The sequence below is a fragment of the Hyperoodon ampullatus genome (assembly GCF_949752795.1).
Source record: "Hyperoodon ampullatus genome assembly, chromosome: X".
In the NCBI taxonomy this organism is placed as follows: Eukaryota; Metazoa; Chordata; class Mammalia; order Artiodactyla; family Ziphiidae; genus Hyperoodon; species Hyperoodon ampullatus.
This window is the reverse complement of record NC_136913.1, coordinates 89,553,554-89,625,642: the sequence shown is the minus strand read 5'-3', so window position 1 is coordinate 89,625,642 and position 72,089 is coordinate 89,553,554. Positions and strand designations below refer to the sequence as shown.

At 38.7% G+C, this 72,089-nt stretch overlaps 1 protein-coding gene across 1 annotated transcript; it reads right to left on the bottom strand.

Moving 5' to 3' along the window:
* Positions 1-44,231: 44,231 nt before the first annotated feature.
* Positions 44,232-65,201, bottom strand: FAM199X (family with sequence similarity 199, X-linked; the record flags this gene model as incomplete). The annotated part of the gene is made up of 6 exons (XM_079727391.1): positions 44,232-44,402; positions 45,687-45,953; positions 47,053-47,214; positions 47,597-47,746; positions 57,029-57,248; positions 65,005-65,201. 6 exons carry the CDS (start codon positions 65,199-65,201, stop codon positions 44,232-44,234), a joined length of 1,167 nt encoding a protein of 388 aa, XP_079583517.1.
* Between the last annotated feature and the right edge of the window lie 6,888 nt (positions 65,202-72,089).

Sequence of the window (72,089 nt, the reverse complement as noted above, 5' to 3'; positions counted from 1 at the left end):
CAAATATCCCCAAAGCATAGATCATAAATTAATTATTTTAATATAAGGAAATTATTTCCATTTATTGAAAATCATTAGAAATTGACTATGGGCAAATATATTTACCTGAGATAGATGATCTATAAAGACCTGGCAGTTTTGTGTGACAAATTTTAAAAGCATAATCTCAGGAGAAGTACAAGTGCTTCAGCATTTTACAGTAATAATTCTGGATGTGCTCTTTTTCCTAAAGTTGTTTCACATTGATGAACACATGACGGTTTTCACAGTAGTCATTTTTTTTTATTTTTATTTATTTTATTTTTGGTTGTGTTGGGTCTTTGTTGCTGTGCGCGGGCTTTTCTCTGGTTGCAGCGAGCAGGGGCTACTCTTTGTTGTGGTGCACTGGCTTCTCACTGCGGTGGCTTCTCTTGTGGAGCATGGGCTCTAGACACGCAGGCTTCAGTAGTTGCGACACAGGGGCTCAGTCGTTGTGGCTCGCGGGCTCTAGAGCGGAAGCTCAGTAGTTGTGGTGCATGGGCTTAGCTGCTCTGGAACATGTGGGATCTTCCCAGACCAGGGCTCGAACCCATGTCCCCTGCATTGGCAGGCGGATTGTTAACCACAGCGCCACCAGGGAAGCCCACACAATAGTCATTTTTATGGTCAAATTAAGCAGGGAGAAGGTATGAGGTATTTGGGGGGAAAGCAAGCTTTTTTGATTAGAATTAGATTTATGTAACCTGGATCTTGTTTCAAACAAATCTAGTCAGAACCTTGGAGGTCTAACTTGGAAGAGCCTGAGAATCAAAATCCCAGCCATCCTTTGGACTACAAGTACTTAGGAAAAAAGGGCAAGGAAAGGAGAGACTAGAAATAATTATTTGGTTGAGAATACAAGGATCTTCCTTGAGATTGGGGTGAAAAGTGACTTTTTAAACAAAGAGTTACAGTACTGTAAGTGTATTTTTTAAATTTATTTATTTTGGCAACATTGGGTCTTCGTTGCTGTGCATGGGCTTTCTCTAGTTGCGGCGAGTGGGGGCTACTCTTCGTTGCAGTGCGCAGGCTTCTCATTGCGGTGGCTTCTCTTGTTGCGGAGCATGGGCTCTAGGCACGTGGGCTTCAGTAGTTGTGGTGCATGGACTCAGTAGTTGTGGCTCACGGGCTCTAGAGTACAGGCTCGGTAGTTGTGGCACACGGGCTTAGTTGCTGCCCGGCATGTGGGATCTTCCCAGACCAGGGCTCAGATCTGTGTCCCCTGCATTGGCAGGCAGATTCTTAACTACTGCACCACCAGGGAAGTCCCTGTAAGTGTATTTTTATAAAGGGGAAGAGAGTTTGATCTGAGTTGTTTTCAAAAAAACAATCAGACATTTGCTTGCATTCTGAACATAGGGTAATGTGCTTAAAGTTGGGCTTGCTCTGAACACATACAGATATACTGTTTTCCCACCCAGACATTTAGTGCTGGTATGACTCTTGGAATTGATGGAAACCTGAAAGTAAAATACCAGAGTCCTTCCCTGTATTTCCTGATTGGTAAATCCTACTTTGTCTAATTTGAATCCTGTAGCCCAGGGCCTCCTGTTGATGATGGTTGGGGAGCTGGTATAAAGTGGTACATAGACAGGGGTTCTCAGACCTTGAGTGGACACTTGCTGGAGGCAAATCATATCATAATCTACCTCTCATCATACACCCCTCTTCCTAAGAATGCTGCACGAAATTATCATTTGGGGATTCATTTTAGGCTTTCCTAATGCTCCCTCCCAACTAGTCAAGGCAATAGAACGTCCGAAAGAGAATGAACTCTTGTGTCAGACACCTCCTCTTCTTAGCAGACACTTTCTCATCTTCCTTTAATGTACTTCCACACAAGGTCACGTTAATTTGGCAAATGAGACAAATGTTCACAAGTCCTGCAGTCAAAGGACAGTGATGACAGAGAATCAGTCCAGTCATTTCATGCCACTCTTCCAAGCCGAGTGCCTTTCTTTTTCTGAGAGAGACTAGACTTAGAGGAAGAGACCCTGGTATTCTCTCTGAACTGGAGGGGGCTTTCACGGTCATCCAGTCCACTCCCTTCATTTTGCAGATGAGAAAACACAGGCCCAGAGCAGTGGAGTGGTCTGCCTTGGGTAGCATGCACAGTTCATCCTGGAGAAGGCCAGCCTCTGTGTGGCCATACCCCCCCCCTGAGCCCAGGATTTCCAAGCCAGCGGCAGCACACACAAGGCCAGGTTCAGCTCCTCTGTGCTCATCACCTCCATCCGCCCAGAACTCTTTCCTTCAAGGGGCTACAAACTCAAGGCTCCTTCCCAAGCTTTGGCACTGGGCCATTTTACATCTAGGAAAAGTAAGCAGCTTCCCCTGAAGGCATGCAGTATCCTGGTGTCTACTCTTGAACGATGAACAGCAGGGGCTTGAGAGAGTGATGCAGTTTTGTACCCTCCTCACAAAAGGCCAAGTGTGCTTCCATTACAATAACCCGCGTTTCTCCCAATCTCCTGGCAAAGCTGTGCCTGCCAACTGGCAGCACAGAACATAGGCCATAGCCAGCACTGGGCTTGTGTTGAATTAACTTTTTTTGTAAAGTAGGCTAATAGTTTGGAAACTGTCATTATGCAATTAGTATTCATTTTGAAATGTGGTATTTATGCTTTGCCTTGATCAATGTCACACTCTCTCCTTCTCAGATGTCACTTCAATGCTCTGGGGCAGGGACCCAAAGTGCAATGGTGTAAATTTAATGTTCAAATGCACCCCGATGGTCTGCATGCCTCCCCGTGCAAAGCATAGATCTTAAGGAGACTGTCTGGATTCCCAACATTTACATGCAAATATTTTTAGACTCTAGGAGTACAAAAGACTCCCTCTGAAAGCACACTCTGTTGTGCTTCACAAACAAGGGGACACAAGTGATTGAAGAGGCGACACCCAGGCACGGGCAGCATAATTGATACACCTGGACCCTTCTGAACCACAGTCCCCAGACAAAACTAGGGCCTCTCTAAGAACTGCAGAACTGGAACACAATTTTCTGTTCTTGGCCCAAGAATCTTGGTTTAGGAAAAAACAGGAGGCAGAGTAGAGATTAAGGAATAGTCTGACCAGTTCCCCTTGAACAAGGGAGACAAAGAGATGAAGCAAAAGATGTTTTGAAGTCAGGAGTGGAAATAAAAGGCCTTGGTGACCCACGTGCATGGCTGGGCCCTGAGCTGTCGCTGGGGAGTAGGGAGCTGGGGAGTTAGTGGACACTGGCAACTGAGTAGTGTCTCTGGGAGGTAGCCAGTGGGGCACAAGGAGGTGGCCCCGGCCAGCTGAGCTTTACAAAAAAGAAGAAAGGAAAAACAGAAGTCAGGTTAATATGCAAATCAGTCCCTAATATCTCCTTCCACAGTCCCCATGACAAGATAACTCAAATGATCACTTCAAGAGGTCTCACCAGGATTGAAATATTCATGAGAAAAGAGGGAAAATCAGCACAGAGAGGGAACCCTACTACCATGTGATTGCCCCTGGCCCAGGTCCCCAGCCCCAGCACCTCAAAATAAAAACAAACAATAAACCCCACCCAAAATTGTTCTATACCTTCATTTTATCCTGGAGGAATTTCTAAGGATGTCCAATGAATTCCATGGGCTCACCTACCATGTCAAAACCTCAACTCCAACAAGGAGTCAGATGGAAATATTGCAGGGTGCTAAGTTGGTTCTTCTGTTGTTTATTTAACACAAAAGCTTAGACTTCAGGAAACTGCATGGCCAAATCTGTTCTTGCATTAGGTGAACATATTCTATAGCCTCATAACTCTCTTGGCTTAACACTCTATTTAAGAGAGTGATAGTTTAATTAGGTCCCGTTTGTTAATTTTTGTTTTTATTTTCATTACTCTAGGAGGTGGACCGAAAAAGATCTTACTGCGACTTATGTCAAACAGTGTTCTGCCTATGTTTAAGTGGAATTCCCTGGCGGTCCAGAGGTTAGGGCTCCATGCATGCCATTTACAGCAACATGGATGGACCTAGAGATTGTGATACTGAGTGAAGTAAGTCAGACAGAGAAAGATAAATAGCATATGATATCGCCTATACGTGGAATCTAAAAAAGTGGTACAAATGAACTTATTTACAAATCAGAAACAGACTCACAGATGTAGAAAACAAACTTATGGTTACCAAGGGGGAACGGGGGTTGATAAACTGGGAGATTGGGATTGACATATACACACTACTATACATAAAATAGATAACTAATAGGAACTGAGTGTATAGCACAGGGAACTCTACTCAGTACTCTGTAATGGCCTATATGGGAAAAGAATCTAAAAAAGAGTGGATATATGTATATGTATAACTAATGCACTTTGCTGTACACCTGAAACTAACACAACATTGTAAATCAACTATATTCCAATAAAAATCAATTTTTAAAAAAGTGATCAATCCATTCATTCCAAACAGAAAGTAAGGAAGCTGGTTACCAGCTGTGATCCTAGTAAACATGTGGAACATGAAGAGATGAGGAAGTCTTCTTCACAAGTCATGAGATCACTGTCCAGGAGTAACAAGCAAAGTGAAGGCCAGAAAGCAAGGTCCTTTAGCCTCACCCTACTCCTCCTTATCATCTCCTCCCCTGCGAACCATGAGAAAGCCTCAATTTACTGGCAAAAATCAAAAGGTATTCTTTTACATCTTTATCGGGTTATAATTGCTTTACAATGCTGTGTTAGTTTCTGCTGTACGACAAAGTGCATCAGCTATATGTACACATATATCCCCATATCTCTTCCCTCTTGCGTCTCCCTCCCACCCTCCCTATCCCACCCCCTAGGTGGTCACACAGCAGCGAGCTGATCTCCCTGTGCTATGCGGCTGCTTCCCACTAGCTATCTATTTTACACGTGGTAGTGTATATATGTCAATGCTAATATCTCAATTCGTCCCGGTCTCCCCTTCCCCCGCTGTGTCCACAAGTCTCTTCTCTACATCTGCGTCTCTATTCCTGCCTTGCCACTAGGTTCATCAGTACCATTTTTCTAGATTCCATATATACGCGTCAAATGGTATTTTTAATAACTCTTTTACTACCTCCTCTGCTACATTTCAGGGACCTGTGCACAAGTGTAGTTTCTTCTCCCATATAACTGATAAGCCTTATAACACTATACACCATCCTCTGAATTAAATAACATCACATTTGCAAGGAACTTCAGTTTATCAGGACTGTATATTTATTACGCGAAAAAACAAATTGCCAGGAAAGTATTTTTCCCTTTTCTCCGTTTTTTGAAATTTTAATTTTCCTGGGTTTTTTTTCCTGTTGCTTTCATTGTGTTATGCTTTGTATAATCTTTTAAAGAAAGTCCCAGGGGTCAGCACACATTCAGTCTAATTGCCTACATCTTTTCCAGTTACTGTCTCAGCAAAGAAATTTGATCTCCAGAATGGTGAATCTGAAATACTACAACCTCACAGCCTATCCCCAGAACGTGCCATGCTCATTTCTGACCCTACATCCTTGCTTGTACTATTCCTGTGCACTTCCCTCATCTAGCTGAATCATTCAGGGCTTACCTGCTTCTCTTTTGCCTTTTCCTCCTCCTGTCACTGCTCCTCCCTTTCCTAATCCTGCCTACCCAGCTGTTGCCTCCCTTCCCTACATCCTGTAGCCTTGAGGTATAGATCAGAATCTTCATTGCTTCTGGCATCTCACTGAAACTTAACCATTTCATCGATGTAATTCTTATATCCCTTACCTGCACAGGAAGCACCTGAAATTTCTGCCTACTGCGTCTCCTATTTTCTTGTTCCCCAATTTCACCAAGGATGTTGCAGAATTCAAAAAACAAAAAACAAAACAGTGGTAATGGATGGTAACAGCTAAAATTTCCTGAGGGCTTATGATGTGCCACATACTGTGCTGAGCAATATGCATGGATTATGATGATCATTATTTTGCAGATAGGGAAACTAAGACACAAAGAGGATAAGTAAGCTGCCCAAAATCACACAGCTGATGAGAGGCTATAATAGAATTCAAACCAAAGTCTTTTTTACTTTGATGTATACATACTCATTGAAGTAAACATTGAATTTTGTTTACTATGCTCTAAGTCTGAGAGGAAAATGGACTAATGAATGTTTTCACAAGTTTTTCAACAGAAAAGATGGAAATACACAAAAACATGATTTTCTTGTTAAATTTCAATTCATCAGAAAGCTCCATTAAGAAGAAGAACCCCATTTCTTGGACACTCTGATGTATTAAGCATTTACTTTAATATATCATCATGTAATTTTCTGGATAAAACTTAAGCAGGTAAAATCATTCTGTATCAACCTGGCTTTTTTTTTTAATTTGTTCTTCTACCTGAACTATTGAATATTTAATTGTATCCCTTTTTCTCTGTTTTAAGCTGTCCTTTTTAAAAGAGAACATGATCTCCCTTTCTCTGGGTGAATTATAAGCAGTCTATGAACACACAATATCATTGGAATCTGGAAGTGTCATACTTTAAAAAGCAAGGCAAAATCAGAGCATGAACGTAACCAACTCTCTCCTACTTTGAATCCAATGCTTCCAAAATGTTCCTATTTTAGTGGTGTGTGTGTGTGTGTGTGTGTGTGTGTGTGTTTTGTTTATTGGTATAGTTTGTCTGGCAATACTTATAAAAGCAGTTCGTGGATCACATATATGGCCAAATGATTTTCAGTAAGGGTGCCAAGACCATTCAATAGGGAAAGGACAGTCTCTTCAACAAATGGTGCTAGGAAAACTGTATATCCACTTGCAAAAAAATGAAGGTGGACTCTTACCTTACACCATATCCAAAAATTCCCTCAATGTGGATCAAAAACCTAAATAACCTCTTCCCTTAGGGAACTGTTGCACTCAAATGCTCTGTCCTAGTCATGCTCTGAGCTCTGCATTATTGGCTCTTCTCTCTTTTGGGGGGGCATTATTGGCTCTTTTCTCTTTTGCACAAACGTGCACATGAGATCTTCAGCTTGAAAATATCCCAATGGTCACATTAGTCTATTTCATTCTGTGCTTCTTTTGGGCATTAGAATGTCCCCCAGTAGTTGCCGAGTTGCTCCCAGTGAGGTCAAACAAGAAACAATTGTCCATTTATGGCAGAGTTTTTCCAATGTGAAATTCCAACTGGCTAACCCAAGAAGTTCGGGAAATATTTCATAAATCTAGTGGCCTAATACAGGGGTCCCCAACCTCCGAGGTGCGGACCGGTAGCGGGCCTCGGCCTGTTAGGAACCCGGCCACACAGCAGGAGGTGAGCGGTGGGCGAGAGAGCAAAGCTTCATCCATCGCTCACATTACTGCCTGAACCATTCCCCTCCCCGCCCCGCACCTGCCGTGGAAAAATTGTCTTCCACGAAAACCGGTCCCTGGTGCCAAAAAGGTTGGGGACCGCTGGCTTAATATCATCAAACTCCTTCCTATAGAAAACATGAACAATTCTTCATCAGAGAAGAAAGCCTGGTGAGCCAGGGACTGACAAAGCCAGCACCCCAAAAGGGTGCCCCTGCTCACAAGTCTGCATTAACTAAGAGATATTCAGGAAGGAAAATTTAAAAAGTCTTTTCAAAAACAGATTAGTGATTAAATGTTCTTTTTTAGTCTTGCAATCGTTTAAACAATTAGTGGCATAATTGGTAAGGACACACATATTCAAATGGACATAGACTATAAAAAGCCCCACCCTACCCCTACCCCCGCCCCTCCAGTCCCACCCCCAAACCTCTGCCTTGGGGCTCTGGGTGCCAGCCACAGCCGCTAGAGGGTCTCAGATTGAAAAGAAGGGTAACAAAAGGAAGCCGAATGCCCCCGTAGCCCACGACACACAGTGGTTTAACTTCAACGAAAAGGGGATCAGTGTAGTGATTCTGTAAATGAAAATGATTCCATCCTGTGGGCTGAGCTGAGCTTCCACAGGAACCGCCCGCGGCAAGCACGCCTACACGGATCGCCGGCACCTGCCTGCCTGTGCGCTCTGCCGCCCCCGGTTTCCCATTCAAGGAGTAAGTGCTGCTGGCCTCTCAGAGGGAGGGCGGGCGGGCGGGGAGGGGAGGGAGTGTTCTCTCTGGGACTAAAGCTCTTATCCACCAACCCTGGGGTGCGTAAACTGACAACTTTTGCAAAGTTGGCTTTTATAGGCAATCAACACTAAAACTTCCCCCCTGGTTTCGCCAAGGTCAAGCGACAGGGTTCCCCACTGAAAAAGTCCTTATTAGAAATTTCCTGCAATTCCCATCCCAAGTCACAAAACTTTTCTGATTAAATTTAGCTCATGAATCTCACCCTGTGACCAGTTGTTTCTACATAGAGGATATTCAATAGTGTGGTCAACTTTTTTTTCCTTTAAAATCATTTCATAAATTCTTTTACACATTTGATCATATTCTTCACATTGATCATTTTAATGTTTGCATTCGTATATTGGAATTTGCTTATAGTTTTCCCCCCTGGTAGATTATGAGCAATCAATAGCTATTTGTTGAATTAATAAACATCTTTGTGTGCATAGTTAGATACAGACATGGATATAGAGAGGTTGTTTTTTCTTTGAAATTATTTTCGCAGGCTACATTTCTGGGCCTGGAATACATTAGTCAGAGGGTAAGAATTTTTTCATTGCTCTAGTAACATATTGCTGTAGAAGGAGTTCTGCTTAAAAACAGGGTTTGGACTTCAACAAAGTTTGATTAAGCTGGTTCTGCCTATACTAGCTATGTGAGGGTGGACTAGTTACCCCACCTCTCTGAGTCACAGTTTCCTCCATTATTACATGGGAGAAACCAAGTCCCCCTGCATAGAAATGTTATGAGGAATGTGGGTTGACTACTGCAGTTATTATGATCATCATTTCTTTTTTCTTTTTTTTTTTTTAAAGAAGATGTTGGGGGTAGGAGTTTATTAATTAATTTATTTATTTTTGGCTGTGTTGGGTCCTGTTTCTGTGCGAGGGCTTTCTCTAGTTGTGGCGGGCGGGGGCCACTCTTCATCGCGGTGCGCAGGCCTCTCACTGTCGCGGCCTCTCTTGTTGCGGAGCACAGGCTCCAGAGGCGCAGACTCAGTAGTTGTGGCTCACGGGCCTAGTTGCTCCGCGGCCTGTGGGATCCTCCCAGCCCAGGGCTCAAACCTGCGTGCCCTGTATTAGCAGGCAGATTCTCAACCACTGTGCCACCAGGGAAGCCCCTATGATCATCATTTCTAACATTATGTATTTCCCCCAGCCTCACGAATATTGGGTTTTATCTTTCAAAACAATTCTTTGGTTAAGTAGGTATACAAGGGTAGTTTTTTGCATTTCTACTTCATTATCCCATAATGAGGAATACATATTTTTCAAGTATTGATTTATGCTATGTGGGGTTTTTTTGTTCTGTGAATTGTCTGTCCTCTTCCCCACAGTTGTAATTATACTTTATCAAATAATTGTGCTTATGAAGAGTTGTCTATTCTATTCTTAGATTTGATTTTACCTGATTTTTTTTTTTTTTTTTTTTTTTTGCGGTACGCGGGCCTCTCACTGTTGTGGCCTCTCCCATTGCGGAGCACAGGCTCCAGACGCACAGGCTCAGCGGCCGTGGCTCAGGGGCCCAGCCACTCCGCGGCATGTGGGATCTTCCCGGACCGGGGCACGACCCCATGTCCCCTGCATTGGCAGGCGGACTCTCAACCACTGTGCCACCAGGGAAGCCCCTTACCTGATTTTAACTCAGTTAAAATCCCAGCTGAGATCAATTGTGCCCTATAGTAGGAGATGTGTAGTTCTAATTTTTTCTGCATTGCTATCCAGTTGTTTCAAAGTGCTTACTTAATATAAAATATTTTGCTCATTGCTTTATGGTGTATATTTGACATCTGTTAATGTTATATATGCTAAAGCTACTTCCAACCTCTCTCCTCTGTTCCATTGATAAATATCTCACTTTTGAGCCAGCATGACAGCCTTAAAGATTACTGCTTTGTAGCTTGCTCTAATTCGTTGTGAGATGAGTCTTCCTTATTACTTTTAAGACTGTTTTTTGCTTTTCTTGATTATTTTCCCCTTCTAATCGAAATTATGTTAAAGTTAGAAAATCACTGGGAACAAATTGTCATACAAATACGCTATCTTCCCATTCAAGAGCAGGTGTATAGCAGGCCATTTTACAAATAACACCTGAAACTTAAATAATCTGTCGGTATTGCTGAAGTCCCACAACTGTCTCTAATCTATTCTCTCTTTAGTAAGAGGGGCCAATTCTCTTTCTAACATTCAGCAGCTGTGGTAAGCAGAATAATACCTCCTCCCAAAGATGTCCATGTCCTATTCCCTGGAACCTGTGAATACGCTACGTTATATGCCAAAGGAGAATTAAGGTAGAAGATAGAATTAAGGTTGTTAATCAGCTGACTTTAAAATAGAGAGATGATCTAGATTATCTGGATGGGCCCAATGTAAGCACAAAGGCACTTAAAAGTAAAAGAGAGAGGCAGAAGAGTAGGTCATAATGATGAGATGTGAAAAGGACTCTAAATGGCCTTGCTGGCATTGAAGATGGAAGAGAGGGATCATAAGTCAAAAAGAATGTAGGCTGGGGTTCCCCTGGTGGCGCAGTGGTTGAGAGTCCACCTGCCGATGCAGGGGACACGGGTTCGTGCCCCGGTCCGGGGGGATCCCACATGCCGTGGAGCGGCTGGGCCCGTGAGCCATGGCCGCTGAGCCTGCGCATCTGGAGCCTGTGCTCCGCAACGGGAGAGGCCACAACAGTGAGAGGCCCGCGTACCGCAAAAAAAAAAAAAAAAAAAAAAAAAGAGAATGTAGGCTGGAAAAGACAAGGAAACATACTAGTCTCCAGAGCCTCCAGAAGGGAATGCAGCTCTGCTGACACCTTGATTTCAACCTAGTGAGACCCATGTTGGACTTCTAACCTGCAGAGCTAAAAGATAATAAATATGTATTGTAAGCCACTAAATTTGTGATAATTATTTACAGCAGCTATAGGAAACTAATACATTAGCTAAGTGAAAGCTGTACAAGGATTCTCCTTATACGGACCCTTGTGCTCTCTGCCCTTAAACTTATTTCCCTGAGGCCAGTAAAAATTAGCAGGCCTGTCCTTGGCCCCTGCCTTTTTGGCTCCCAGAACATAGGCAATATCTTTCCAAAAATTAGTTGTTTCTGTTTGGTATATTCTATACCACTTTGTTTAGCCCACCCACTTTTGCTCTTTGACCTCATCCCTAAAATACTTCGGAATCTGTAGGTGCTAAGAAATGGGGAAAAGTGAGCAGGGGAGCTTGAAATCACCCTCCCATTATACCACCTCCCTGGGGTGGGGGGTTGGCGATTGATCAGATTTGTGAAACGTTTACACCATCTCAAGACTTTCTCAAACATACATCTTCCCCTTAAACTCCAGAAAAGATTTCCAGAATCACTTGGCACTAGTTTTCAAGTATCTGAGAAGTTAGCTCTTCAGATGAAAAGCCAAGAGGCTTTGTGGCAGACTGGATTTGGAATTTCCACATCAAACCTGTAGTGCCTTTGACAATTGAAATCTTTAGAATTAGAATGAAAAACGCTCTTCCATTTCAAAGTATAAAGCGTACTTTCATTTTACTTCCCATATAAAAATGTATAGAAACACCAATCATGAACCACATGTTGCTGGGATAACATAAGATAGAACTGATCCTTTTGCTGAGGCACTTTGGTGGCTATAGTACTATTACTAACCTCCCCCTTTTGGTAGCTTTCATTTATTGAGCCTTTACTCTGTGCCAAGTGATGTGCTAAATAATTAAAATGAATGATCTTATTTGATCGTCCCATTAATCCTAGGAGTTAGTTAAGTACTATTATTTCCATTTAAAGATGAGGAAGAAAATAAATAAATGAAGATGAGACAGCTGTTGCCCACAGTCACAAAGTGAATAAAAGCTAGGATTCAAAGTCAAGTCCGTCTGACTGTCAAGTCCTTCCTCTGTCAAGATTAATAATGTGGTAAAGCACAGGGATGCTAGTGTTAGAGTGATCTGGCTTCCAATCCTAGCTCTGCCGGTTGTTTGTTCCAGCTATTTGTTCCTGAGAAAGTTACCTAACCTCTATGTCTTCAGCATTCTTCTCTCTAAGATTGGAATAATAGAGAACTGATAAGAGGAATAAATAATATAACATGACTTATGTACCTATCACAGCTCCTGGCCACAGAGTTAGTGCTCAGGAAAGGCTCACTACTATTACTCTATGCTGCATCCTATCATCACATATGCCTTTCATATGCAGCACAACAGAAAGAGGCCTGAACCCAGGTGGTCTGGGTTCTTGTGGCAGCTCTATTACTATCTCTGTAATTTTCAAAACCCACTTAACCCATTGTATCTATGTGGTTTCACACAAAATTGTGAAAGCAAAACCCAGCCCCGTGTAAACAAAGTTGTTCTAGGGAGCAAGTGAAATCAGACATATTTTTTTAAAAAATCAGAAACGTATAAAGGGATAAAGATCTCACACAGACACAAGGAATCATTCCATCTGTTACTTTCTAGAGAACAAGATATCCTAGTCATATTTCTATTCCCATTCCCCTTTCCTAGACCAACCCTTCTTATTCTTATTTCTCCTCAAAGAAAGAGAAAGGAAATCAAATGAACTGAATAACATGGAGAAGAATTAAAACGTTAGAGTGGATACTTGATGATAATAAAGAATTGGTCATGTTTTGGCTGTGATAGTAATACTATGGTTCTGTTGATAAGAAGGGTCTATCTTTTAGAGACACATATTGAAATATTTATTGATAAGATGATATAATGTCTGCATTTGCTTCGAAATAATCCAGGGGTAGGAGGTAGCAGTGCTGGAGAATGGGTGAGGGCACTGATGTAACAAGATTGTCTATGAATGCAGTTGTTAAAACTGGATGGTGTGTGCATGGGGGTTCATCTTATGATTCTCTCTACTTTTGTATATGTTGGGTTTTTTTCCATAATAAAACTTGAAAAAAATCAAGGGTTGCAAACTCACATGCCTACAGAGCCAGGCAGGTAACATAAATAAGTGAAGCAAACTGGATGGGAACTGTGGAAAACTGGGAAAGAATATGTCTCATCCAAAAGGGACGGCGGTACTCAGTTCCAGCTGACTGTTGCTTGATGGGAACGTGGGCCTGGGCAGCCAGATTTTCCAATTTTTTTCAAGAGAAGCCAAAAATAAAAAGTTTTATATGAAATCTTCCAATCCTTAAATGTTGGTAACTAATTCAAATATGTTTTATAGACACTGTGTTGGCCAACTAAAACAAGTTTGAGGACCAGATCCAGACTGCAATTGCCAATTCGTAACCTCTGCCTAAAAGGCTAACTTTAGGCAAATTTCACAACTCGGAAGCAGTAGAAAGTAATGGAAAGCCCTTCCAAAATCAACAAAATTAGAATGCCATAATTCTGCCCTGATCTTCCTCATTACAAGTCCTGCTCCCATATATGCTTTGTTCTCCATCCTCCATTACTACCTCTGAGTTTGTCTGACTTTATCTTTTACTCTTATTACCTAGTTCTGATCTCAAATCCCAGACCACTGAGAACCAAGACATCATGAGGTTCTAAGACAAGAGGCCTCACGATAACAAACCAAGCTTTAGGCCCCACCTGACCTGGCGCTTCTTTCTGGCACATTTTGCTGCTCTTTTTCATGATAAGCAGGTAACTTGGCAGAGTCTTAAGAAACACTGTGCCCCAAGGGGCAAGAGAATGGGCTGGGAAGGGCAAGGCATCCTAGGGGAGCAGAAGGTCTTGTGTTATCCTTGAAACCCAAAGTATTCACTCCTGACCAACAACCCACAGGGCAGGCCTTTAGTCATGGCGGTGGAGGAAGAGGGTAGGTCTGTTCTGAGGCCTCCACTCTCCCTCCCTCTCCCGTGACTGCGAGCTTATGAGATGTCTGGTGGGGTGATAAACATACAGTTTTTCTGAGAGGTCAAGGCAGGCTTCATTGAGAAGCGATGTTTTAAGCTGACATGAGAAGGATGAGTAGGAGTTAACCAGATGGCGAATGAATGGAAAGGGATTTCAGGCAGTGAAGACAGTGTGGGCAAAAGCCCCAAGGTAGGAGAGCAGTTGGCACTTTTGAAGAATTGACAGAAAGCCAGTGTGCTGCGGAAAGGAGGAGTGTGGCTAGAGATTTGGCTAAGGTAGCAGGCAAGAGCCAGATCATGCAGAGCATTGTCAGACCCAAAATGGAGAGCCCAGTGAGTCCATGACACTGTGCTGGACATTATGGAGGCTACAGACACAGGGCAGACCTGGTCCCTGCCCTCCATTGGCAGACAGTAGCCAGCAGGATATTAGGCAAGTGCCACCAGGGTTGCTGAAGAATGCTATTCAGAGGTATTGAGGAGGAAGCAGTTACTTCTGAATGGAGGGAGAGAAGAGGTGACAATTACTTGAACTTTGAAGGATAAATGGAATTTCAACAGACAGAGAAGGTGGGTAGAGAATTTCTGGCAGTGGGAGCAGCCTGCACAAAGGAGCAGAGGCAAGGCAGTTCGGAGCATAGTGGGGAAGAAACGAGAGCAAAGTTGGGGGTGGGAACAGTCTTTAAGAAATGATGCTATCCTCTAGTAGGTCTGGTAGAGAATGGACTTGAGGACACAGGGAGGAAGGGTAAGCAGGGACACAATGAGAGAGTAGCATGGACATATATACACTACAAAATGTGAAATCGATAGCTAGTGGGAAGAAGCCACATAGCACAGGGAGATCAGCTCGGTGCTTTGTGACCACCTAGAGGAGTGGGATAGGGAGAGTGGGAGGGAGACACAAGAGGGAGGGGATATGGGAACAGATGTATATGTATAACTGATTCACTTTGTTATAAAACAGAAACTAACACACCATTGTAAAGCAATTATACTCCAATAATGATGTTTAAAAAAAAAAGAAATGATGCTATCATATAATACAACTTTGGGGAGGCCTTGAATGCCAAGCTAAGAAGCTTTGTCTTCATTCTGTTGGTAACGGAGAGTTACTGAAGACTTTTGACTAGAGGAGGCCTGTGTTTTAGGAATCTCCCTCTGGCAGCAGTATGGACAGGGAGAGAAGCCATAGCATCAGGATTTTCTAGCAATGTAACAATGTCTAAATGTGGCTGGCAATAGGGAATAAGATCTGCCCCAAAGAGGTCTAGATCTAATGATACCTTGGGGGAAAAGGATACTTTTTGTGGCTGTGATGGTCCAGTTTGGGGAAAGGGGGAGGTCCAAATAATGAAACGTAGTGACAGGAACACTGTCTATTCTGTATAAGTGGCTGTATTTGTTGTGGGGGGGGACAGAGAGACTGGAGTGAGAATGAGAATCTTATTTATCGTGGATCACGAAAAAAGAATAATCTGCCTGACTTTCCACACAAACATCTGCCCTGGCCCAATCAACCATAAAAAAGAAGAACCATCAAATAGGGTGAACAAATTGACATTGGCTACTGTACAGCAGGACACTTACTACATAATCAAAGTAAACTTTCCAAGAGAAGCCGACCTGGTATCTCTAACACTTTATCACTTCTTTGACTGAGAAGAGCTGGATGTCACCTACAAGTATAGGATAAAGCAAACAAATTGCAATGTTATCTACATAGATACTTAGATGGTTAATGGGGAAGGTAGTGAGAATCCAGTATAAGAGCTAACAGTAATTTACTGGGAGATCATTCCTTTGGGTCCTAAGATCACTTGCCTCCTGTAAGCACAGGCAAATAAAGCTGGGTCTAACAGAAAATGAGCATGATAATATCACTCTTTAAATAGTGTTAACAAAATGGAAATACAATAGACACATATACAAGATATATAGCAAACACTTCCCTAAAACATTTATGTTTTTATACTACCTCAAATCATGTTACCTTTTCAGTTTATCTCAATACAGGAATATTATTCTTTTTTAAAAAAAGAAATCAGCAATAATGAAACAAACCGAAATTTTTTTTAACTTTTGAAATTATCTCAGCAAATAAGTTAGGACCAAAGCTAAGCCATTATCTCCGGTTAAGAATATTTAGTGAAAACTTTTGGAATCTTCCATGAGTTGCTGAAACACACAGTTTAAGCATTCAAAAATCGGTGTAATTACCATATTAACAGACAAAAATGAAAAACGGTTTCAATAGATGCAGAAAAAGCATTTGGCAAAATTTAACCTCCATTCCTGATTTAAAAAAAAAAAACTCTTAGCAATCCAGGAATAGATGGAAATTTCCTTAATCTGTTAAAGGCAACTATGAAAAATCTCCAGTTAATATTGTAATCGTAACAGACTGAATTCTTTCTGCTTAAGAACAGAAGCAAGGCAAGGAGGAAGTTGAGGGACTTGAAGCTATAGCCTCAATTTTCTCTGCAGGAAGTAATATTCTCTGCCTATACCCAGTTCTCTAAGTCTATCACTCTGTTACTCTTCACAGATATTGAAGAACTAACAAAGAAGGAAAAGAAAACTTGGCTTTGGGCAAGTAATGTAAAAACCAGTCATTTATTAGAATCGCTTGCTCTGTAATAATTCACTAAGCATCACTGTGCCAGACACTACACTGGACACAATACGCACCTCAAGGATTTCTGCTCTAGTGAGGTAATAGTTCTCAAACTTTGGTATGCATCCAAAACATCTGGGAACATATTAAAGTGTATATTCCTAGGCCTTGCCTCCAAAAAGTCTAATTCAGTAGGTCTGGAGTGGAGCCTGGGAGTCAGGGAATCTGTGTTTTTAAAAGCTTCTCTCAATCCCTGGTACTGATGGAGGTGGTTCCTAGAGTCCACTGGATACATATTGTAATAAAGACATCACGAATATGGCAACCTAATTTTGCTGTAAGCGCACTGGATGACTACGCTGTCACTTAGCATTCCAGCTTCCAAGTCATCGGTTTATAGCATCCTAAACCACAAAGACATAGTCTTCAAATTTTCTCTACCCCTGCCTCCGAGGACCCCACTCTTTTCCAGGCTTCCTCCCTGTTCTCTGGCTGCCCAGTTGACAATTTGATACGGACTGGCTATGTATTGAGATATGTGAAATTCCCAAAGGGAGAAGCATTTTGTGGGCCCCTCCCTACTGAAATCATATTTGTTCCTGCTTCTCTACCTTCTTGGTCATTCCTCCTCTCCTCGGCCTCTGAAGGAGTCTGACAGCAGCACTTGCTACTGGGATCATCTCTCTTCATCAGCAGGGCTATCTATGTACAAAACCGTGGATCACATTATATGTGTAATTAAGATCATTTAATGTCAAAAGTAATTGTATGCAGTTAAAAGATACACTGGTAAACTGGCCCAAATTACAACTGTTTTCTGTCCACATTAATTTGTTTCGTACATGCAAAGTGCAGTTGAAAGAACAGCATGCTGTCTGACAGGACCTGAAAAGCGGCACTTGCTGTGGGTAATTTAAATTTAGCACTATTATCGTTTACGGATTGATTCTGCTTAAAATCAATAAGAAGGGAAGGCCTGAAAGTTTTAAGCTGATGCTAATCACTTTGGTTCGGTAACTCCTTGTAGTTAAGTTATATATTTTTTCCTTCGCCTCTGTGTCATTGTAGCCTCTTGGGCAGCAAAACATTTAACTGATCTTTAAATATTTCACAAGTTCTCTTTTCTTTCCCATCCCTGTCATCAAATTTAGCATCTAGAAATTTTTTGCAATAGAAAACTTTCTTCGGAGGGAGTTGATCACAAGTTCCGGGGGGTGGGTGTGGGTGGAGAAGCAGCTAATAGAAATAGATCTTGAGAACAATATAGTAACTTTATTATGCCCTATTGACATCCTCTACTGTCGGCACAAGTCTTAGAATGAATATTGGCCTTGGAAGGACACTTAACAGATCATCTAGTTCAATCTCCTTTTTTCAGACAGGAAAACTGAGATCCCAGCGATTCGAGCCTTGCCTTTCTTCTTCCCTCCTGTCCTCCCTCCTGCTAGCCTTCACTTGCCTCTGAGCCAGCCTAGACTCTAAGGTTAGTCATTTAAGTCATTTTATGTCTAGAACACAGGAACACCTGACCCTTTTGACCTGCTTTGTCAGTCCTCAAAACTGGGGAACCCTACTGGTTGCATTTACTGAATCCTTGACTCACTCTCTGGGACTTGCATCAACCTACTGCCAAATCTAATGATTCTACTTCAGCAGTATTTTCCAAGTCAACCCATGCCTTCCTAATTCTTAATGCCAACAATCAAGTTCAGGGGCTTAGTGCTTTCCCCCTGAATTATTGGCACAGCCTCCTAACTGTTTCCTATCACCAGTTTCTTTGTCTCCAACCTCATCTCCACTGCCACCCTCAATACAGCTGGAAGGCTAACATTCCTAAAACCAAGTAATTTTATGACAACTTTGCTTGAAACCTGTCAGTGGCTCCCTGTAATGGACAACACAAAGTCCCAACTTCATGGCCTGATATTCGAGTCCTGCTAAGAATTGATCCTCATTTATCCAGCCTCATCTTCTATTCTCCTTGCTGTACCATGTGTCCCAAACTAGACTACTAGCCTTTTCCCAAATGTACCCATGTTTCCTCTTATCCTCACCTTCACTATTAATCTTTCTAAGGACCAATTTAAACGTTCCCCCTGCCTCATGACACGCTAGAAAGTCTCTCTTCTTTCTCTTTCATAGCGCTTAATTATAATACAATTTTAAGAAAAATTTTGATTCTTTTATCCTTCCTACTCAAATTATAAGCTTCTTGACAGTGTGAACCATCTGCTTAATCTCTAATTCAAGCAAAAGTTGTGGTTTTAGCATGCAGCCACTGGAGCAGATCTGTGCAATGAAAATATAATGTGAACCACATGTGATTTAAAATTCTCTAGTAGCAATATTAAAAAAGTTAAAAGACATAGATAAATTTAATTGTGCTCATATATTTAAATTTATATCAAAATATTAACATTGCAACATGTAATAATATAAAAATATTGAGATATTTTATATTCTTTCATACTACATCTTTGAAACCTGGTGTGTATTTTTAAAATTTATTTTTATTGACATAATATTGGTGTATAAATTATATAAGTTTCATGTGTACGACATTATATTTCTACTTCTGTATACACTACAGCATGCTTATGGGCCCCCAAAATGTAGTTTCCATCTGTCACCATACCCATTTCACCCTCCCCACCACCACCCCTTCCCTTCTGGTAACCACTACTCTGTTCTCTGTATCTACATATTTGTTTCTGCTTTTTCACTTATTTTGTTTTTGTTTGTTTGCTTTTATATTACACATATGAGTAAAATCATACAGTATTTGTATTTCTCTGTCTGACTTTTTTCACTTAAGATAATACCTCAAGGTTGATTCATGTTGTCACAAAAGGTAAGATTTCATCTTTTTATGGCTGAGTAGTATCCATTGTGTATATATATATATATATATATATATATATATATATACACCACATATGTATATACTACATCTTTATCCATTCGTCCATCAATGGGAACTTTGTTTCCCTCTCTTGGCTATTGTAAATAATGCTGCAATGAACATAGGGGTGCATATATCTTTTTGAATTAGGGTTTTTGTATTCTTTAGATAAATACCCAGAAATGGAATAGCTGGATCATATGGTAGTTCTATTCTTAATTTTTTGACGAATCCTCCTACTATTTCCTGTAGTGGCTGCACCAATTTACATTCCCACCAACAGTGTATGAGGCTTCCGTTTTCTCCACATCCTCACAAACGCTTGTTATTTCTTGCCTTTTTGATAATAGTCGCTCTGATAGGTGTGAGGTGATATCTCACTGTGGTTTTGACTTGCATTTCCCTAAAAATTAATGTTAAACATTTTTATGTGTCTATTGGTCATCCATATATCTTCTTTGGAAAAATGTCTATTCAGGTCCTCTGCCCATTTTTTAATTGAGTTGTTTGTTTTTGTTGTTGTTGAGTTATATGAGTTCTTTATATATTATGGATATTTACCCCTTATCAGATATATGATCTGCAAATATCTTCTCCCATTCAGTAGATTGTCTTTTTGGTTTGTTGATGGTTTCCTTTGTTGTGCATAAGCTTTTTAGTTTGATGTAGTCCTATTTTTGATGTAGTCCTATTTTTGCTTTGCTTTTCTTGTCTGAGGAGGTATATCCAGAAAGATTGCTAAGACCAATGTCAAAGAGTATGCTGCCTATGTTTTCTTCTAGAAGTTTTATGGTTTCAAGTTTTAAATTCAAGTTTTTAATCCATTTAGGTTGATTTTGGTGTATGGTGTAACATAGCTGTCTAGTTTCATTTTTTTGCATGTGGCTGTTCAGTTTTCCCAACACCTTTAATTGAAGAGACTGTCTTTTCTCCATTGTATGCTCTTTGCTTTTTTGTCATAAATTAGTTATTCATATATGTAAGGGTTTCTTTCTTTTTTTAAAATAAATGTAGGGCTTCCCTGGTGGCGCAGTGGTTGAGAGTCCACCTGCCGATGCAGGGGACACGGGTTCGTGCCTCGGTCTGGGAAGATCCCATATGCCGCGGAGCGGCTGGGCCTGTGAGCCATGGCCACTGAGCCTGCGCGTCTGGAGCCTGCGCGTCCGGAGCCTGCACTCCGCAACGGGAGAGGCCACAACAGTGAGAGGCCCGTGTACTGCGAAAAAAAAAATAATAATAATAATAAAATAAATGTAAATATTCTCTCTTTTTTAAAAAAAAATATTCATTTATTTACTTGCTTGCACCGGGTCTTAGTTGCAGCATGCAGGATCTTCGTTGCCACATGTGGGATCTTCATTGAGGCATGCGGGATCTGTAGTTGCAACATGCAGGATCTTTCAGTTGTGGCATGTGGGATTTAGTTCCCTGATCAGGGATCAAACCTGGGCCCCCTGCACTGGGAGCATGGAGTCTTAATCACTGGACCACCAGGGAAGTCCCTTAAGGGTTTATTTCTGATCTCTCAATTCTGTTCCATTGACCTATGTAACTGTTTTTCTGCCAGTACCGTGCTGTTTTGATTAGTACAGCTTTGTAATATAGTTTCAAATCAAGGTATGAGATACCTCCAGCTTTGTTCTTTCTTCCCAGGATTGCTTTGGCTACTCAGGGTCTTTTGAGGTTCTACATAAATTTTAGAATTTTTGGTTCTATTTCTGTGAAAAAAAATGTCCTTGGAAATTTGAAATGGATTGCATTGAATCTGTAGGTTGCTTTTAGGTAATGTGGACATTTTAACAATGTTAATTCTTCCAACTCAGGAGCATGGAATATCTTCCCATTTATTTATGTCTTCTTCAGTTTCTTCCAACAATGTCTCATAGTTTTCAGTGTACAGATCTTTCACCTCCTTGGTTAAATTACCAGGTGTATATTTTAAATTTACAGCATGTCTCAATTTGAACTAGTTACACTTCAAGTGCTCAATAGTCCCTTGTGGCTGGTGGCTATCAACTTGGACAGTGAAGCTCAGGAGTCTTGCTGCCATGGTTCAAATCCCGGCTCTGTAACTTATAGCTGTGTGATCTGGACTAATTGCTTAACGCCTATGTGCCTCAATGTGAGTATCTATAAAATGGGAACAATAATAGTACCTACCTCTGCAGTGAAGATAAATGAGAAAATGTGAGTAGAGAGCTTTAGTATCATCATCTTTGTAGTTACTGCAGGGTCCAGAGAACATCCATGATTACCAACAATGAAGGCTTATTGAGTTGAACTGAATTCTGCTGAGTTCCTCAAATAGTGGAAGGATTAAAAAGTAATGCTTTGGAGTGAGAGGGTCATAGGTTCAAACTCTAGTCCTGCCCCTTCTTAGCTCCATCCCTGACCCCACTTCTCTCACCCCAGCACCCCTCTTGTCTTTTCTGCTCTGTAACACCACTTTAATAGCTATACCTGCTAAGGTAGGTGCCTATGCTCCTTTATCTCTGGACAGGAAAAGCCCCTCTGAGATTGATAACCATCTCCACTCTCCACATCTCCCCCTTACTGTGCATGTGCAGTTGGTCAGTGGCAGCCGTTTTGTCTCACTTTCCTCCCTGTCCCCTGCCCTGACATGACTTTCTGAACTCTTCCTCAAACATGGTTGCTAAGTTGTTAGAAATCATTGCTCTGACCAGCAAGCGCCTGGGTAGTGTATTTTGTTATAAATGATTTATCCTTATTCCAGGCTTTGTAGCAACATCAGCCCAAATGCACAAACTCAGGTGTAAAACCTCAGTCCCAATTGCCCTCCAGTCATCTCTATGACCTTAAATCAGTGATTCTCAGTGTGGTATGGGGAAGACAAGAATCAGAGTCACTTGGAACAAAGTGTTAAAATATAGATTCCCAGGTCCCACCTAGATCTGCTGGATCAGAATCCCTAAGCATAGAGCCTGGGGATCTGACTTTTTTTTTTATTTTTCTAAGCAACTCTCAATTGCAAATCCACATGAGGATTGAAGGAAGGGCAATGAGAGCATGGAGGATTGTATAGAAAAAGAGGGTGGTAGTGTCAAAGAAAAACTTTGCTCATCTCACTCTTTTTCATTTATTACCCTTCTGTTCCCCCTCACCCATGAAGGGCAGAGCGTGGGCAGTGGCAGAACTGTTGCTGGTTGTTTTGACTCTGCATCCAGAACTTACTGGGAAGCCTGCTCCTGTGTCCAGGTTGTATATACACTTAGGACAATTTGACTAATGAGGTTATAGAAGTATGTTAAAAGGAAGTAATGGTATGGTATGTCCCCCTTCCTAGGGCTGTAAACTTTTTAACAGGATTCTAGGAAATAAATCTTAAATGCAGGAATGACCAGTGATAGAATTTCAACCCTGCAACAGATTGGTGGAAGGGAGAGGGAGCTACTGAGAGGTGGAGACCCAGAGAGAGGAGATTAAGGAGAATTTTAGCAATTCTTTTTTAAAAAAAATATGTATTTATTTATTTGGCTGCATCAGGTCTTATTTGCTGCACACAGGATCTTTCATTGCGGCTTGTGGACCCTGCTCTGAGGCTTGTGGGCTTCTCTCTAATTGTGGCATGCGGGCTCCAGAGCACTCCGGCTCAGTTGTTGTGGAGCACATGGGCTTAGTTGTCTCGCAGCATGTGGGATCTTAGTTCCCTGACCACGGATGGATTCTGCATCCCCTGCATTGGAAGGCGGATTCTTAACCACTGGACCACCAGGGAAGTCCCCAAGAATTGTAGCAATTCTGCTGATATATTGTGCTGGTAATTCACCCATAAAGGGACTCATTTTCTATGTTGCTCCCTGGAAACAACCCTCTTAGGGAATCACTGGGTGCTGCCAGGTAGCATTCTTGTTTAGCCTGAACCCTGGCCTAAAAAGCATCTCGTTCCTAGGAAGTGTGTGCCCCTGTAAAGTGCACTGTGCATATGATGGTAGCTCCAGGAGTCCAGCTGGACCTTGGCAAGACCACAAGGCTTGGTTAGCAAATCCAATGGAAGTGGCTGGTGGCTGGCCAGATGTATCTGGTGACCTTAGTGGTTCTCCCTTCTCTCATCTGTGTGGGTATTGAGTTAGGTCTAGTGTTATCAATTACAGTGTTTGTATGGGAATGAATTTTTTAAAAAATCATGAACCATTTTGCCTAAAGAAAGAGTCATCACATTTTAACTAGAAGAGCCATGGTAATAGGCAGCCATCCTTATGTGTTCAACAGGAATCTGCACAGTGCCTATTTGGTATGCAGTACTGTGCTCTGTGCTGTCTCTTTGTCCTAGTGGGTCCCTTTACCAAGAATGCATGACTGCTTCCTAATCTTGTCTTTTAAGACAAAGCTTAAATCTCTCCTCCTCAGTCTTCCCAAGTCTTAAGTGAGACTCTTGCCAGTCACTCTCCATCACACCACCTGATTTTATCTTCTTCGTAGTGCTTTTGTGTACCTGAAAGTATCATTTCCTCTTCCCCTCTCTCCCTCCTTCACTTTCTCCCTCTCTCCCTTTCTCTCTCCTTCCCTCGCTTTCTCCTTTTCTCTCTCTTCGCCCCCACCCCCTAGAATGTAAGCTCCAGGAAAGAAAGCATGTCTTGTCTGTCTCTTAGTTCAATATTCCCAGTGAGTAGCCACTCAAAAAATATTTGTTGAGTATGTGAGTGAGACACTTGGAAGATAGGAGTCTTCAGCCAGGTCTTAAAGGGCTTGTCCATGGATCAGAAGGGAAACTAGCTTTTCAGGTGAAGAGACTAGAATAAAAGGATCAATGACCTGAGTGTGTTGGGGGTTGGAGGGGGATCAGAGGGGAGCAGCCAGCTCATGGCCCAGGGGCCAGGTTAGGTAGGAAGCATTGAATGCTGTCATTGGAGGAATGGGAAGGTATGGAGGGAACAGGAAGAGCACGTAGGATGCAAAACCACAGATGCTGGGGTGAGGATGTACATGATTTAAAGAGCAGTGAGGGAAAAAGAATCATTTGGTTACTGAATAGGAAGAAATAATGAAAACAGGGTTTAACAGAGTTTATCCTGAAAGAACAAACTAGAGCAAAATCCAGTCAGGTTCTACAAGTGCACTTGTTCCTTAAGTAAATCCTTCTGGGTGAACACAGCCTAGAACAGATAACTGCCTCACCTCTCTCATGCTTCTTTTGTCCTTTCCATAAAACAGGAACTTAAGCAATGTCATCAACAATAATGATACAATAGCAATTCTATTGTCAGACGCTAATCCATACAACAGTCATATTAGATAAGTGCTATCATTAGCCCCATTTTAGAGACCAAGAAATCGAGATTTGGAGAGGAGATTACAAAATTAGCCCAAATTCAAACCCAGATCTGGTCCAGAGTTCTATTGACCACTATCTGTAACTTGGAGGCTTCAAAGTTAAAAATCCCATTTGGAAACTTACTGCAAAAAGATACCACCTTGAAAGAAGCAAAATAAAGTTAGAATAGGAATTTTCTGACCACCAAACCCTGAAATGAAAATGCTGTATTTGTATGCTGCTCTGACAGCAAGCAAATCTAAGTGTATTATGAAGTACTATGTACTCTAAATGTATTATGAGGTACATCATAAATGTATTGTGATGGTGTTAAGAGCAATGGCTTTAAGAATTTGGGAAACCTGAATTTGAATCACAGCTCAACTACTTCCTGGGGGTGTGATCTAGGTTAGTGAACAACTCTGAGCCTCAGCTGCCTCATCTATAAAATGAGGATGATACTAGTACTGAGGTCATAAAGATGTAGTGAAGATTAAGTAGACTAACACAGGTAACTTGTCACTGTAGAGGACAGAAGCACCAGCTTTAGAATCAGGGTTTAAACCTAGTTCAACAATCTAGTAGCTGTGTGACCTTAGGCTGGATACTTTACCTTTGTGAGTACTGGTTTTCATATGTGTAAAATGGGAAAGATAATATTTGCAACTCATGTATTAAATGCCTGTGGTGCCAGGCATTCCACTCAGTTTGAGGGTAAAAGGATGAATAATCTTTATCTGTAAGGAATTTACAATTTTGTAGTAGGAGACACAACCAACACATAAGAATATTTTTACAAGGATGATACAGTAAGGGACCAAAGAAAGGAGTCTACAACTCTATGTGAAGGCGTTAGGAAGGGCTTCACAGAGGAGGTGAAGAAGTTGTGAGAGCCAAATTGGATATATTCTAGAGTTTCAAATGAACAGTGAGTGAAAGTAGGTTGGAATTGGAGAATGAGATAGAGAGATTTAATTTTTTAAATAAATTTATTTTATTTATTTATTTTTGACTGCATTGGGTCTTTGTTGCTGCACACGGGCTTTCTCTAGTTGTGGTGAGTGGGGGCTGCTCTTCGTTGCAGTGCACGGGCTTCTCATTGCCGTGTCTTCTCTTGTTGCCGAGCATGGGCTCTAGGTGTGCAGGCTTCAGTAACTGTGGCACACGGGCTCAGTAGTTGTGGCATGCAGGCTCAGTAGTTGTGGCGCATGGGCTTAGTTGCTCCGTGGCATGTGGGATCTTCCCGGACCAGGGCTCAAACCTGTGTCCCCTGCATTGGCAGGCAGATTCTTAACCACTGAGTCACCAGGGAAGCCCAAGATTTAATTTTTTATTGTAAAGTATAACACATACAGGAAAGTGCATAGGAAGTAAATGTACAACTCCGTATATTGTCACAAAGTCACTACAAATTTGTAACCAGCACCCAGATGCTCCCCCCATGCCCTCTCCCTATTACTACTTATTTCTTCTTCTCCAAAGGTGACCATCACTCTCACTTTTAACAGCAGAGAATAGTTTTTCCTGTTTTTGACCTTCATATAATTGGAACCATACAATAGGTTATCTTTTTGTGTCTGGATTGTTTTTTTCCACATTGTAACTGTGATATTCATCCATACAGTTTTGTGTACACTATATTATATAGTATGCTATTGTCTGAAGACAGCACATTTAAAATTTTTCCATTCTTTTGTTAATGGAGATTTAGACTGCTTTCAATTGGGGTTGTTGCAAATAATGTGGCTATGAATATTCTTGGTGCACATATGCATGCACATCTGTTGTATATATACCCAGGGATAAAGTTGCTTTGTCAAAGGGCATGTATATGTTCAAGCTTAGTAGATAATGCCAAGTTCTTTTCTAAAGTGGTTGCACCAAAATACACTTTCACAAGCAGTGAAGTCTGGGAGTTCCTATTGCTCCATATCCTTCACCAACACTTGGTATTATCAGTCTTTTTAATTTCAGTTATTTGGAGGAGTATGTAGTGGTATCTCATTGTTTTAACTTGTATTTTCCTAATTACAAAAGAGGTTGAGCACCATTTCATATGTTCATTGGCCATTTGGAGATGTTTTGTGAAGTACCTAAGAAGTCTCTTGTCCAGTTTTTTTTTTTTTTTTTTTTTTTTTGCGGTATGTGGGCCTCTCACTGTTGTGGCCTCTCCCGCTGCGGAGCACAGGCTCCGGATGCGCAGGCTCAGCGGCCATGGCTCACGGGCCCAGCCGCTCCGTGGCATGTGGGATCTTCCCAGACCGGGGCACGAACCTGCGTCCCCTGCATTGGCAGGCGGACTCCCAACCACTGCGCCACCAGGGAAGCCCTCTTGTCCAGTTTTTAGTCTTGTTCCTGAATTGTCAATTTTGCCTTTTATCTTGTTTACCATATTAAGGATAGTTATTTTAAAGTCCGTGTCTGATAACTCCATTATATGGAGTACTTGTGAGCTTGTTTCTATTGTCTGTTGTTTTTCTTGGTTTCTGTTCACAACATTTTGTTCACTTTTATACATAGTTATTTTTGAATGAGTGACGAACACTGCATATGAACAATTGCAAAAGATAATTTGAGGCCTAGAATGAAATTGCCTTACCCAGAGAGCTTTCTTACAAGTGGCTAGAATCCCAAGCAATCTGGTATTATCTTAATCCAATTTCAAGGATTGAGATTATTGGAAGCTGGGCTTTTGTTCCTGCAAGGATTGGCCTATTTCTAGTTTCCCATTATTCCTAGGATGTAGCCTTTTGAAGTCCAACTAAAAGCTTTGGGCAGAGTTGTCAGGCCCTTCTCTCCTTGGTGAGCTCTGGACTGCAGCTCTTTTATCTCCTTGCCCCTTGAAGCTGTCAAAGTACTGCTTGGCTTCTCAGTCATAGAAGTGTCTTCTGGAATCAACAGAGGCCTTATAGGAAAAGTTGCTGCAAATGTCAGACTCACCTCTCTGAGTTTCCGCCTTTTCTTGGCCCTCTAGATCTTGGCCTCCAAACTTCTTTATTGCTTTGAAGCAGTGTGTGTGTGTGTGTGTGTGTGTGTGTGTGTGTGTGTGAATGCATGCACATACACACACACATACACTTTTCATGGTATCCCTCAATGGGAGCATTGTCCAAATTCCTAGTGCACCATTACCAGAGTGGAAATCCTGCTTGAAACATTTATTTTAAAATATTACCTCACATAAGCCTCACAATAATCCAAATTATTCTCTCAGCAACACATAGCTAAAAAGTGGGAGACACAGCAATGGTAACCTAGTCTCTCTTATTCCAAAGTATAAGTAATAAAACAAAGGGCAATGTAGCAGCTTGCATGGTACATGATTAGAGCTGGCTAATTAGTTTCATTAGTTTCATTCCATCTCTAACATTTAATACTAATTCAAGTATTATAGGAAAAGGAAAAATCTAAGTGAGTTATACATTCAAGAAAGAAATATATCAAGATAAGAATGGCTGATATATATGTATATATATATATATATATATATATATAAATCTCAGAAAAAAATAAGTTGAGGCAAGTGGTTTCTACAAAATGAAGAAAGCATTTGTCCCCCCTTTCCATCCTCATTACCATTGCCTTAGTTGAGACTCTAATTGTCTCTCACATGGATTTCTTTCTGTAAGTTCTATTCTGCAAAAGAAGATAAGGATGATCAGACTTCCTAAGGCATTAATAGGGTCACCACCCTGCTTAAAAGCCTTCAAACTAGCTCTAGTATTTCCCTTGATGCCACATCTCCCTCCAACTACCCCTCATTTCCCTGTTCCCTTTCATAGTAAAGTGCTTCAAAACAGTTGTCTCTACACTGGCTATCTTCATTTCCTTACTTCCCATTTTTTTCTTATACCCATTTCATTCTAGCTTCTGCTCCTGAACATTAAAAAAAAAAAAAACAACCTGCTTACTTTTTAGGTCACCAATGACCTCCATGTTGCCAAATGCAATGGACCATCTTCCTACCTCATCTTAGTCTCAGTAGCATTCCACACAGTTGTTCACTGCCTCTTTCCAGAAACACTACACGAGCTCCTCTTCTGACTTCTCTTCTCCCTAACAGCTTAATGTTGTTGTCTCAAGTCTTGGTTGTAAGAAACACCTCTCTATCTATATTCTCTTGATACATGATTCCATCTAGGCCTAAGTTGAAATACTTACCTATCTGCTGTCTCCCAAATTTACATCATCAATCAGACCATTTCTGAACTTTAGCCTCGTTTTTTATAACTTTTTATTTGGTATTTCTACTTGGATACCTCATATTCAACATGTCAAAACAAAACTTTGATTCTCACACTACTCAATCCCTCTCCCAGTTTTCCTCATCCCAGAAAATGTCATCTTTCCCTTTCTGCCACTATCATCCTAGTCCAAACTACCATCATTTCTTGCCTAGACTATACCATTTGCTTCCTGACAGATATTCCTGCTTTCATCTTTGTCTTCCTATAATACGGTCTCCACAGAGCAGCCAGAATAAACCTTTAAAAGCCTAAATCAGAACATAGAACTGCCCTTCTCAAATCCCTGCTTCTTCTATACACCCAAAGTGGTTACACGTAGTATGAAGAATAGAATTTGTAAGATAGCCCTAGAATCATATGTATTTGTGTGTATGTCTAACTCTTCCTAAAAGAAAGATAACATATAACTTCATAGACTCCACAGTGCCTTGCATATTTCTAAATATATACTAAGTCAGGGATCTGCACACTCTTTCTGTAAAGGATGAGTTTTTAGACTTCATAAGCAATATAGCCTCTATATTTTGACTACTTATCTCAGCCACTGTAACATGAAAGCAGCCATGGACAAGAAATAAAGGAATAGGTGTGGCTATGTTCCAATAAAATTTTATTTACAAACCAGGTAGCAGGCTGGATTTGGCCCACAGGCCATACTTTGCTGAGCCCTGTACTGTGTCCTGAGTCTCATCTTGACAACATCAAAGAAAAATGAATACTGTGGTAGTCATGAAGGTCCACCAGTCAGAGACAATCAGCCTCCAAGAATGCAATCAACCAACAGCTTCTATATGCAGGTTCCTTTAGGGCCTGCTGTTTTTAAGCTGAGGCCATGTGCTTTTCAGGCAGCTCTCAGCCTATGACTGAGCATGGTAGTGGTACAAAGCCTTGCCATTTCTGGCCAGCACAGGACAATCTTTGCACACGATAATCTTTGCAGAGTACCCCATTCAGCTGGCCGAGATTTTTTAGAGCTGTGCTGCAATCTGAGGCTTTTCTTCCCCAATTCTCCTTTCTTCCCTCTCTGTTTTCACATGTGTCAGACTTGCATCACAGTCTAAAGGCAAGTAGTGTGATGGCAGCTTAAATCTCAGTGGTAGCAATGCTAGTGGTGAGAAGTGTTCAAATTCTAGACAAATTTTGCAGATAGAGCCAACAGGCTTTGCTGATAGATTGAGTGTAGATTGTGAGTTAAAGAAAGGATTCAAGGATGATGTCAAAGATGACTCTGTAGAGTGCAGCTTTGTTTTCTAGTTCATTTCTGCTATTTTTATTATTACTTGCCTTCTGTTCTCTGTAGTTTTACTTGGTTGTTCTGTCTCTGAATTCTTAACTTGTACACTTAATTAATTTTAAGCCTTTCTTCTTTTTTTAATATAAGCATTTAAGGCTATAAATTTCCCATGAATAACATTTAGCTGCATACCATGAGTTTTGATGCATAATATTCTGTTCCATTCAGTTGTAAGTATTTTTTAATTTCAGAATTTCTTCATGGACACGAGTTGCTTAGAAGTGCATTTTCAAACTTCCAAAAATATGGGTTTTTCCTAATCATCTTTTAAAAATTTCTAATTTATCTGCATTGTGGTCAGAGGAAGGGGTCTGAAGAAGATTTTTTTAAAACTTTGCTCAGATGCTGTGTCGGCTTGCTGAAAATTCTGTAATAATTTGGCATAGTGTTCTATATATTCCATTAGGTTAAGCCTGGTAATTGTGTTGTTCAAATCTATAACTTTATTGAATTTTTATCTGCCTGGTCTAAAAAATACAGAGAGGAAATTGTTCAGAACTCCCACTATGATGTGGATTTGTCAATATCTCCTGTAGTTCTGTAAATTTTGCCTTGTATATTTTGAATCTAGGTTGTTAGGCACATTCAGGTTTAGAATTTTTGTATTCTATAGTAACTTGAAACATCATTACTTGTGATCATCTTCTTTGTAGTAATATTTGCTCTCAGGTCTATTTTGTTTGATATTAATACAGCTAAACCACCTTTCTTTTGATTAATATTTGCCTGATATATGTCTCCCCACTGTTTGACCTTCAACCTTTATGGGTCTTCATGTCATAGACGTGTCTCTTTTTTAGTATAATTGACACACAGTGAAATGCACAGATCTTAAGTGTAATCATCCTTCCTTCTTGAATATCAGACTTCCTTCTCGGATTATTTTTTTCTTTTTCCTGAAGCACATGTTTAGAAACATATTTAGAGAGTCTGTTGGCGGTAATCTCTGCTTTTGATTTTTAAAATGACTTTATATTGCCCTTGTACTTTTGAACTTTTAATTATTAAAATATTCAAACATATTTAAAAATTGAGAGAATATAATTAACCTACATGTACCTCCTGCCCAGCTTCAACAATTATCCAATCATACCAACGTTCTTTCATCTTTACCCCACATACTTTACCCACACCTGAATTATTTTGAAGGAAATTCCAGACATCATATGAATTCATCCATAAATATGCCAGTATAGATCCCTAAAATAAAAACTGTTTAAAAATTAAAGATAGGTGACTTCCCTGGTGGCGCAGTGGTTGAGAGTCCGCCTGCCGATGCAGGGGACACGGGTTCGTGCCCCCATCCGGGAAGGTCCCACATGCCGCGGAGCGGCTAGGCCCGTGAGCCATGGCCGCTGAGCCTGCACGTCCGGAGCCTGTGCTCCGCAACGGGAGAGGCCGCAACAGTGAGAGGCCCGCGTACCGCAAAAAAAAAAAAAAAAAAAAAATTAAAGATAACTACAATATCATTATCACACTAAGAAAAATGACTGATTATTCTTTAATATTTGAGATTATTGAATATCCAGTCAGTGTTTTTGGCTGCATTGGGTCTTTGTTGCTGCACGTGGGCTTTCTCTAGTTGCAGCAAGCGGGGGCTACTCTACGTTGCGGTGTGAGGGCTTCTCATTGGGGTGGCTTCTCTTGTTGTGAATCACGGGCTCTAGGCACGCAGGCTTCAGTAGTTGCGGCTCGTGGGCTCTAGAGCACAGGCTCTAACTGTGGCGCACGGGCTTAGTTGCTCAGCAGCATGTGGGATCTTCCCGGACCAGGGCTCGAACCCGTGTCCCCTGCATCGGCAGGCGGACTCTCAACCACTGCGCCACCAGGGAAGCCCCTCATATCTCTTTTAATTGATAGGATTCCCCCTCCATCTTCTTCTTTTCCTTGCAATTTTTTGTTCAGGAAATTGGTTTGTTTGTTTTGTTGTGTTTCCTAGAGTATGGATTTTGCAAATTGTATCCTTTTGGTTTCATTTGAGTTCATTCGAACTCAAACCAACTAGCTATGTAGAATCCTGAATCAAAGAACACACATATAAACCAGGCCATCAAAATTTACACTTAATTTCTTCCAGAGGTATGAAAACAAGGATGGCATCATTTCCATCCAGTGTGAAGTGCTAGGTAATCAGGCATCCTCTGTGTTTACTTCCTATTCCTTTATAGTGTTTTACATGTATACCAAATGTTGACTTAAAACAACTAACAAAATTTAACAAAAAGATCAGATATCAGATAGAACTGGTAGACAATTTAATTTAAAAAGTGAGGAAAACATCAGCTACTTGAAGAAATGTATGTGGTAACGTGGGGAAAGGTAGATGGAGAATTTGAAATTTTTAACTTAAAAACATATTTCTTTCAAAAATCAAGGAAAATGAGAACCTACTGTATAGCACAGGGAACTCTACTTGGTGCTCTGTGGTGACCTAAATGGGAAGGAAATCCAAAGAAGAGGGGACATATGTATACATATGGCTGATTTACTTTGCTGTATAGCAGAAACTGACACAGCAGTGTAAAACAACTATTCTCCAATAAAAAATATATATATAAAGTTAAGACAAAAAAATCAAGGAAAAGCTAGGTGTCAAACTCCTCTGCTACAAATGATGGTGTTTTAAATTATATAATAAAGTATTTACTTAATCTGAATTCTTTGGTGAGGTTTTAAATGGTCACACTCTCAACGGAAATAAATCTTTTAATAACTGTCTTATTTAGATATAGTCCTCTGATGACAGGGCAATTTTCTGACTGCACATGAGATAAATGGAGTTAATACCATTAAGCAAACATGAAACTTTTGTTGTACTGTGATCATAGATGAGTCACTAAGTAAAATGATTAATCACAAATCAGTGTTGCTAGGCTCTTCCCTTGCAAGGCAGTTAGAAACTCTAAATTTATAAGCTAATGAGTTTATTCTAGCTATAAATAGACACAAGCATCAGAGTATTCAGGAAATTTGTACGCAATTAACCTAAAATGATGACTATCTTAAAATATATTTTCGCATTTCTATCATACAGGGTATTGTACAAATATATAAAATGAAATCAAATACCTACAGATAAATTTTGAATAATGGAATACTAAGAGAACTATTTTAATGGAAGAAAATCTTAAAATAAGAGAATTTCAATACATGTCACTACAACATTAAAGAATCATAAATTGTCTTCATTTCATCAGCCTATAAATGGCTGTACTTCATGTTGCAATGACTAGAACTTGTAACCTTAATAAGTAGCATTATCATGACCTAAATCATGTTGAAAGGAACAGGGCTTTACAAAGAGACAAACAGTATTCGTGTTTTCAATAAATATCCTCTTTCAAAAACAGGAGAAAATGAAGAACACCATTGTTTGGATTTTATAAAGAACTCTATTTGATTTTAAATCTTCATTAATCTCAGATTTAAAAAGCTATTATTAATATTAAATTAGTAAAGTTCTTTGCACATGTGCAAGGAAGGAACCATGGGAATGTAAAAATGAAAATGAGGACTAGTGGGGAAGACAAATAAACCCTGCTAATTGTAAGAAAGAATGGCATACAGGCTAAAGCTCCTTTAGATTACTTCATTCCTACTTTCTTGGCATTAAAAAATAGCTTTCCTTTAATGAAATGCATCTTGGTTCCATCTTTTGTGAAACTCTGAAAACCTAAGCAAAATAATGTAAGCTGTGTGAGGGCAGAGACTGTGTCTGCTTATTTACCACTTATCTCCTAGTGTTTGTTTATCACAGTGCCTACTACATAATAAGCATCCTATTGCTGAATACATAGATGAGGAAGAAGCAGTTGAGTTTTCCTTTGCAGGATAACAAGGATGCAACAGGAAGTCATTTCATTGTATATTTAGTAAATGATGTATTAGTTATCTATTGCTGCATAACCAATTACCCCAAAATTTAGCAGCTTAAAACAACACACATTTATTATCTCACAGTTTCTGTGGGTCAGGAATCTGGACATGACTTAGATGGGTGCTTGAGCTTAGGATCTCTCACAAGGCTGCAGTCATTCCAAGGCTCCACTGGGAAGGATCTGCTTCCTAGCTCACTCACGATTGTTGGCAGGATTCAGTTCCTCGTGGGCTGAACAGGCCTTGGTAGAACTACCAAGGCCTCAGTCCCTTGGTTTCTTGTCATGAGGACCTCCTCGCTGAGCATGTCACAGCATGGCAGCTTGCTTCATCAGAGTGAGCAACCAAGGGGACAAGAGAGAGTACAAGCAAAACAGAAGTCACAGTCTTTTGTAACCTAATCACAGAATTGACATCCCATCTATTTTGCTGTACTCTGTCGGTTAGAAGCAAGTCACTAGGTCCAGCCCACACCTAAGGGAAGGGGATTACACAAAGGAGTGAATTACATGATCTTTGGGGGCACAACAAGAGGTGAATACTATAAATGCTGAGTAGACTGATTGATTTGAGTGTAGGGGAAATGCAGAAATGCATAGATGATGAAGCTGGAAAGTAGCCTGGAGTCAGGCCAACTGTGGAGGCTCTTGAGATGTCCTAAGTTGTCTGAACTTTGTTCTGATGCTTGCTACTCAAAATGCAGTTCATGGATCAGCAGCATTCATATCACCTAAATACTTGCTAGAAAGACAGAATCTTGGGCTCCTACCACAGACCCATTTAATCAGTCTGCCATTTTAACAAGATCCTATGAACATTAAAGTTTCTAAAATGCCGCTCTTGTTGCTGAGGAGAAAACAGCTTCTGTGAAAAGACTGAACATGGAAGAAAAAGGAGGAGAAATGAATCAAAGATGACTATTCTTTTTGAAAATACAACATCAGATTTGGTCTGATCACGGCATCAGGAGATTTACAGAAGAATATGTTTGACTCTCAATATCAGTGGTTCCCATACTTAATTCTGCACTAGAATCACCTGAGGAGCTTTTCAAAAGCTCCTTGGAGAAATTCTGATTCTAGGGCTGGAGCATCATGTAGTGCCAAAAATAAAGCACTAAAAATACAAAAGAATAGGGGTAGGTCAAAGGGACACTGGAGCCAACCTTTAAGATGGGGGGGGAGGGAGGTCCAAATGGGAGGGGATATAGGTATACATATAGCTGATTCACTTCATTGTACAGTAGAAACTAACACAACATTGTAAAGCAATTATACTCCAATAAAAAAGAAAAGAGTTCCTAGCATCCAAAGTTGGAAAAATTTGAGCAACAAAATAAATAACATAGTATTTAGGTTATAACCCAAAGTATAAAATAAATATCCATGAATCCATACTGATATAAATGACTGAATAAATAAATAAATGGAGAGGCAAATCTCCAGGAGGTAGAATGTATTTCCTCTCACCACTGAGTATGGGCTGGACTGAGAAGAGACTTGCTTCTGAAGAACAGACTATGAAAAGGAACATAGCTTTGCAACGGCCAGGTGACCAAAGTTAGCATGACTAGTGTTAAAGTCATGTTGATAGGATGCACCCTTCAGGATGATGTGATGAGAATGGTACCTCACCTCCCCAAATCTCAAAACCCCAGTTTAACCATGAGAAAAACTTCAGACAAACCCAAACTGAGGATGACACTCCACAAAATACCTGACCAATTCACCTTATATTCGTCAAGATCATGAAAAACAAGTGAAGACAGAAACTGTCACGGACTGGGGGAAGCTAAGGAGATGTGATGATTAAATGCAATGAGGGATCCTGGATTGGATTCTGGAATAGAAGAAGGATATTAGTGGGAAAACTAGTGAAATCAAATCATGAATGAAGAAATAACTCTGAATAAATCTGTAGTTTAGTTAATAGTAATGTACCAATGTTGATTTCTTAGTTTTGACAAATGTACCATAGTTATAAGGTGTTAACATTAGGGCACTGGGTAACAGATATATAGGAATTCTCTGTGCTATCTTTATAACTTTTCAGTAAACCTAAAATTATTCCAAAATAAGATGCTCATTACAAAACAATAGATGTCCAGGCCTCACTTCCTGAGATTCTGGTTTAATTTGTCTGGGTGAGTGAGGGGGGTGGGTGGTTAAGCACGATTATTTTTTTTTAATTCCCCAGGTGATACTGGTGTTCAGCCAGAGTACAGAATTATTACTCTATACTAGTGGTTCTCAAGCTCAGGTATGCGTCAGAATTCTCAGCAGGGTGGGGGTGGAGCGTGTTAAAACACAGTTTGCTAGGCCCCCAGGCCCTGAGTTTGTGATTTGATAGGTCTGGGGTGGAGCCTGAGAATTTTCACCTCTTAAAAGTTCTCAGGTAATGCTGATTTTGCTGGTGTGGGGTCCACACTTTAACTACTGCTCTATACCAAAATCTTATAGTGATTTCTCTCAAAACAGTGTGAAAAGTAACAGCATGATACAAAGCAGTGTTATACAGTGCAAAGAGCACTAGTCTATAGCTCAAGAGACTTGGATTCTAGTCCTAAATTTGTCATCATTCAGCTATAGGACGTGGATGAAGCACTTCATCTCTCTTAGCCTCAAGCTTCTCATCTACAAAATAGAGAGACTGGTTTAATGACCATTAAATCAAAAAATCTATACCTCTTTCAACTTTTCAGATTACCATCTAGTTCTGTTATCTCAGACTTGACAAACAATTCCATGAAATCCAACCCAATATTTCTAACACATTAGTGGAAGATTTTTCTCTAGAATACATGCTATGATTATGAAGTAATGAAGGCTATTTTTAATCAATAAGCCAGAGCTAATATATTCAAATTAATAAGATCCACATTTCATGTCATCACCAAACACCTAGTCCAATGATGTTGTCATTGCCCAAAATACTTTTGGAACTCTTTTTTAAATATACATCAAAGCCAGTTTTTAGGCCATGCAAGACCGTCTTTTAAAATCACACCTCATTGACCAAATGTAGCCAGCTTTCTCACCGGCACGTAACCACCAGACAGCCCTCCAAATGACCCTTGGTTATTTCTCAAAGCCAAAATTGCCCTAAAAGAACAGAGTCTTAGCCATTAGGGGAAAGAAAACTCGTTTGAGAACTTGATGAAAGACACACAGCCCTCCCCAGAAAAGTACATCAGCATGCAAAAAATTTTTGCTGACAATTTTAATCTCTAGACTCTAACTCAGAAACTCCCAGTCTGGGGAAATAAAGATGTACCACTACTAAGAAAATCTAAATGTTCTGAAAAGACTCAGAAGGAATCCTTTGGAGGCACCTTCTCTGAAGGAAACAAACGCACAATACTAAAAGCATTGGTCTTGGGGTGTGAAGAAGGCACCTCAGGATTTGGATGGTTTGGCTGTGTCACTAACCAGTTTGAAGCAAAGAAGTCACTTGCCTCTGAGTGTCAATTTCCTCATTTGCAAAGTGGAAGAGGAAAAGGGATTGAACTACATCAATGGTTCTCCATGTGTTCATTGGACCACCATGAGATATCTTTTATGTCTAGACTACCTAAGAAACACACAGACACAGACACTTCACTTAATATCTAACTCATTTATTAAAAATTGAAGATTACAGAAAAGCATGAATAATATTGGCTTTATTAAACAGGCTCAATTAACTTACCTTTGACTAACAAATCAAAGCATTTAATATCACAAAAGGAATTTTGAGCATGAGGTCAATTCCAACCTCTGAAATTAAAAACAAAAGAAAAGCAGCTAAGACATTTTCCGAAGGAGAGAGCAACCACAGGCCTCCCTCTAGCGGCAGGAGATAAAGTTGCTGCTGAAAAGCTGAACTGCTTCTGTACCTATACATAAAACTGCTCACAGACATTTACATAATTATAACTTAAAAAGACTCTAGAACAATATATAAGGAAAATAGATCTGGTTTTTTGTAAACAATGTTAGACCTAATTTTCACTTACTATGAATGCTAATCTCTCCAGAAATCTGATCTTTCCAGGAAAAAAAATGATTTGCCAATTGACATTTGGGAAATTGGAGCTTTCACAAAACAAAAGTTTATGGAGCCTTAACCAAACCATGAGCAAAAGAAAGGAGAGAAATTCTTCTCTGTTGATAAATGTTCTGGGATGAGACATGAAAAGGAGTAGAATCAGAAGTATAAAGTAGTAAGCAGCAGTGGGTTTGTAAGAATTCATGGTACATCGAAAGAGACAGTTTAAAATATTACAAGAGTTCTTAATAACCAAAACACTTTTCATTCTGATAATCAGTTTCAAAAGACAGCTCTGCCACATTGCCATTTTAATTACAACCATATATACTCATTTAGATTTAACTACTGAACTACTACTTTCAAGTACAAGAAGAAACTCAAAATAGAAATGACTTGTATTACAGCTATTGCTTTTCCCTCACAGCTTCAGGAAAAACAGCTTTTATATACACTGTAGTAAGTACAGAATGTACAGAAGACAGTTATATATACAAAAGTGCATTAATATAGTAATACATTTAGCAGAAATACAGGAAAAAATCCTGGTTAACAACCTGATACATTACAGTATTTAAGACTACTTGAAGATTCTCCAAACCAGTCAACTTCCTACTTGCTTTGGTTATGATATTGATGCTACATAACTAACCTTTGAAACTAAAACAAAAAATTGAAAATTTTAACCGTCTGTGAAATGTTTTACATATACTTGTGTTTATCCTTAATAGCTTTTGAAAACAGTTCTATAAAACTCCCAACACAAAGATTTAGAATGGATAATACCTATATCTAAATTAGAGTACTCAAAGGAGAAATGAAATTGATCCACTATAGGAACAGACATGGTCTGCTCCATTCCTAAAAGCCCCAGCTTGATAACCTAACCCCAAAGTCTCAACTTAAATCCCATTGGTCAGCTACTATTAAAGAGCAAGCAGCTCCACAAAACAAGCCATGGCTTCAGGCCACTGTTCCTTAGAACAATTCAGAATAGGTAAGTGTTAACTTGTCATTTATACATATTAATTCTACATCTACCTTTATATAGTCAAAATGCATATGTATAATTAGAACAACTCTCCTCTTTTCTACCCCTATCCCTCACCACAAAAAAAGAACACAGATTTCCACAGGTTCCACTGACCACAAAGATGTAACAAAGAAATTTAACAATAAAAAGTATTACATATTGAAATCAGAGAAGACCAAATCAGTTCCTCCAAGTTCAGTATGAATATCTAATTAAAATTAATTTACCATTATGTGATCTAGGTTAAAACATTAATAACCTTAATTTAAAATATAATTGTGAAGGGGGGCTGAAAACAAATAATTTTAATATTAGAAAAAATATGAAAATAAAATTTTAGTGAGTCAACTCAGTTATACCATGCAACCTCCTTACTCTTTTTTATCCTTAAAATAAATTTTTATCAAAGTATAGTTGACTTCTTACTCTTAATAGCCAGTTAACCTAGAGGAAATTTCATAGTTCCTTCTAAGCCTTTTGGAATAAGTAAATAAGTAAGTTATTTTCCAAAGAAATAAGAATTAAGCATTTCTAAGGAGCTATGTTCCAGATACTGACAGGGATGCCTAGGTCTAAATATCTCTCAGATACCTCCTGCCACTTAGCATAATTTCATTGTAAAGATAAAACTTATCTTACTCTGTCAGACTTAAAATGAATCCAAAGTTACCACAGTACATGTGTATACAAATACTTATTTTCTACCTAATAGTCCTTTTAAGGATTAAATTTACCTCTAACTTTAGACATGTTGAATGTCAGTGTAATCAACATCACTACTAGTATTTGAATGTAACTGGAAATTTTCCTATCAACCATCTCATACTATATACTGACTTTAAGTAACCCCCTCCCAATTCTAAGCAAACGTTTTTTCTTCTAGATAGAAGTGCTAAAAGGTAATTTGTTAAAGGGAAAAGGAATGTTCAGCTATTACACGAATGAATACAAAGAATCCCTAAAGTTAACAAGAGAATCAACTTGCTATATAATCTCTGTTCTTGAAAGTACTTTTGCCTTGAAAATTATCTTTCCAGAGTTATCTGGTTTTAAAAAGTATTCTCGGGAATTCACTGGCAGTCCGGTGGTTAGGACTCTGCACTTTCACTGCCGAGGGCCCGGGTTCAATCCCTGGTCGGGGAACTAAGATCCCGCAAGCCACACAGCGTAGCCAAAAAAAAAAAGTGTTCTGGTTTATGACTTTTTTCAGGGGAAAAAATAAAAGAATACATTAAGCTATACTTTAGTTGACTTCAATGTTCTTCCATGACCTAGCTGGGCCAAAAATCAAGTTATGCAAACGAAACTTGAGATCTGAAGGTTTTTGTTTTGTTATACACTCTTATCATTGATTACATAGCTTGATTTAATGCCTTTGCTTACTGATATCCAACAGCATGGGCATTTTACAAAACGAATTACAACATTTAGATTACTTTTGAGTTTGGAAAAGCCTGATATTGATGAAAAGTACAGAGTTCACCTTTAAGGCACATGAGGCTATATAGAGTAAGCCACAAACAAAAAATTCTGCTAGAGAATCCTGGGAACAAGACTTCTATATTTTTCATGTACTAACATTTTTGGCTTAAATATGAAGACATTTGATCAATTTCACAATTTTTAAAGCTCATCAGAATCTGGATACCTTTATACAATAGTTTCTTGAAATTTTTCCTTCATGAGGGGTTTTAGCACTTTTAAGAGCTAAATAAAATGAAATGTCCACCCAATTCATGGAGTCATCGAATTACAAGTCAGTTTCTGGGATTAATTCAGCAATATCTAGTTAACCCAAAGGACTGACGAAACGGACAAAACTGCCAACACACCTAACTAAAAATGAGACAAGTCTCAAGAAAAAAACGTTATTTTACTCTAAGTTCTTCTTGGGATAGAATGAATTAGCCCTTTATACTCCACTATACATTATACTACATTGCCTTACTTTAACTCCGTTGCAAAACTGTGGAAAAAGACATGCCATTTTGTTTAAACTCAAGGTTCACACTTTTAAAAGATGTGGTAGGGACTGACAGGATTCTATGAAATCTTTTTTTTCCAGTTTTGTTGAGATATAATTGACATACATAAAAGATCTCTAATAAAATGTTTCTGGATAAATCTGATGTGACTTTATCATGCCCTTAGCTAACAAGGCTTATTTTTTATCATGCCCTCAGTTAAGAAGGCTTATTTTTAAAAGGAAAGACTTATTTGCTCCAACATCAACTCTCTACAGATGAGAACTGACACTGGAGCAAATAAATCTCACATTTTTATTAATTGGTTAGTTGGGGTTTATATTTAAAAAGAAATAAATATTGAGTTGGATTTGTTTTCAATTGAACTCAGAAAGAGACCAGACTGAATTTATTACTTATTCCAAGAAAGAAATAATTCAAACTTGAATTACCTACAAGAGGCAATAAAACCGAAAAAAAAAGTATAGCACGTTAACAAAGACGAGAATTTTTTGTCTTTTTCTGCTGTTTATTTGGGTGGGGGGGTTAGGTAGAGAAAAACTTTGTAATCTCCCTCTTCGATCATAAGCAAACCCAAGTTGCTTAATTTCTTTTCTTTTCATTCTTTCAATCTCTTCCAAGACAACTTAATGAGCTACCTCTAATTTATGGTACCGTAAAAACAGCGCATCCAGTTTACACAAAACTTCATGGCGCACTTTACTATAAACACTCAAACCTTTATAAACTTTAAAAATTGGCTCTGTGGTGCTTTGGTAAACTTGTTTAATAGTGACTTAAGTTAAATCTAGGGTAATAAGACTATGTGATTGTTGGGAGAGTAGAGGAATTGGTCTTATTAGGATTTTTTTTTACTGGTCACTGTCAAGTAAACTGTTTCCAAGTATTTAATAGATAAATGCTGCTCTATGATCTCCAAAAGTAGCCTGTTTTCCTTGAAGAGTAGGTAAAGAGAACAGGCAATCATTCCCTGGAATTTTGCTTTTGCTAAGAGCAGGTAGAGAAATCACCTGTATTTGCTCTTCTCTCCATTTACTCTTCATATATTTGGAAGGGAAAACAACGAGGTGGACCCTTTCTGTCTTCCTCAGAATATTCTGGGATCTATCCCCAAGCTCTCTTTGGGCCCTCTAAGCTAGTTAGAAGCACAAAGAGGGGGTAAGAGGAAAGTCAGAAGGACTACTCCAACTGATAACCATATATACGTATATACTTTTATTTTAGTAAAAATTTAAAGTATGAAGTTAGTAGTCTTAGAAATGTTACAACCATACCACAGTCCTCAGCAAAGCTGCAATATATCAATTTTTTCCTCAGTTTCAATTCTTTAACCTTTGAGGAACCAAAATAAAATCAAAATTTCAAAACACATAACTGTAAGAAAAGGTTAAGCCTTTCTATCAACTGAGAATTAAGAATCTAAGTTGTTAATCTTTTTAACAGGTTACTTGATATGATACAATAAAAAAAAAGTAGAAATCTATCAACCGCTGACTCTAGAGTTTAAAAAAGTATTGATTAGGGCTTCCCTGGTGGCACAGTGGTTGATAGTCTGCCTGCGGATGCAGGGGACACGGGTTCGTGCCCCGGTCTGGGAAGATCCCACATGCCACGGAGCGGCTAGGCCCGTGAGCCATGGCTGCTGAGCCTGCGCGTCCGGAGCCTGTGCTCCGCAACGGGAGAGGACACAACAGTGAGAGGCCCGCATACCGCAAAAAAAAAAAAAAAAAAAAAAAAAAAAAAAAAAAAGTATTGATTACAACTCCTCCTACAAAATTATGATTACCTCCCAAGTTTCCACAACAAAAAGAAAATTATGAAAGTCAGAAAGCAGCTTGATTGTCAGTAGTATCAGTTTCCTTTTTTTAACCCATGTGAATGTTTAAAGATGTGTGGAAAAATAAAAGGAATCACACTATTTCTAATGTTCATAACAAACTCTCCATGAAAACATTTAAAGAGACTCTATGATTTCACATTTAAAATTAGATTTCTATTAGTAGCCAAGAAGCTAACTTTTTTTTTATATCTCACTGCTCAGTGTATTTCTAGCGATTTATAGAGTTTAGCAGAACTATAAGGGTTTTCTTTAGTTAATTTTGAACATTAACCTGTTCACATGCCAGAAGCTGTTACACCAAATATTTAAAAATTAGAGCTGTGCTGAAAATAAAAAGACCTACAAAAGAACTTGATAAGAGATATTTTCTGCCTTTAAGGCAGTTTCACAGCCTAAAATTTCAAAAAGCAGTGGAAAAGTAGAATTGGTTGTTTTGTTTAATTGATTTCTCCTTTTGAACATTAATCAACATAGCATCATGTCTAAAATTCAGCCACTAGTAACATTATTTTCTCAGTAGTCATCACTTGCAGAAAGGATTCTGAATTTACATAAAATGAAAAACAAAAACAAACCTAACAAAAGATATCAGGGCCTATTTTTACACCTTTGAGTTAATAATTAATGAAAACAGATAGAACTAAACCTAATGAAGGCACTATTGTAAACAGCAATCCACACCCTACCCCAACCTGGAAAAAAGATGTCCACTAGGAATTGAGTATTATGCTATGGCCCTTTAGAAAAACTAAACTAAGAAATCTTAACATTAAGAAGGAAACTGAATTATGATCTCTACATATGTATACTGACATAATAAACTATTTGTCAGCAGTACCTTAAAGTCTTCTAAACTGTAAAAGTACTAGTCTTTGAAAAAGCCCACTTAACCACCCTGAAGTTTAAATAGTCAAAACATTTACTAAATCAGTGGTTCTTAAAACTAGAGTGTGTGGCAGAATAACCTGGTGCCTGTTAAAACACAACGCTAGGCCCCTCCCACAGCATTTCTGATTCACTAGGTCTGGGGTGGGGCCCAAGAGTATGCATTTCTAATAACTTCTCAGCTGATGCTGAAGCTGCTGGTCTGAGGACCACCTGCTGAGAACCACAGACCTAAATTATGAATAGTACATCAGCACAGCCCTAACCAACAAAAGTTTGGTCAAGATGCATGTAAACAAATAAGGATAGAATAATGCTTAGAAAGAACGCTGATAAATTCACCCTTATTACATCAAAACATCTACATCTGCTTCGTGGTCTTCCTCAGTCACTTTCAAGGACAGCACTTCTTCATTAAGGAATAGCCCACTGAGCCTCTCCTTCCGAGCCTGCCTCTGCTCTTTCAGCTGCCTCTTGCGTAAGGCCTTCTGCTGTAACTTCCGCTGCTTGGATCGCTTCTGTCAAAATAAAAAATTCTAAATCAGTGAGGTTCAGTTCTGGCCTATCTACCCCAGAGTATTTTATGGATCAAATTCTATATTTTCTGATTAGAGATGTTCAAATTCCTCTGCAGTACAATCCTGGTTCCAGTAAGTGAGCCATTAGCTTAGACATGAAAACGATTCTTCAAGATTCTATTTCAATGGTATTTGACCAGTGAATCTTCTTATAAGGAAAGGTTGAAACTTGATCATTTGACTAGTTATGGACAACCAATCATTTCTAAGACTTTTTTATATCAAATTAAGGCACACTGGTGTCAGTGCAGAGGAAACATGTAGTGAACAATACTGAATACAAATATAGAGAACATTGTCAAAATCTGTAATGCTTATGCTTTTAAGGTGCCTTTCATCCAAAAGCACTAGCAATTTTACAATGGCTGGGAAAGAACCATGTCTTTTTCATATTAAGCAAATACCATCTTAAAAGTCCTTTAGAAACCCAGTGGGTACTCTATTCCTTGTCACTGGTAAACTGATGCCAAAAAGGAATGACGACATATCCAAAGGAAACCCATGGCAACCAACAAAGCTGGCTATGTTTCTGCTACTTTGGTAAGAACCAGGGAAGGAATCACTGTGTATCCTTGTCACCACTGGGTTCCCAAAGAGTTATAGAGAAACCCTTATCATCCATAAGTTGGCTCCAGACTGTCGCCACTGCAAGGAACCGAACTCCCCTGCTAAGCATCACAAAACCATTCTATATACATTTAAACTTATTTATGTGCCCAATAATATTATACAGAATTTTTTTCAACTGTCAGAAGGGTAGACAGAAATTAGAGAAAGCATTATTACATTTTAAAAAGAGCTAAGAAGAAACATTCAAGATTAAAACATTAAGAAAACATTTAACACACACAAAAAACATACAGAACATTTTTAGGAGCTAATAGACAGCAACATCAGCAACATAGTAAGATCCGCTTAGTAGTAAGCTGCAGTCAGTATTGCAATCTTGAGACTCACTCATTATTTCCATCAATTTATCTTACTTAAAACAGACATAAAAATCAGATAAAATTGAAGGTAATATGGCTGTGGGTCAAAACAGCATTTCAAAGCACTCAGCCTAGAGGGCTTTGATCAATAGGAGAGAATCCTGCTTGTTCAATTAAAACCAAAACCCACAGGCATCTATACAGCAGGATAATTATAACTCTTCAAGAAATTTATATGAAGGAATACTAATGTTAATATTGAAAGGTAAAGTTTTGTATTGATTAGACGTTTTACTTTTGAATCCCGAATCCGCTCTGCTGCACTTGCAGACAAGTTGCTGTCACTGTGTGCTCGACTCATGTTGGCACTGGAGTTTGAAGCAGAGTTTCCAACACTGGACCCACTGCTGCTTGCAGAACTGACCATGCTGGCACTGCTGCTGCTGGCACTGGCACTGGCACCGCTCACTCCACTGGTGCTTGCGCAACTAAAGTTGCTTCTCTTCCAGGCCTCTCTTGCAGGCCGTAGGCGAGGGCTATGCTCCTTGATATAGTTTCTGACCTTGGAAGAGACAGACAAAAACTGGTTACTGCTGTTCCTCGACATTCTGCCTTCAAAATAATGGAGAAAAGAAGAATATTGTACTTAAAACTGTCAAAAGTGCTACACGTGCACATAGGTAGAATATAAAGACAAAAGCAATCTCTAAATGTAGAAACAAGTACCAGAAAAATTGACAGTTTTCAAAATTCTAGAATACATATTATGAAGTTAGATTTTTAAAAGTATATAAAATATAATCAGTAAATGGAAGGCTACTAGCCTCTAGAACTTAGTATAATCCTAAGAATCCTGAGAATAACACTCAGAAATAGAAACTAACAATAAAATAAAATGCATAAGAGTAGGCATTTTTTAAGGGTTGCACCTTAAGATGATTTAAGTAAGCTGCTGATTATATCTAAGATTAGAGTGTTTCTTAGATCTTAGCTAGGGGCCCACAGTACCTGTCTTCAAATGCAAGGCATCAATTTACCATACTAATGAAAAATGGGCTGGAATGTAGAAAATTATAGTATGTCTGTTGAGAGAAATACTGAGAGAAAATTTTCATAAATCATGATAAATGCAAAAAAATTAAAAGTAGAACATAAGTACTCATTCAGCTATGCATCAGAGAAAGAGAAGTAAAGCCTATATTTAGAAGATACCAGAAATGTGTACCTAAGAATAGCAGAAGGAAAATTCATTGTTTTACCCTAGCCTGGCTCAATTACTGCATAAGACTATTCAAATCCCCCAGCTCAGATGTTCACTCAAGTACAGCTTTCAATAATCAATATTTTGATTCTGTCAATTGGTCTTCTGTAAACTGAGTTAGAATAAATCTATACTTTAGCATAACCACCCCTTAAATTGTGAAATTAGGTTTCAAAACCTGCATAACTAAAAAGCAGGTTCTATATCCACATAGTCCCAGAAAGGTACAGCCAGGTGAGATGTACATAAAACCTCTTAAAACCACATGTTCTAATATTACATTTCACAGCAGTGATTTTGACCTTAATTATTTATGTATTTACATATGACTATACAAGTATACATGTTATAAAACAATGGTATTTTCAATAGCTGTACAATCTGTATTTTCTTTACATACCTGCTTCAGTTTTTCATCTGTGAGACAGTTAAGTTCAATAATAAACTCACTGTCTGTAGGGGAGATTTGAGCAGAAGGATCAATTATTTTAATAATATCAAGTTGCTCCCGAAGACCCATCTCAGTACTGACTTTACGACTCAGATACTCAATATATTCCACCTATATGATGAAAAATTACAATAAACAAGATCAATGCCAAAACCTCTGATCTTTTAGTGTGTAATTTTTAATGTTTTAAATATCAGAAGCACTTAATATTATATTTGTTCCCTGCAAACAATTAGTTAGAGCTCAAATTCATATTTACTAAGCAATCCACATTTATCCAGTAGCTTTAAATAGGCAATAAATCAAGCTTCACATATGTGTGTGTGTGTTTGTTTTTTTTTTTGGGCCACATCAGGCGGCATGTGGGATCTTAGTTCCCTGACCAGGGATCAAACCCACATCCCCTGCATTGGAAGCGTGGAGTCTTAACCACTGGACCACCAGGGAAGTCCCCCACATATACGCTTTTAATTAAGAATGTTGAGATCGCTACCTGTTCATCATTTGTCATTGCACTCCAAGGAAGTTCATCTAAATTCCGGTGCTTGTTTTTCTTTTTAGGAAGCAGGCAAGGTGAACTTGGAATACTGGGTATGACATCAGAAAGTACATCACTCCCACTGGCAATGTCACTGCCTGGTAACTTTATAAAAATAAGGAGAATGGGGCAGGGAAAGAAAAATTTTAAAAAAAAATTTAAATGCCACATGTTTTGTATTGATTAAAAATGACTTTAATAAAAGACTAATGACAAATACAGAATCAGAAGACATTAACTCTGATCCACTCCTATTTTAGACAAAGCGGCAACATCAACATACTCTTTGTATATACAGTCACTTATTCAATGAGAGATATTTTCCAAAAGCTTAAAATCACAATCAAGGCTTGTTAAAATGCTAACTTAAGAGTCAATCATCATTAAGGTTTTAAATTCATAATGTGAATGTAGGCTAGGACCCACACAGCATAATGAATAAGGAGCACTAGTCTCCATCTCAAGAGACCTGAGTGATCTGCCACCACCTGGCTCTTTGCCAGACACTGTGCTAGACATACTGCCAATATAAAGACAAATCATGGCCCTTGTCCTCATGTCTGTATTCATAACCTCGAGACAAGTAAACTAATATAAAATATGTTGTTAATATAAAGAAAAATACTTTAAAGACCAGAAGTATTATAGAAGAAAAATTGGAAAAAAAATGGCAAGAGACAACGTGTAGACAAAGGAGAAAGCAAGCAAGCCTAACACACAGAAAATCGTATCAGCAAAAATATGTGCTATAATTTTATACTGCCTATTAAAAATCAGTTAGAATGGACTTAATTTTTTAACAGCTTTGTTGAGCTATAACTGATATACAAAGAACTGTACATATTTCATATATACAACTTGATGACTTTGGACATATGCATACACCCATGAAAGCATCATCACAATCAAGGTAATAAACATATCCATCACCTCCAAAAGTCAGAATGGATTTAATTTTGAATAAATGTGTTTAAGTCATTTTTAAGAAAGATAAAATATTTTCTTCTACAATGAGTACATAACAATCTTCAAAAATAATGTTTTCATTTTTATAATGTACAAAACAGCACCTTTTTGTTGTTTTGGTTCTATAGACTTTGCAATTATATCTGAACTCTAGGTGATTACTAGGCTTTTGAAGTTACCAAAAAGAAAAGCCATTTTATCCATGCAGATTACTGCACTCACATGTGTTTGGCCTCCTATTGTACCCACAGCACTGTAATAGGTACAGGGAATCCAAAGGAGTGTAAGTCATGGTCCTTACACAAGAACTTTATATTCTACTTGGAAAGATAATACAATAGCACAAACATAATTTTTGTGCTATAATATAAACATAGCAAATAACAAACGCATGTCTGAGATGACAAGTCATCAATGGAAATACCTAGCGTGAGTTGAAGCTACAAGATTAAAGCTTAGAGAACTACAAGGGGGCAGGCACTGGGGAGTCAATTGCATAGAAGAAATGAGTGAAGCCACAAAAAGGGGGCTGATCACTATGCAAGGTGACCATGATGTTTAGAATGAAGTTATCCAAGTTAACTATTACTCTTAAAAACCACATTTTCACTTTGACTGTCATTGATGAATCTAAGCATATAAGTGACATCCAACAATCTGTATGACTTCCTTTAAAATCTCATTAACTAACACTGCTTGTTCACCCTTAGCCCAAATGTTATCTAGTCAGTGTAATGAAAGAATGATTGCTGAATGCACACATGAAGGCCATGTCTTTTTCAGCCTTTAACGTCAGTACAACATTTTGCTATTTTCCCTTTGAAAAACTTCAAATCACAACATTACTATGTTAAAGATCTCCCTGGGGTTCCCAAAACAAAATGAGATGCTCCTTATCAGATGAAAGGCCTCCCCTACTTCAAGCTCCTTTGATAAATTAGGTAGAGAAAGGAACTCTCAAAACTTAAGAAAAGAATTCATCTTTAGCCTATATCTGCTAAGTGCCAGACTGTATGTTAAGCATTTTAATTTGTGCCTTTAATTCTGTTTACATGTTTGTTGGGGGGTGGGTGGCAAAAGATAGGCAATTAATGGTTCTGTGGCCATTTTTTTCTGGGGAGAGGTTAAAAGATCCCAGAGTTCAAATCAAATCCCAGCCCCACTGCTCACTAGTCATGTGATCTTGTGTAGGTTAGTTCCCTTCTTTGAGCTTCAGAGTCTTCAGTAAGTTATGGTTACTGTCATCCATCTCAAATGACTGTTGAGAGATTTACAAAAGGTAACATTTCTGGCACATGGGTGATACTCAATAAATCGCAGTATGTCCCTTTTTCTATACCTTGCCATGGTTTTAAGCCCTTTTAAAAAAGGAGCATAAACCCTCAGAGAATACCTCATGTTGCTAAAGTGGCTGGGTTAAATTTCACAAGGTAGTCTCTTGGAATGACAGCATGGGGAAAAGGAAAAGGTATTCAGGTAAGGAGAATAAGTTAATAAAACCATAGGTGGAAGAAAAAAACATAGGATAAGGTTAAGGAGACCAATATAATTAAAACAGAAAATCAGTGCTAGGGATTTGAAAGTTTAACAAATGAACTAGAGCTGTTATATGATATGAAGAAGCAGACCAATAACATTTCTACGTAGAAGTAGTAATGATGAAATTGGTCTTGAGGGAAGATGAGTTAAAAAGCAGTATGGGGACGAAATAGAGGAAAGACTGGAATTAGGAAGCTCTTGTGATCTGGGCCTGGACTAAGATAAGCAAAAATGGAAAGAAAAATGGGAGCAGATAGGGAAATTTTCAAATGAAATACAATTTATAAGACTATTTGACAACTGAATGGATAAGGATAATAGTCAAATGGCCATATGTGAGACCAGAAGAAAACTGGCAACATTTCACGGTCATACAACCCACCCTGGTTAACATATAACCCTTAAAGACCTCATTTTTTATGGCAAGAGACCTGAAGTAATGTTATATAGATCTTCTAGTCCTACACTTCATTTTACAAATAAGGGAAAAATGATATCCAGGGAGGGTCATATGGTTAGTGGCAGCATCCAAAGAAGGACACAAGTCCAGTGCTTTCGACTATGTCAGGCTGTCCTGCCCTGCAGGTAGTTTGGAATGAGAGAAGAATGCAATTTGGGATATAGAGAGTTTGCAGTGATAATGAGAAAAGCAAGTACAAGTGTCCTTTGAAATGACAATAATCATTTTACAATACACTGTAAGACATGTCACAAAGCAGAGTCTTTTTTTTCCCCCATGGAAACACTGTAATTGGAAGTTGCATTACTGATCAAGGACTCAGCATCAGATAATGGGCTAGCATTAAATCATAAGGTCATTCAACTGGAAGTGTCAAGTAGTCAATTGGAGATAGGGGATTAAAGCTGCAGATATACAGGAGAATTAGTTGTATGTGCTCCTGTGTATTTATTAGACCAGCAATTTTCCATTTTATAATTGATAATATATTTCAGGATAAAAATGCTTAATAATTCTCATCTCGTATTTTTCATGGACAACAATATTTGGTATATCTATATTAGAATCAGTAATTGTGACAAGTAAGGAGAATTAAATCAAACCTCTGCCATATTTTCTGCAGTATGCAGCAAAATTTTATGAGTAAGCTCATTTCTTTAACAGCTGATGTGCAATATCAAATTGTACCTCTAGGTTTCAAGCATGACAGCTGAATTACTCACTCTTTAAATTTTCTATGCTTTCCTGCTCAACAATAAAATAATTTCTCAAGTTCTAAGACTAGTCAAATATATCTTTAATAGTAAAAGGACTGCAAGCAAAGAAAACTATCAGCAAGGCAAGATGTTTTCATGCTACTTCAAATGCTAAAATGCTACTTCATTCTAAGGTTAAAATCCTGCCTTATCAAGCAGTTAGCATTTCTCTTCCCAGAGAATCTATGAATCATTTATATTTACTTTAGTAGTAACTGAAACATCTGTTTAAAAGAAAGATTTAAACAGATGCAGATTTTAATCACAACAGAGGTAATACGAATTTTTAAACTACAGTCAACGATTTTTAGCCTACATTAATCCTAACACATAATTTGTAATTATCTTCTGGGGTAATTTACTGTTCATGATTATGAGATCCCACAAAGACAAGAGAGCATTTTAAACCTTTCAGCATATTTAAACGGCAAATATCCATGGTAACAGAGTACCTACACTCCAATTTCAGAAGTGGAAAACACATTACTAAGGCAGGCCTTATTTTTGTTTCAGTGTTGTCAGTCATGTGCATTAACAGTGAGTGGTCGGGGATAGTTTTCCACTCTACTCATAAAATGAGTGAAGAAGTCAGCAATTAAAATTAAAAAGCGCCTGCCATTTTGCAACATTATGGATGATAACTCTAAGTCGCATGAAATAAGCAGAAAAAATATTTATCAGAATTATCAGAACTCCATTTGCTTATACTGTGTTAAGAATCCTCGTGGTCTTATTTTCAATACAAAGTGTGCACTTTAAAAAAATGAGGCACTGGGAAGTAGGTAAGGGAAGGAATGGGAGCTTGGGATTAGCAGAGGCAAACTATTATATATAGGATGGATAAACAACAAGGTCCTACTGTATAGCACAGGGAACTATATTCAATATGCTGTGACAAACCATAATGGAAAAGAATATGAAAAAGAATATATATATATATATATATATATGTGTGTGTGTGTGTGTGTGTATAACCAAGTCACTTTGCTGTACATAAGACATTAATACAACATTGTAAATCAACTATACTTCAATAAAATTTTTTTAAAATTAGGCACTGAAGAATAAAAAAGTACCCACACAAAGATGCTCACTGCTGTGTTATCTATAATAGAAAAAAAAAACGGAAACAGATGTAAATAGTGGAATGGTTTCATAAGTTCCGGCAAACTAGAGTACCAGGACTATTATGTAGTCATTAAGTGAATAATTTGCAGATCATGAAAAAGTTTATATGTTAAATGAGAATTTTATTATAGTATCTTATCCAGAAGAAAAGGGAACGCTGACCAACTCATTCTATGAGGCCAAAGTGATACAAAGACATCACAAGAAAGGAAAACTACAGACCAATATTCCTTATGAAAACCAATGCAAAAGTCCTCAACAAAATACTAGCAAACCAAATCCAGCAGCAAATTAAAAGGATTATATACCATGACCAATTAGGATTAATCCTAGGAATGCAAGGGTGAGTCATCATACAAAAATCAATGTAGTACATCAAACTAACAGAATGAAGAAACTGCATGATCATCTCAACAGATACAGAAAAAGTGTTTGACAAAATCTAACACCCTTTCAGATAAAAACACTGAACAAACTAGGAATAAAAGGGAAATGCTTCAATAATTTAATAAAGGACATTTGTGAAAAACCTACAGCTAACATACTCAAAGGTGAAAGACTGAAAGCTTCTCCCCTAAGATCAGGAAAAAAAACCACGGATGCCTGCTTTTGCCACTTCTATTCAACACTGTACTGGAGATCTAGTCAGGGCAATTAAGCAAGAAAAATAAAACTATCCAGATTGGAAAGGAAGAAGGAAACCCATCTCTATTCACAGATGACATGATCTTAAATATAAAAAACCCTAGAGAATCCACACAGAAAAAGAGAACTATTAAAGCTAATACATAAGTTCAGCAAAGTTGCAGGATACAAAATCAATATACGAAACTCAACTGTATTTCTATACACTAGCAATGAATAATCCAAAAAATGAAATTAAGAAAACAATTTCATTTACAACTGTATCAAAAGAATAAAATATTTAGGAATAAACTGAACCAAGGAACTATAAGACTTAAACACAGAAAACTATAAAACATCATTGAAAGAAATTAAAGAAGGCTTAAATAAAGACATTCCAGCCCATGTTCATGGATTGAAATATTTAATAATACTGTTAAGACAGTAACATTCCCCAAATTGATCTACAGATTCAATGAAATCCCTATCAAAATTCCAACTTCCCTTTTTGCAGAAATGGACAACCTGATCCTAAACTCTGATAAAGAAGAACAAAGTGGGAGAACTCACGCTTCTTGATTTCAAACCTTATTACAAAGCTAGAGTAATCAAAACATAAGGATAAGGATATGCTGGCATAAGGACAGATATATGTATCAATGGAATAGAATCGAGAGTCCAGAACTAAACCTATAAACATCTATGACCAATTCATTTCCACAAGGGTACCAAGACCATTAGATAAGGAAAAAATTAGTCTTTTCAACAAGTGGTGCTGGGACAACTGGATATCTACATGCAAAAGAATGAATTTGGAAGTCCTACCTTATGCCGTATATAAAAAGTAACTCAAAAGGATCAAAGATCTAAATGTAGGAACTAAAGCTCTAAAATTCTAAGAAGGAAACATGAAAAATCTGCATGACCTTGGATTAAGCAATGGTTTTTAAAATATGACATCAGAAGCACAGAACTCTAAGAAAAAATAAATTAGACTTCTATAAAATTTAAACTTTTGTGTATTAAAGGACACTATATCAAATGAAAAGACAACCTACAGAATGGGAAGTATTTTTGCAAATCATGTATATGATAAGAGCCTAGTAGCCATCACATATAAAGTACTCTTACAATTCAACAAGAAAAGACAATGCAATTTAAAAATGGGCAAAGGATCTGAATAGACATTTTCCCCAAAGAAGATATACAAATGGCCAATAAGACATGAAAAGATGCTCATCATCATTAGCCATTAGGGAAATGCAAATCAAAACCACAATGAGATACCAATTTACACACAGTAGGATGGCTATAATAAAAAGGACAGATCATACCAAGTATTAGAAAGGATGTGGAGAAACTGGAACTTTCATGTATTGCTAGTGAAAATGTAAAATGGTACAGCCACTTTGGAAAACATTTTGGCAGTTCCCCAAAAAGTTAAACATAAAGTTATCACATGAGCCAGCAACTTCCAGTGTATATCCATGAGAATTAAAAATATACATCCATATAAAAACTTGTACCTGAATGATCATAGCAGTATTATTTATAATAACCCCAAAGTGGAAACAATCCATCAGTTGATGAATGAATAAACAGAATGTTATGTATCCATAAAACGGAATATTCAGCCATAAAAAGGAACTGTCATGGACTAAATGTTTGTCACCCCCCAAATCCATATCTTGAAGTCCTAATACCCAACATGATGATATTTGGAGGTGGGGCTTTGGGAGGTAATTAGGTTTATATGAGGTCATGAGGGTGGAGCCTGTGTGATGGGATTGGTGACCTCATAAGAGGACCAAGAGACCAGAGCTAGCTCTCTCTCCCACCTCTATGTGAGGATACAGCAAAAGGCAATCATCTGCAAACCAGGAAGAGGGTGCTCACCAGAACCTGTCCATGATGGCATTCTGATCTTGGACTTTCAGGCTCCAGAACTGTGAGAAATAAGTGTTTGTTGTTTAAGCCACTCAGTCTATGGTATTTGTTATAGCAGCTCGAGCTGACTTAAGACAGGAATGAAATACTACATGCTATAACATGGATGAACTTGAAAACATTACGCTAAGTGAAAGACCTCAGACACAAAAGGCCACATATTATATGAGTACATTTATATTAAATATCCAGATAGGTAAATCCATAGAGAAAGTAGATTAGTGGTTGCCAGGTGATGGGGGCAGGGGGAAATTGGGACTATCTATTAACAGGCATTGGTTTCTTTTGGAGTGATAGAAATGTCCTGGAATTAGATAGTGGTGATGGCTGCACAACACTGTGAATATATTAAAAATCTCTGAATTATACATGTTAGAATTATTAAAATGGTATATTTTATCTCAATTTTTAAAATTTTTATCCAAATCATATTTACAACTGTATATGAAATAGAAGCATTTGAAATAAAATAAAATTTAAAAATAAAGGGGCTGTGGATTATATTTTCCTCTTTAAAAACCTCTTAATTTCCAGTATAGCATTGTTTATAACAAGAAAAAACTGAAACCAACCTAAATATTCATTATTAGGGAACTGATTAAATTATGATGCAGTTATCAAAAAGAATGAGATATAGTACAGGTAGTTGAAAAAAGCAGAGGGCCAAACAGTGGCTGAAGTATGATCCCATTTTTGTGTCTTTTTTTTTTTTTTTGGTGGGGGGTGCCCTCACCGAGCAGTATGCGGGATCTTAGTTCCCCGAACAGGGATCGAACCTGTGCCCCCTGCAGTGGAAGTGCAGAGGCGCAGAGTCTTAACCTCTGGACCGCCAGGGAAGTCCCTTTGTGTGTTTTTAACGCTGTGCAAGCATACTTGTATCTGCACAAGCTCTTAACAGTGGTAACCACAGAAGAGTGGGACTTGGAGACTTATTTTTAATTTTATGCTATTTGGTATTATTTGATATTTTAATAAAAATTGTTTGAAATAGGGCTTCCCTGGTGGCGCAGTGGTTGAGAGTCTGCCTGCCGATGCAGAGGACATGGGCTCGTGTCCCGGTCCGGGAAGATCCCACATGCCGCGGAGCGGCTAGGCCCGTGAGCCATGGCCGCTGAGCCTGTGCGACTGGAGCCTATGCTCCGCAACGGGAGAGGCCACAACAAGGAGAGGCCCGCGTACCACAAAAAAAAAAAAAAAAAAAAGAAAAAAAAATTGTTTGAAATAAAATGTTTGATTCATCTTTTGGAAAACAACTTCAAGTATTTAGATGGCTTTCAAACACAGTAGATATTCAAGTATTTGTTGAATATAACAGTTGCTGTATGCAAGGAAAGCTTCTTCAAACGTTATTGTGTTTTACAATCAGAAAATGGATGTTGCCATAACATGATCTACATTTTCTGAAAGACTGTTTGGAAATGCTGCCTTATGATGAGTGCAATTTGCCACAAAGCCATTTTATGTGGTATATTTGCCACAGAAGAAAAAACATTTTTAGGTGAAAAACATCTCTACATATGAAGAGAATACAAAATGAGAAATTATATTCCTAATAAAAATGAAAAAAATTATGTATTATGTAGTGGTTTGTGATATTAGATATATAATGTGACCTTGATGTAAAGGTATTGTGCCTATAAGGACACGAAGGCCATTTATCAGTAAAGAGAAAATTTGCTTGGATTAATGCACAGAAAGGTACTAATGATATATAATCATAGGAACATTATACAAGTATTAAATTACATGAAAATGTACAAAAGGTATCTGTAGCGTGAGAAGCCTAAAAGGTATGTTAGCAAAAATAAAGGATAAATATTTCTTCTAATTCTTAATGCTGTTAGAGAATCTCCAGGACTGAATAAACATTGGAGAAATTTACTTTGAGGTAGAGATGAAAATACCGAAACAGAAATTCATACTTCTACTTATGGAGTAATGATGGCAATATAAGAAAAATAATCCTACCTGCCATTCAAATTCACTATCTGACCAATCCCAGTATGTGCTAATAGAAGAAGAGACATCACTGCAGACACTCCCCTCAGGGAATAAATCAAAAGACGTGAAGTCCTGATCATCTAATAGGGAATAGCAATCATCTTGATCTCCAACAGAAACTGATGAAAACAGCTCCTCACTGCATTCTGAGCTGGCCACACTTGTTCCACAGGAAGTTAAATTCCACCTTAAAAACAACACAAAAGAAATCACAACAGAAACTACAGAATCCACACAATTTTAAGATACAAATAGGATACGATTATTACATTTATGAGGAATATGAGCATATTTTTAGATATGATAATGATATTGTGATTATTTTCAAAAGAGCTCTTATCTTTTAAAGATACATACTAAAATATTTATGAATGAATATGTCTGGGATTTGTCTCAAAATTATAAGGGGTTGAGGAATGAGTAGGGGTATAGATAAAGCACACTGCCATATATAATTGTTGAAGCTGCACGATGGGTATATGGGGTTCATTACACTATTCTCTACTTTCCTATCTGTCTGATTGGAGCCGGACTGAGTTCAAATTCTTGCTCTGTCACTTGCCTGCTGTTTGATCTGAAGCGAAACAAATCCTCCCCAAGCCTGGGTCATCATCTTTAAAATGCGGTTACTATTTACATTATATGAGAATGCATACAGAGCACTCAGCAGACATGAAATGTGCTCAATACATGGCAGCTATTATTATTAAAGGAAGAGAGTAGCCAGTGCAGAGCAGAGAAAAGCACCAACAAAGTACACAGGTAGAAGCTCAAAGTGTTTCTTATATTTAAATAACTTTTACATATCAATGATATACAGGATCATTGCAAAGATGTTGGAACAAGAAAGGAGTGACGAATAAGATTAAAATGACCAATAATTCCACTAACAATAAATGATCCATAATGTTTTGGCACTTTTTTCTACATGAATATGTATATTTTTACAGAACCAGCATTGTGTGTGTGTGTGTGTGTAGATAGATATTAGTATCCCACTTTTATTCACTTAACATTATATACTGAACATTTACCCAACTATATTACTTGAAAACATTTTAATGCCTATATAATATTCTACCTATTAAATGTATCATAATTTATTTAACATTACTCCTTCAATAATAGGTACTTAGGCTGTTTCCAATTCTTTTTTTGGTACTACAAATAATACTGAGATGAAACCATTTTGTTTATAATTATTTATCTAAATATATAATCTCTCAACATAGATTATTTGAAAGGAAATTACTGAGTCAAAGAATATGAACATTTCTAAGGGTGACAGTATAGTTAGCCAAGTGCCTTTTCTGAAAAGGCTGCACTAATTTGCCCTCCCCAAAGCAGTCCATAAAAGTGCTCATTTCACCACAACCTTAACAGCACCGAAATTTTCATTTTTAAAAATTTTACCTAGCTGATAGGAGAAAAACATTTTTATATCAATTTTTATTTCTTTGATTACTGGCAAGGGAAAAATTAAAAATAATTATTAGCTATTTTGCTATAGCATCTTACTAGGTGTTAATATTTTCCTTGTTGATTTTGTTAGAGTTCTTTATATGTTAAGGATATTAATATTTTGTCTGTATTATTTGTTGCAGGGTTATATATTTTTTTAATTTTTTTATCTTGAAATCTACAAATCTGTTTTCTTTTATAAATTTCCACTAGCTTTATATTACTAATGAGATAATCTTCATTGCTTTGGCAGTAGCCTAGGGAAATTAACCCTTAAGACATGATTTAGTATATCTGATACTAATAAGGTATTAAAATAATGACTTCCTGAAGAAAAGCTTGTTATTACCTATTATTGTTTCTCACCTTTCATTAAATCCAGTTTTTTCCTGAACTGTGTATTCAGTTTTTAAACTTCCCCTCTTATTTTATATAGCTAATCTTAATTCCAAAGTTCTTGATTTACAAAATTTGGGCATCCTGGCAATTTTATGGCACCTTTTCCTTTGTACTAAAGGTAGAGTATTTTAAACCACTGAAACACACACACACTCTAAACTATTATAGTTCAGTAATATAAAAGCAGAAGGCAACAAACTTTTATTAATAGGCAAAAACCTAAAATTCACCTAAGAGTCCTAGAATACCTTGTAACATTACCTAGTTTCATCACGTGCTTGCTAGGTAAGCAGTATCCTCATTTTTTAAAAATCAACAAACCTGGTAGAATTAACCAAATTGCCTCAGTCATGCAATAAGGCAATAGAAAGCTGTGAATGACAATTACAGTGAAAGTTCTGTCCTTTCACACACTCAACAAACATTTAGTCAGCATCTTCAATGTGCCAAAGCACTGTGTCATGTACTAGGAAAAGCTGTTAGATAATTGTTTTTAATGAGAATTTCTTTTTAGCTTCGAAAACTTAGTAGAAATGTTTCCCTTCATGAGTAATATTGACTCTTTTTTAAAAACTAAGCCATATTTAATATCCTAATCATTAGATCACTGACAAGGGAGTCAGGAATTTGCTTGGTTTTGTGCTCTTACCTTAGGGCAAAATCAGGATGTTCCTCAGTTTTCCAGATCTATAACTTTATAACAGATATTACAAGGTTCTGGGCATTCTTAGAAGCCTTAGCTCCTTGTTCTTTTCTTTTTTTTTTTAATTAACAGCGGCAAGGAAATCGGTCTCATACTTGAGACAATCATTTACAAAATAGAAAAATAGTACTTTGAGTTTTTAAAAAATTCTATTATCTTCTAATATGCAAATATTCTTATTATTATTATTTTAAGACAAGGTAAATAAAAACCAAGTAGGAAGTACTTTCATCCACTGCTGGTGGGAATGTTAAATTGGCACTGGCATAATCTTTCTGAAAAGCAATTTGGTAGTGTATAAGGAGCTTTAAAAAGGTTCATTCCTTTGGACTCAGTAATTGCCTTGCTAAGAATCTATCCCTTTCCCCAAATAGAAGTTTGGAAAAAAAGATGTATATACAAAAATGTCCAAACAATATTATAATAGCAAAATAAGGAAAAACAAATGCCTCTAAAACATTGGGAATAATTAAATGATATATCTATATTTGAATAATGGTGTTTTAAAAATCATTAAAAATCATACTTTCAGGCTATTTATTGAAAAAGAAAATAAAATGTAACTGCAAACAACCTAGTCACAAATTATATATATAGCCGGATCCTGATTTTTAAAATTATGTATGTACAAAGAAATAACATTAAAAGTAACAACAGGGAATTTCCTGGCGGTCCAGTGGTTAGGACTTGGTGCTTCCACTCCGGGGGTGGGGGTTTAATCCCTGGTCAGGGAATGAAGATCCTGATAGCGATGTGGCACGGCCCAAAAAAAAAAAAGGTAACAACATCAAAATGTTGACAGCTGTTATCTTTAGTGAAAAGGATCATAAGTGGTCTTTATAGTTTCGTATATGCCCATAATTTTCTATAATGAACTTTTATAATAGAAATTTAAGAGATGCTTTTAGACTGTTCTGTTGGTTTCAAATGTGTAATGGAAGAACACTGTGTACGTGTGCTCAGCACTGAACTCTTCAAATTTACAAAGCCCTTACATCTTATTCCACTAAGAGAAAACTACCTAACACTAAGATCCTAGCTATAACCATGCAATTATTCACAAAGGAGACTTTCTCCATATTTTAAAAGAAATGTTGAAAAGAATCCATGAAATGGGGTTTAACTCAATAACTAGGCTTGCTGCCCAAATTTTAATTAAAAATAAAAAGCCAAGAACATTTACCTGCAAGGCTTTTCAGCAAGAATACACAGATGAAGGGCTTTCAGTGGTATTTTTCTAAAATTAAGAAAAGCATGTGCACCACATACATTCTTCTGCAGCCCTTTCTCTCTCAGGTAGACCTATTACCTCTCAGGATAAGAATCCAGCCAATGAGCACTGTGGAATACAGTCCTACTGTCAAGTTGATGAAAGTCATTCCAAATCCATGCCATTTATTCTCAGTTAACAATCCTCTTTGTATTCATCACTGACTCCCTGCCAGAATCCCCATACAGCCACCCTGACTTCTGCTACTCCTCTGGAGCCCAACAGGCCATCAAGGTCCCAAGTTAGAGCAGATGACACAACCCCCCTACTTTACTCATTCAAATTTCCAACTCTCCTCCCAGCGACCTCCATTGTCTTGGGATCCTTACCCATCCCTCCTACCCACTCTACAGTCTGGGAAGTAAACAACATTCCATGTCATTTCTAAGGCTAATTCTTCCATTTGGCCTTCAGAGTTAATCCCATCCATCTCCTGTCATCCCACCTGCTCTTGTATTTTCAATTTCTCTCTTTCCTGTGGGTTGCTTCTAAGGAGCTAAAATATCTGTTCTTGGAAAATAAATAAATAAACAAGGCAAAAATCAAATGAAGAAGCCTTCACTTTTTTTTTCAAATTACTACATCTCTCCTTCCTTTCCCTGCTAAATTTATTGAAAAGTGTCTTCTATTCTCTCATCCTCTGTAACCCCACAGTTCCACTCCTATCAGACTACTGGAATCTCTGTTCTAGAAATCTACATTTCTAGTCTAAATAGTTCTCCAAAGCCTGATCCCCATTCTCAATTTGTCACAGCAAGCCCCCAAACCAAATTCCTCCTGCCTCTGTAATATATCTCACTTCATGAAACATGGTTCTACCACCTGTAACTCACAACTCTTCTGCACCTCTAATTCTCTAACAAGACAGGAAAACTGTGGGTAGAACAAAAGGCACACGGTAGTCTTGGGCTTTTTCTAGTTAGTGGTGATTGAAAATGGGGCTCTGAAATCACAGAACTGAGTAACTGCTTTATACAATACATAGTTCATTTTGTATCCTGCCAATAGGGTATACAAAAATGAGGCACTGTCCTCCCACATGCTTTTCACAATTGTTCAATGTCAAAGTACTGATGTACTCCTGAAAGAGGAAGAAAATAACACACTGATTAGTTCATATTAACCTCCTTCATCTCACAACTTAATTATAGGACCTACCGATATCATTATATTTTTTTCAGTTTGCTAAATGATATACTTTTTTGCTGACAGTGGAAGTTACCGTGGACAAATGCTAAGAGAAAACCCACAATTACACCAGAAAAATCCTGTCCCCCAAACTAAAAAAAAAGCCTTAAAACTATATATATATTCCATATTGATATTTCAATTAAAAATGAAATAAGTTTTTAAGTGTTTTTGGCTTACTGAAGTTTATTTTATTCCCCCCAAATTCTAGACAAACCCAACTTGGTCATAAAATCCTAAAAGATACTCCTAGAAAAGTGAATTCTCAGGAAGCTGTCTATGTTCGTGTAATTTATTTTCCACTGAACCTAGACCAGTGACACACCAATCTAAGTCACAGGTGACGCTAAATGCAACAAACATTCAAACTTAGGAATCATAAGTAACAGTGCCTTGACTCTCTTGATTAATGAAGGCTGCATAGATACCCCAGAGTCCAGTAAATGAGCAGACACAAAATCATCATCATCATAAGGCCCTTATCAACAGCATTATTTAAACAATCTCCATAGTTTTGTTATCAGGTAACAAGGAAGAAGCAAAATAGAGGTAAATCAAGTACCTACCCACTGACAAGCTTTCTATTTTCAATGAAACTTGTTTTATAATGATTAAACCCAAGGCTCGATATCAGAACTCAACTATTCAGATCTGATTTCTGTTTTGGATTGTTGCTTGAATTGGTGAATGTGCTGTGACCCATACAACTCCAAAATAAAAGAACTCCCTAAACTAAACTTTGCCCACATACATGATTTAGCTTTTTTCTTCTCCCTGAAAAGAAATGACTGGAAGCATATGGTCCTCTCAAACGCCATCCTGAGGAGCGGGTAAGAAGGCAGAACGTTCCAGAAGGAGAAAAGATTTAAAAAGCAAGGTAGCCTAGGGCAGAAACATCACCTGCTGTAAGAATTGCTAATTCTGCTTCCCCTCATCTCTGCTGAGGAGGGTACAGAGCAAGATACATTCCTGCTACCATTCCAAGGCTTGTGACAAGTAGGGTAGGAGAGGGGGTGTTTAAAAAAGCAGGCAGTAACTAGAAAAAATGCTTGACTTGGGAAAACTGGGGCTGAACAAGAACCTCCCCCTCTATCTTCACCACCTCATGCTGGAAAACAACCTTGACTCTACCAAGGTCTGTAAGACAAGGGACAGAAAAACACAAGGAAAAAATGGGGAGGAGGAGAAAGAACAGAACAAGCTGTAAGAAATGTATTATTCACCATGCTACACTCCCCATCACCCCCACACATTTTGGCAGCACTTACCCTCAGCCTCTGTCCCCACTCCCTTGCCCTCATCATCAGAGCAGGCTAATTCTGAGATCATTTAACATTCCTGTGTACATGATTTATTCCAGTGCTGCAAAACTTAAAATATCAAATATGTGCACAAGTATTATTTTACCTTATTTTCCAATGCAAACAATTCTAAGCACACTTAATTTCATAAATATGTTACATTCATGCTATAGTCACATCATGGGTTTCTGTGAGTTAGTCTAAGAAACCATAACAACCATTTATAACACTGGAGCCATTAGTTCTGTTCCAAGTTTCATCACTGGCTCTGAAGGAGTAATCCTGGCTTTGCCTGACTCGGTTTTATTAACTTGAACACAGTCTTTTCTCTCTGGGCCTCAGTTTCCTCATTTGTGCAATGAGGATTTGGAACAGTTGTAACAAGTTTACTACCATTTTCTTTTCACATGTGTTATAGCGATGTTCTGTATGATTATTTAATTGTAACACCTTGCTTCCAGACTATAACTTTCTTCTAGGTAAGAATCATATTTTATATATTCCTTGTACTTGGTAGAAGGTTAGTAACTCTGTAGATTGATTTAAGGGGTTGGGGAGGAGCATGCAAAAGCCATTAGAATGTGGAAGGATTTGTTCGTATTCATATTGTAAAGTGGACGAGAAATCAGAACTAGACTCCTTAATTCAACTCCAGTATTTTCCATAGCTGAATCCCTCTCTCTCTCCCTCCTCCCTTGTTCTCCACCCCGCCAGGCCTCTGTGTGTGGTGTATACACACATATACATATAATATGCACCTATGTTATAGGTTGGGGTATGTGTAAAACATCTTCAAATCCCCCACATTTGATATAACACAAATGCCTGCATGAGAGAATTCTCCAGAACACTCTACCTTCCAATAAAACCAGTTAGGGGATGCACCCTCTGAATAAATTTGTATAAGCAAGCCCATCCTAAGCTTCGCTGCATCTTTCCACTGGGGGAGCAAACCAAAGGATGTGCTTCAGGAAGGAATCTTCCAGATTTAAGCTTATACATTTTGGCAGGGCCTAAAGCGCTAGGGCAAAGAGTTCATAGAGCAAAGAAAAAAAAAAAAAAAAGAATCGCCTGGTTTCCCAAAGCTTCACTAAAGAAATGGGGGGTTGGGGGTGAAAATAGGGCTACGAGACAGGTTAAAAATTGGGAAAAGGAAGATTCTAGCTTTTAAAGTGCCACCTTTCAAAAAGATCGACTTTTGATTTTGAGCCATCCGAAATCCTCTCTATGGAGGATTGGATTGTACCGGAAATGGAAGGGGTTAAACTTTTGAGGGTGGATGAAAACAGGGAAGCATCTAAGAATCAAGGGTTGGGGTTTGGGATTCGCAGGGTACAGATGAGGCGGGAGGGGGAAGGGAGGAGTCGCTGGGTCAGAAGATGAATGGGGGAAAAGAGAGAGAGTAAAATGCCGGCCAAAAGGAAAATCGGAGGACAGGGGTGAAATAGGGAGGGGAAGAGGGAAGGAGCCCGGGAATGAGCGCTGGGCGGAGGAAGGTGGGGGAGGGGGCGACTGGAAACGCAGACCCGAGGCGGAGGGCCAGAATGGGGGGAACCTGGCGTTCTCCGGCTGGAAGCAGAGGTGTGGGCAGTCTGCCCCTGCCCTCAGCGGAGGTTTGTACCTGTTGGTGTGGAAGCGGTGGAGCGGATCCGTGCGATGGCAAGACGAGAGCTGGCAGCCGAAGTCGCTGATGTCCAGGCAGCCCGGCTCCTCGCTCGGGCAGGTGCCCACCCCGCGAGGGGGTCCCAGAAGCGGGAAGGGCTCCTCGGGGGTTAGAAACTTCTCGTACGAAGTGGTGGCTGACGCTTCGTCGGACATGGTTGGAGATGGCCTGGCTCGGGCTCCCTCTCCGGCCCCCGGCTGCTCCCGCGACCGTCCCTGCCCCCACTCTAACCTGTCCGCTGTCGCCGCCGCCGGGGTGTGCCCGCCGCAGCTCCCTGGCAGGCTGCGCGCCGCGGCCCACCGCTGCCCGGGGAATGCCGGGAGGCACGAAGGGGCTGCTCGAGGCTACAGGCGCCTGCCGGCCACTCAGTCAGCGCCTCAGTGGCCTCTGCAACCACCTCAGCCGTCGCTGCCGCTGCCCGGCCCAACCCAGTCAGCGCAGCGCCGCCGCCGCCGCCGCCGCCGCCGCCGCCACCCGGCCCGCCCACTGCGCTCCTGCTCGCAACTGCAGCAGTCTGCCCGACACCCGCAAGAAGGGGAAAGGCGGCGGGAAGCCGCTCCCTTTGCCCCCTGCTGGCGCGGAGGAGGAACTGAATCTCCGCCCGCCGCAGCCCGCGCCTCCGGCTCCGCCCCGCCCCGCCCTGCCCTCCACGCGTCGAATCAGGGATTCCAGACGCTGGAAAGGCCCGGCGCTTCAGGCCAACCTCCTCCTCCGCTTTCTCACCCTCGGCTGATTACTAAGCAGCAAGCCGTAGTCCTGAGAAAAGGGACTTGGCCAAGGTCACACTGCAGTGCGTGAGAAAGAATCCGGAGGCTCTGGTTCCCACTACACTCGATCACCCTGCCCCAATTCAACAAGTAATTACTGAGCTCCTGAAGTGTGTGTGCCCAGCACTGTGCAATGACCTGCAGGGGAAGTGGGCCAAGTAGGAAGAAATAGTCCCTGCTTCACCCTTGATCACCTAACCCCAGAACTGCGCAACAGCCACCAGGCTACTTAGAGTTGCTGGACACGTAGTGTTCTTTTGTGCTCTGTGCTCTCGCACGCATTATGCATTCTGCTTGGAATGCCCTGCCGTTTCTCCACTGCTAATCCTTAAAGCCCAGCTCAAACGTTACCTCCTCTGTGAAGCCTTCCCTGACTCCCAAATGAGACTTAGGTATTCCTGCCAATGCACCCGTAGAAGATATATTATGGCGCTAAGCTTGTTCAACTTAAATCAACTTACATGCTTTTCTTTCTTCCTACCTGTTTCTCTTTTCTCTGTTTTCTAGACAGTGGTTCCAGATCTTGGACGCGTAAAATTTTAAAAAATGGTCGGAGGAAAACACAACATTGCCAATTACTTATTTTGCCAAACAAAGACAATTTTTAAAACTACCTACTACTATTTCATAAAAGGAAGCACATTTTAATATAAAATGATAAGGGCATAATCTCTCAATAAAAAATATATTTAGCTTCACGGGAAAACATCACAATGAACTTTGAGGGAAGCATAGAACTAAAGTAGGTGGAAAGGAGAGGAACAGTGAAAGAACGCAGGAGGAAGGGAAGGAGAAGGGGGGTTGGAGAAGTGGGGAGTTTTCACCCGAGCCCCAAACAGTCTTAAACTCGGTGCCTTGTCCTACCAATGCAACTTATAATGAAAACAACTCCTCAACCACTCCTTAAAATTTACGTCTTGCTTCAGTTATTTGGTTACCCAACTGTGAGTATGTGTGTCTTCTTTAACTTAATTTAGAGATCGTGGAAGTGAGAGTGATGATGGTTTGACCTGTGGTCCCAATGCACCCATTCTCAGGGGCCTGGGACTAGTGAGACAGAATGACCCATAGCTTAGTCCCCACAAACAAGAGACTTGATTGTCCAAATGAAGCAAGAGTCAACTGCTGCATTATAATGTAGGTACTCAGGTAATAGCACCAGAAAGTCTTAATAAGAAGCTAACAAAAAGCCTAATTTAAACATATATTTTGTACACATACTTTTAATAGGACAGTGTTTTTCAAACTGGAATCCAATGACAGTCTGAGTTTTTCTACAAGTATGTCTTACTTTTACATCCAGTTTTAAGCATATTCTGGAGTACCTGGATGACTGAATGATAACAGCTGCCACATAATTTGGACATGTATTTGAGTCTGTTTTTAAAATCAAGTTGGCAGAAGGTAATACTACTTTGTCATAAGCTAGTGAGAAAATAAATGAGGTGAACCTCCTACTTCATGGCTTACTGTACAAATGAAGATTTTCCAGTAGTTTGCGAGAGGAAAGTGATGGGAAAGGAGAGTCTTCACAAGACATACAAGCATGCTGAAGGTCAAGAGCACACACTGGCCAGTCAGTAGTATGTTCAGGTTTCTAAGGGCAGTTTTGTCTCAGCAAACATCATGTATCACATTAAATGAACATTATTTTTTATTTGTGCATAATTTGTAAATTTACTTTGGTGTTGAATTTGTATAATAGCTTTATGAACAGCAGAGTTCATATTTATTTTTGTTTATATTTAAGAAATGGTAGTATAAAAAGAATTTACATAAATGACTGGGTCTGAGAGAATGTTTTTAAGAGTTCCCTTGAATATAATTTTCAGCTGAGAAACAGTGATATAATGACAGTACATAGAGTATGTGCACTACGTGTGTAATGTTCACTTAAATACGTGGTAATTATGTACTAATACATCTTTAATATGCTCTTAGCCACCAGGAGTTGATGACTGTTGTGCATCCTCCCTTCTTGCCGCACTTCAATTTGTTTGGTTTGTCCCTTGGGTGTACCTAGTCTGAAGGCATTTACCCAATTCGTCCCTCCCTTCCATTATAATGGAATGGAATAATTCTAATATGTATGTATTAGTTCCCTACCTTCTTTGAGGGTCTGGGCCCGGAAGGAAACTCTGGAGTGATCTACCTTCCTCAGATGCATAACTTAGTACCCAGAGAGTTGATGAACTGCAAGAGGGTTGTGAGAGACTGAACAGGATTGAGAATTGCCAACCAGTCTTTAACGTTTTAGTTACTATTGGATAGAAAACTATTGAACTTGACCCAATGATCTATGATCTAACCCTTATAATTTTTTCATGTGATGGATGCAACGTATGAATGTTTACGTATTTACATCTATATCTACATCTATATATATTAACTAATATATATATTATATATGTAATCAGCTCCCCAAATATCACCAACACAACCTGAAAAACAAGGCTTGAGTATATTACTTATCACAGCAAGGGAGAACATCTATTCCACAAAGATTTGGCAGTGTCTCAGAGGGAAGAGGTAAGGATAGAATTCATTAAAATTGGAAGTTTGGTTTAAAGTAGAGATTTCAGTGTGGAGACTCAATTAGGATTCAGAATCATGATACAACAGTCCAAGAGTGGTGGAAGCAGCAAGGCAAGAATTGAGGTAAGAAATTCAGAGAAACTTAGGGTGCAAACTTTGTTGGTGCTTTCCAATGAAGAGTTGGTGGGTCTTTTGGGAAGTTCTTATGAAGGGTATACAGTCTGTGTCTAGACTAATTTTTTTGCATGTGGATGTCCAGTTGTTCCAGCATTATTTGTTGAAAAGGGTATCTTTTCTCCATTGTACTGCCTTTACACCTTTGTTAAGGATTATTTTATGTGGGTCTAAACTGGGACTCTTTGTGCTGTTCCACTGATCTATTTGTCTAGTCTTTTGCCAATACCACACTGTTTTGATTACTGTAGCTTTTATAGTGGGTTTTCAGGTCGGGAAGTGTCAGTTCTCTGACTTTGTTCTTCTTCTTCAACATTGCATTGGCTATTCTGGGTCTTTTGCCTTTCCATATAAACTTTAGAATCAGTTTGTTGATATCCACAAAATAATTTGTTGGGATTTTGATTGGGATTGCATTGAATCTATAGATCAATTTGGAAAGAACTGACATCTTGACAATATTGAGTCTTCCTGTCCATGAATGTGGAACATCTCTCCATTTATTTAGTTCATGTTTGATTTCTTTCATTAGAATTTTATAGTTTTCCTTATATAGATCTTACATATATCTTGTTAGATTTACACCCAAGTATTTCATTTTGGGGGTGCTAATGTAAGTAGTACTGTGTTTTTAATTTCAAATGCCACTTGTTCATTGCTGGTATACAGGAAAGTGACACTTTTGTATATTAACCTTGTATCCTGGGGAAGTTCTTGGGATGAGCAATCAAACCATTTGCTTGGGCAGGACAGTCCTGAAAATAAAGAGGTGCTCATGAAGACAGAGGAATAGCAAAGTTATATTAATATAGACAGTAAAGCATAGTTTTGGTTCTCAGAATCCAGGCTGAGTGTGGGGCTAGTTTGGGCTCTTAGTTTTTCCTTAAATACATCATTAATGTCTAAGGTGTGATCATTCTGGATTTTCACTGTTGCTTGAGGTGTCACAATCATATGTCAAGTTTCTGTCTATGGTTGTTCCAGTCTCCAAGTTTCCCACAGTGGTTGTTTATATCTCTGTATCAGGTTTTTCTGCTCTTTCTGCTATATAACCATTTGCTCGATTGTTTGACAGAAAAACAGCTGTGATGGAGATCATAAATCTGAAACTGCAAAATAAACAATACTAAATACTAAAAGAAGGATTATGATCAGATTTTGTATGTTTGATTATGATCAGAGTTTGTGGTACACTTCTCAGCCAGGAGCCAAGAGTGCCTATATTAAACCAAGGGAATATATCCCATCCCTGATCTGAAGAGTCTGCTGAACCAGCTATGAGGTCAATCTCCAGATTACCCAAATTCTGATTTCTTGGTTTACTTCCTGGATTTTTAGTAGTATCACAGATCTCAGAGAAGTCTGCAGGGATGTAAGCACAACATTCTACTGTTAAAGTAGCTCACATTCTCCCTCAAGAAGCCAATCATATCTAAGACAGTTCAATTCTGAACCATGGCCTGCTCAGTTTTATGAACTTCTGAGGCAAGAAGTTCTATAATCTTAGTGGCTGTATTAGTTTCCTAAGGCTGTTATAACAAATTGCCACAAACTTGGTGGCTTAAAACAACAGAAATTTATTCTTGCACAGTTGTGAAGGCTAGAAATCTGAAATCTGGCAGGACCACACTCACTCTGGAGGCCCTAGGGGAGAAGTGGTTCCCTGCTTCTTTCAGCTTCTTGTAGCTGCCCTGGCATTAATGTGCTTGTAGCTTCATTTCTTCAACATCTGCCTTCATCACACTGCCTTGTGTGTCTGTCAAATCTTCCTCTGCCTCACTTTTATAAAAACACTTGTCTTTGGATGTAGGGCCCACCTGGATAATCTAGGATAAGATCTCCTCTCAAAATCCTTAAATTTATCTCTTTTTTTGCTTACCATATATTGTAATATTCAAAGATTTCAGGGATTAGGAAGTGGAAATATCTTTCAGGGGGTTACCATTCAGCCCACTGCAGTGGCATTGTCTAAATCGCTTGATATTCTCTGAACCACAGCATGTAGGATTTGCTCTACTTTCTGGGCCTTTTATAAAGCATGAAATTAAGAGGCCTGAGGAGAGGAAAAAGAAATCCAGAATTCCCCAAAAGTAGTTAGGGTTTCAGTTCTCTAGTCAGAGTCCCCCTCCCTTTTTTTCTTTCTTGAATTAAATTATCTGCTTATCCTTTTTCCTAGAAGACAAACCAATGGGCCAAAATGTATGATATAAGAGACAATCCCGATAATAAAGCCAATTCCCAAAGTTTTAGACAAAATATCTATAAGGATAATGACTGAGCTTATTTTCATCAGACAGTAAATGTTACATCTGATTTACAAAAAAAAAGATGAACATAGTCTTTATAGAGGAAAAAACTGTAAGTAAAGTAAAAATAGAGATATAATGTACATTCTATACCATGAATATACCAAACATACAGGAAGAATATATATTGACAGAATATCAAGAATACCAACTAAAGAGATTCAGTAAATCTGGAGCAGGTACCAAAAAAACCTTTATTTTAATGGAACTCCATAGGTCAAGTCTGATGTACATCCACATTTAAAAACCACTGGCCTTGAAGATGCTAGATTCAAATTAATAAGAAGGTTGTGGCTAAGAAGCGGTTTAAAATAGTAACTGAAATTATAACTGATAATGCTATACTGCTATTGCCTAATATTCTCAGGCAAAGAATCACCAGGACTCTGACAAATAGAAACATCATGGAGACCAAGGGCCTTGAGAAATCTCTAGGTACTTCCCATTTAGCATACAATTTTGAAATTTTTATGTTAATAACATTTAGCCCATACAAATTTAACCTGGAGAAGGCTGACCATCTCTTCTGATTAGATAACTCTTCCCATGCGTCTCATCAATAGTAACATTGAATAAACATAATAGTTTCTAGCATCTTTTTCTAAGGTGAAAGAACAAGTTTTTGATTGTCCAGGGGCCTGGTGGGAAATATATCCTGAAAGTTATTTTATTTCATTTTACATCTAGGAGTCAATCTTAGGAAGGAAACAAAATCAAAAGTCAGGAGATTTGGATACTTGCAATAGGAGAGTTGGTGAAAAGAAACAATATTTGGCTATTCATATGAAAGGAACAATAAAGCATTTAAAAAATAAACACGTAGGGCTTCCCTGGTGGCGCAGTGGTTGAGAGTACGCCTGCCAATGCAGGGGACACGGGTTCGTGCCCCGGTTCGGGAAGATCCCACATGCCGCGGAGCGGCTGGGCCCGTGAGCCATGGCTGCTGAGCCTGCGCGTCTGGAGCCTGTGCTCCGCAACGGGAGAGGCCACAATGGTGAGAGGCCCGCGTACCGCAAAAAAAAATTAATTAATTAAAAAAAATAAACATGTAAGTAATATGACTATCAAGAACATTAGCTCTTTCATAAGTGAGGAAACTTTGTTTTCTTAAATAATCAAGGACATGATAAAGTCAATACAAAGCACGGAAAATTATTCTGGTAAAACATGAAATCTTTTTTATCTAGGCAGATTACATAGAATAACCCTTCATATTGTAGGTGAAGGAAATAAACAGTAAAACAGTGTCTTGTACTACGCT